Source organism: Panthera uncia, assembly GCF_023721935.1.
Source record: "Panthera uncia isolate 11264 chromosome C1 unlocalized genomic scaffold, Puncia_PCG_1.0 HiC_scaffold_4, whole genome shotgun sequence".
Taxonomy (NCBI): domain Eukaryota; kingdom Metazoa; phylum Chordata; class Mammalia; order Carnivora; family Felidae; genus Panthera; species Panthera uncia.
This window is the reverse complement of record NW_026057585.1, coordinates 64,384,611-64,451,122: the sequence shown is the minus strand read 5'-3', so window position 1 is coordinate 64,451,122 and position 66,512 is coordinate 64,384,611. Positions and strand designations below refer to the sequence as shown.

Below are 66,512 nucleotides of genomic sequence, written 5' to 3'. Positions count from 1 at the left end.
TATATATATATATGTGTGTGTGTGTGTATATATATATATACACCACATTTTTCTTTATTCATCAGTCAGTGGATATTTGGGCTTTTTCTGTAGTTTGGCTATTGTTGATAATGCTGCTATAAACATCAGGGTTCATGTGCCCCTTCGAATCCATTTTTTTTTTTATCCTTTGGATAAATACCTAGTAGTGCAATTGCTGGATGGCAGGGCACTTCTATTTTGAACTTTTTGAGGACCTCTAGACCCAGATTTAAAGGCCTCATGTGATTATGCCAGGCCCACTCAGATCATCTCTCTATTACTCAATTACTTTGGGACCTTAATAACACCTGAAAAATCCGTTTATAGTAGTATGTAGATTAGTGCTTCATGAATAACTGGGAAAAGGTGTATGTATACTAGAGGCTGGGAGTCTGGGGGCGATCCTAGAACTCTGCCTACCACCCAGTTTTTGACTATTACAAATAAGCTGCTGTAAGAGTACCTGGGTGGCTCAGTGGGTTAAGCATCTGACTCTTGATTTCAGCTCAGGTCATGATCTCATTGTTGGTGGGATTGAGCCCTGCATCAGGCTCTGTGCTGATGGTGCAGAGCCTGCTTGGGATTCTCTCTTTACCTCTCTCCCTGCCCCTCCCCTGCTCATGCTCTCTCAGGCTAAATAAATAAACATAAAAAAAACAAATAAGCTGCTATAAAAATTTTATAGACATATATTTTCTTTTTTATTGGATAAATACATAGGAATAGAATGGCTGAATCACATGGTGGGTATATGTTTAATGTTTCATGAAACTATCAAACTATTTCCAAAGTGATTGTAACATTGTACATTCCCACCAGCATAGTAAAAGAATTCCATTTCTTCCCCATTCTTGCCAATCTTTGGTATGTTTAATCTCATTTTAGCCTTCCTAATGGATGTGAAATGGTTTTTCAATATGATTTTAATTTGCCTTTCTCTAATGCATAATGATGTGGAGAATCTTTTCATATGCTTATTTGCCATTTGTTTGTCTTGTTTGGTGAAGGATCTGTTCATATCATTTGCTCACTTTTAATTGGGCAGTTTGTTTTCTTATTGGTGAGTCTGAGAGCTCTGCATATATTCTGGATGCAAGTCCTTAATCAGACATGTGCTTTATTAATATTTTCTCCCAGTCTGTGACTTGCCTTTTCATTTTCTGAGTAGTGTCTTTCGAAGAGCAAAAGTTTTTTTTAATGTTTATTTATTGTTGAGAGAGAGTGGGTGGGTGAGTTGGCGGGTGGGTGAGTGGGTGGGTGGGTGAGTTGATGGGTGAGACATTCCCACCAACAGTGCACAAGGGTCCCTTTTTCTCCACATGCTTGCCAGCATTCATTTCTTGTCTTCTTGATTTTAGCCATTCTAACAGGTGTGAGGTGGTATCTCATTATAGTTTATGAGATACCACCTCACACCTGTTAGAATCAGATGCATCAGATGCATCAGATGCATTTCCCTGATGATGAGTGACGTTGAGCATTTTTTCATGTGTCTATTGGTATACCAAATCTTCTTCATCCATGCATCTATTGATGAAAACATGGGCTGTTTCCATAGTTTGGCTACTGTAAATAATGTTGCAATAAACATAGGGGTGATATATCCCTCTGAATTAGTGTTTTTGTCTTTTAGGAGTAAATACCCAGTAGTGCAATTACTGGATCATAGGGTAGTTCTATTTTTACCTTTTTGAGGAACTGCCACACTGTTTTCCACAGTGGTTGCACCAGTTTGCATTCCCACCAACAGTGCAAGAGGGTTCCTTTTTCTCCACATCCTCACAAACACTTGTTGTTTCTTGTGTTTTTGATTTTAGCCATTATGACAAGTGTGAGGTGATATCTCATTTCCCTGATGAGTGGTGTTGAGGATCTTTTCATGTATCTCTTGGCTATCTGGGTGTCTTCTTTGAAGAAATGTCTGTTCACGTCTTCTGACCATTTTTAATCAGGTTATTTGGGTTTGAGGTGTTGAGTTGTATAAGTACGTTATATACTTTAGATACTTACCCTTTATCATTTGCAAATATCTTCTATTCAGTAGGTTGCCTTTTAGTTTTGTTGATTGCTTCCTTTGCAATCAAAAGAAAAAGTTTTTTATTTTTGTATAATCCCAATAGTTTATTTTTGCTTCTATTTCCCTTGCCTCAGGAGATATATATAGAAAAATGTTGCTATGGCCAATGTCAGAGAGATTGCTGCCTGTTCTCTCTCCTAGAAATTTTATGGTTTCAGGTTTCACATTTGGGCCTTTAATCCATTTTGAATTTATTTTTGTGTATGGTGAAAGAAAGTGGTCTAGTTTCATTCTTTTGCAAGTGGCTATCTAGTTTCCCCAACATCATTTTTTTAAAAAGACTATCTTTAACCCACTGTATACTCATTCCTTATTTGTTGAAGATTAATTGACCATAAAGTTGTGAACTTATTTCTGGGTTTTCCAGTCTGTTCTATTGATCCATGTGCCTGTTTTTATGCCAGTACCATACTGTTTTTATCACTATAGCTTTATAATATAACTGGAAGTCCAGAATTGTGATGCCTCCAGCTTTAATTATTTTTTAAAATTTATTTATTTATTTTGAGGGACAGAGAGAGCATGTATGTAAGTGGGGAGGGGCAGAGAGAGAGAGACAGAGAGGAAGAGAGAGAATACCAAGCAGGCCCTATGCTGTCAGCATGGAGTCTGACACTGGGCTTGATCTCACAAACCATGAGACCATGACTTGAGTCGAAACCAAGAGTTGGACACTTAACTGAATGAGCCACCCATGCATCCCAGCTTTGCTTTTCTTTTTCAAAAATGCTTTGGCTATTTGAGATCTTCTGTGGCTCCATACAAATTTAGGACTGTTTATTCTAGCCGTGTGAAAAATACTATTAGTATTTTGATAGGGATTTCATTAAATGTGTTCAAAAGTATACATGCACCTCGATATTTATAGCAGCATTATCTACAATAGCCAAATTATGGAAAGAGCCCAAGTGCCCATAAACTAATGAATGAATACAGAAGATGTGGTGTGTGTGTGTGTGTGTGTGTGTGTAATGGAATAATACTTAGTCATAAAAAAGAATGAAATCTTGCCATTTGCAACAACATGGATGGAGCTAGAGAGTATTATACTAAGTGAAATAAGGCAATTAGAGAAAGACAAATACAATATGATTTCACATATATGTGGAATTTAAGGAACAAAGCAAATGAGCAAAGGGAAAAAAGAAAGAGAGAGAAAGAGCGGCAAACCAAGAAAAAGAGTGTAGCCATAAAGAACAAAGTGATGGTTACCAGAATGGAGGGTGGGTGGAGGGATGGTTTAAATGGGTGATGGGGATTAAGGAGTGAATTTGTTGTGATGAGGTCGTGTGTTGTATGGAAGTGCTGAATCACTATATTTTACACCTGAAACTAATTTTACACTGTATGTTAACTAATATAAATAAAATAAATATAAATAAAAACTTAAAAAAAAAGAAATGACCCTATGTTTTTATCCTTTCTCTTATTCATGTGACATATCACATTGTTTTGTCAATATTGAACCATCCTTGCATCTCCAGAATGAATTCCACTTGATCATTCCACAGAATGATTTTTTTAATGCATTATTGGATTCAGTTTGCTCATTTTGTTGATATTTTTTTCATTTATGTCAGAGATATTAGCCTGTAGTCCTCTCTCTCTCTCTTTTTTCCTTTTTTTGGGGTGTCTTTTTCTGGTTTTATCAGGATAATGCTGGTCTCATAGAAAGAATTTGTAAGTTTTCCTTCCTCTTTTATTTTTTGGAATAGTTTGAGAATAGGTATTAGCTCCTCTTTAAATGTTTGGTAGAATTCACCTGTGAAGCTGTCTGATCCTGGACCTTTATCTTTTGGGAATTTTTTGATTACTGATTTAATTTCATTGATCTGTTCAAATTTTCTGTTTCTTCATATTTTAGTTTTGGTAGGTTATATGTTTCTAGGAATTTATCCATTTCATCTAAGTTCAATTTGTTGGCATACAGGTTTTCATAATATTCTGTTACAATTGTTTGTCTTTCTGTGGTGTTGGTTGTTATTTCTCCTCTTTCATTAGTGATTTTGTTTATTTGAGTTCTTTCCTTCTCTCTCTCTCTCTCTCTCTCTCTCTCTTTTATGAGTCTGGCTAAAGGTTTATTGATTTTGTTGATCTTCTCAAAGAGCCAGTTATTGATTTCATTGATCTGTTCTATTGATGTTTTAGTTACTATATCATTTATTTTTGCTCTAATATTATGTCTTTCCTTTTGCTGTGTTTGGGTTTTGTTTGTTCTTCTTTTTCTAGCTCCTTTAGGTACAAGGTTAGGTTGTTTATTTGATATTTTTCTTTCCTCTTGAGGTAGACCTGTGTTGCTCTAAACTTCCCTCTTAGAACTGCTTTTGCTGCATCCCAAAGATTTTGGATTGTTGTGTTTTCACTTTCATTTGTTTCCATGTAACTTTTTATTTCTTCTTTTATTTTGTGGTTGGCCCATTCATTATTTAGTAGCATGTTATTTAACATCCATGTATTCGTGGTCTTTCCAGATTTTTCGTGTGGTTGATTTTTGGTTTCATAGCATTGTGGTCAGAAAAGATGCATGGTATAACTTTGATTTTTTGAATTTTGAGACATTTTGTGTCTTAATAAGTGATCTATTCTGGAGAATGTTCCATGTGAACTTGAAAAGTTCATGTGTATTCTGTTGCTGTAGGATGGAATGTTCTGAAAATATCTGTTAAATCTATCTGGTCTAGTGTGTCATTCAAAGCCACTGTTTCCTTGTTTATTTTCTGTTGGATAATCTGTCCATCTATGTAAGTGGGGTATTAAAGCCCCCTACCATTACTGTATTACTATAAATTATTTCCTTTATGTTTGTTATTAACTGTTTTTATGTATTTGGGTGTTTTCATGTTGGATGGGTAAATATTTATAATTGTTATATCTTCTTGTTGGGTTGTTCCATTTATTATTATATAGTGTCTTTCTTTGTCTCTTGTTATATTCTTTGTTTTAAGGTCTATTTTGTCCAATATGAGTATTGCTACTCTGGCTTTCTTTTGACATCCATTTGCATGATGACTGTTTCTCCACCCCCTCACTTTCAATTTTCAGGTGTCTTCCTGTCTGAAATGAGTCTTGTACGCAGCCTGTAGATGGGTCTTGTTTTTTTTTTATACACTCTTTCACCCTATGTCTTTTGATTGGACCATTTAAATTTTTGGTAGATATGTATTTATTGCCATTTTGTTTTTTGTTTTATGATTGTTTCTATACATTTCCTTTATCTTTTCTTCTCTTGCTATCTTCCATGTTTTGTTGGCTTTCTTTAGTGATATGCTTGGATTCCTTTCTCTCTCCCCCTCCTTCTCTCTCTCCCTCTCTCTTTTGCATATCTATTACTAGCTTTTGATTTTGGGTTACCATCTGTATTGTTTTCTGTTTTCTATTTCATTGGTTTTCACTTTAGTTTTTAATATTTTTTCTTCTGTTCACATTGGGCTTAATCAACTCTACTTTAGTTTTTAAGTTTTTTCACACATTTTTTTTAAATTGCAGTTTTTTGGTGTAAATTTTTCCCTAAGTTCTTTTTTCGTGGCATCCCCCAAATCCTGATATGTTGTGTTTTGATTTTATTTGTGTTGAGTGTCCTATAAATGTTAATTAGATCCATGGTAACACATGGCTCCAAAGTTTCCTGGGGATAATCTCCATCCCAGTCAAGCCTAAAAGGAGAAAGAGTATGGAGAAAGGTGCTTGAGAGGTTTTTATGACATCACTTCCATTCAAATTCCATTGGTTAGAACTCCATCATATGGCTTCACCTAATGGTATGGGAAGCTAGGACACATAGTCTAGCTTTTTGCCTGGGAAGAAGAGGAAAATGTATTTGGACAAACAACCAGCAATCTCTTTCTATTTTCTGGAAGAGCTTGTATAAGATAAGAAATACTTGAATCATGGGTATACAGTAGAAATTGTAAAGTTATTGGGGCCTGCTGTTTTCTTTGGGGGAAATTTTGTAACTGCTGATTCAGTTTAATGGATACATGTTCATTTAGGTTTTCTATTACTTCTTGAGTCACTTTTTGTAAGTCACTTTTAGGTATATATAATTTTTATAAGTTTAAAAATAATTTGTTGAAAGTATTTTCTTATTTTAATCTCAGCTATACTTATAATTATGTTCTTTATTCATTTTAAATATTGTTTACTTATGCCTTTTTATTTGGTTATTAATCTAGCTAGAGATTCATCAATCTTATTAATCTTTACCAAAAATCTTAATTTTTATTTCATTAATTTTTTTAATTTATTTCCTTCCTCTATGTTATTTGGGCTTATTTTGCTGGTCTTTTTCAACTTGTAATTTGAGGAATAAGCTCATTATTTTTCAGCTTTCTTTTCTAATATATGCATTTAGGGCCATACATTTCCCTTGAATTTGGTTCTAGCTTTGTTGCTACAAGTATTTGTACATATCATTATTGGTTATTTGTATTTATTTTCAAACTTCCACTGATTTCTTTTTTAATGCATGAGTTATTTACAGTGTGATTTTAAGTTTCCAGAAGTATGGGAGCTTTTCTCAGGGTATATATTAGGTTATTAATTTCAAAATTAGTTGCATTATTTTCAGAGAATGTGGTATATGTAATAATGATTCTATAAAACTTGTTGAGTCTTGCTTCATGGCCTGGTGTATGCATGTGAAGCTTGAGATGTCTTCCTGTTTTTTATGTTATTAATTCCTTGCAACATTATCTCATTTACTTCTAATTCTAGTCATGTGAGATAGATAGTATGACTCCATTTTTCAGATAAGAACATTAAAAGCCAATCAGCAAAATGAGTAATTTTTCCATATTCACAGACAGGTCTGGTTAGTTTTCTAACCACTCAGAGCAGACACCAACTAAAAAAGTCAGTATGGTCAGTTTTTTATACTGGTTGCATATGAGCCTTGCTTATATCTTATTATAGATTTTTAAAATTTCAGGGCAAGGATTCATTCTTATTTAAATGACTTTTTATCCCTCACTTGGTGTATGAAACAGTATTCTACATATAAATGGTGTTCAAAAGAGACTGAAAGCTGGCAAAACCCTAAAAGAGTATAATAAACAGGTAATTTGGGAATAACTCAAAAAATAAAACAGGATTTTTAGTTCTGAAATGATTGCAAAAAGTAATCTGAAAACACTCCTGGTACAAATACCTAGTAGTTTTGGGAAAAGATATAGATATAAGTATATATAGGTAACATCTATATCTATCTATATCCCTTAAATACCTCAAGACAGAATCTAAATCTAAATAGATATGTTAAAGGATATATATATATACATATATATATGCACATATATATATGCAGTTAAAGGATATACATATATATACATATATATGCAGATTTATAGACATATAAAGATATATCCTTTATATCAATATATTTAGATGTATTTAGATATAGATAGATATGTTAAAGGATAGATGGGCTAAAGAAGAGAGACCTATAAAGGCAATAAAGGTTTAGACACATAAAGGGGAGGAAAACCAAGTGGATTTACTTTACTGATGCCAAGGCAAAAGAGAGAAAATGGCCACTAGTGGCCTTTTGATTTTTTGTGTTAATGGAGTTATTAATGCCTTGGAAATAGATGTGAAGAAATAGAAATTCTCATTTTAAGAGTTTAGGCTGCAAATGGTAAGGAAAGGATCAATTGTATGCTGGAGGGTCTGCTGGGAGAGAGTTTTATTTATTTTAAGATAGAAGAATCATAACCTGATTTAAGACTTAATGTTCTTGCCTAGCTATCTCTTACTTGTTCAGTAAGATTCAGCTCAGGTGTTATCTCTAGAACAGTTTCTGCACTTGGTCAAACCGCTTCTGTTGTCTTAGCACTACCAAAACGTCATTATCATAGCACTTGGAATATTGTAATGAACATACCCATTTAAACATCTTGTCTCCTCCAGATTATAAACTCCATTATCATGTGTTATTTATCTTTGAATTACCAATTCTTGGCAAAGGTTTGGCAATAGAAAGTTCTCAAGTAATGTTTAACTAAACTCCGGAGCTTTTTAAAATTTACCCTACCTTTTTATAAATCTACCTGCATCCACATTTTGTACTTATTTCTTCTATTACAATGCCTAGATAGTTTTTAATTGCAAGTATTCCTTTTCACATGTATGGTCTTCCTACTAAACAACATACTTATTTTATCCATTTTTGTAATACTAGCATTTAGCACGGTGACTTTCATTCATTCATTGAATATTCAATCATTTCTGAGTAACCAGTCATTATTCTAAATTCTAAGAATACCATAGTAAGAAAGACTTATCTTCTGGTAGAGGAAGAGAGACAATAGACGATAAACCAGTAAGTAAAGAAAATTATTTATAATAGTTATTATTAAAGATAAACAAGGTGATGCGATACAGTAACTGCTGAAAGTAAGGATTCCTTACTTTAGACAGGATACTTAAGAGCAGAATCAAGAAAGTAAAAATACTATGTTTGTATATAATGTTTCTTTAAAATATATATTGATTAAAACTTTAAAGTGAGAAGGAGATCTTAATGATCACAGAGTCCAGTCTTTTTGTTTTACGGATGGATTTAGAGAGAAAGTGTGACTTGTTGAAGGTATTAACAAATATGTAATGTGTCTTTCTCTTGGTAAAGTGGCTTGGAAACTTTCGGATTCTTTATACCTCATTGGGATTTCCCTGAGATGTAAATGACCTGTTTAAATTAGGGAGTATGATGGTGTACCAATCACACCTATTTTCTTCCCTAATGGAGATTTGGGGTGGGGGAGTGGAGTAAAGAAGAGGGCAGAGATCTGCAAGAGGAGACAGTTAACTATCTCCTCTGACAGTTGGGCTATCATCACAGTGATAACAATAGAGAAGGTTCTACAAGGAGACGTGTAATATCAGGAATTACATAGGTGTCAAGAATTACATAGGAAGCTTCAAATTATTTTTCCTGATTTTTCTAAGATACTCATGGTAGAAAATATACACACACAGGTCTAGAGTGGAAAATAAAACTATAAGCCCTTACTCCAGGGATAACCAATGTTGATTGTTTTCCTTTTTTTTTTTTTTTTTTTTTTTACAAAATTGAGACTACATATATGTATGTGTATTATATATATATATAATTATAAATATATAACTAATTATAATTATACACACACACACACACACACACACACACACACCAGGAAAGTGAAAAGAAAAAGGAAAAGGACAAGGGATGACAAGCACCCATGTAATCTACTCAATGCATATTTTTTTGGTCATATAAGCTTCAGATATTTCATTTTTTAAAGAAATAAAACATTACAGATAAAGTCTATGTTCCATCCACAGTCCCATTCCCCTCATTCCCTCTCTAGAAACAGTAAATATCATGAATTTAATGTATTTTAATACTTCTATTATATTAATGTGCTTTAAAAATAGCATTATTTTATGTTTTCTTTTAATGTGCATACATAGAATCAGTACATAACTGGAATAATTGAATCCAAATTTATGGAAATTGCTTTTTCATTGAACATTATGTTTTTCAGTTCTATTCATGCTGATACATATATATCTAATTTATTCAAAGTAATAAGTGTTAGCCTTGATGAATTTTCACTGAACACACCTATATGACCAGCACCCAGCTCAAGAAACAGAATATTATTAGCATTCTTGAACTCCTCAGATAACTGTGTTTGAATTTTATGTTGGTCTTCTTTTGCCCAACATTATTTATGAAATTTATCTACTTTGTTGTGCATAGTAGTAGTTTTTTCTTTCCCACTGTTATAGAATATTAGCATCCATACTTAACTGGGTTTTTTTTCTGACAAAATCTAAAGATATTCCATGTCTCTTCTCCACCTGATCTAGATAAGGAAGGACCTTAGCAATTTTTAAATTACTATTGTTCCCTCGCTTAGCGGTTGTGTGCATTTAAGCAAGTCCCTTAAACTTATTTTGCCTCATCTGCTTCCTCATCTATAAAACGAAGAAATAACTATACTTAATTCAGAGTTGTTTGTGAGAATTAAATGAATTTAAATATATAATACATTGAACAATGCCTGGCATGTAGTATTTACTATATGAATATTAGATATTGCTATTGTTGTTGTTATTGACAAAAGGATAGACAACATGCATCAAGGGGAGAGAATAGAGAGTCTTAAAATTGACACTAATATAGCTATTTGATTTTTGACAATGGTACAAAGACAACTCAGTGAAAAAAGGATAGTCTTTTCAATAAACATATCCGGGGGGGGGGGGGGGGGGAAATTGACATATACTTCACGCAAAAAGTAATTCAAAATGAAGAATAAATTAAATGTAAAACATAAAACTATAACTCCTTTATAGGAAAATATAGGAGAAAATCTTTGTGGCCTCTTAGGCAAAGAGCTCTTAGATAGGACCCATAGTATAAGCCACACAAGCAAAAAGTTAATAAATTAGACATCACCAAAATGTAAAAGTTTTGCTCTGAGAAAGACACTCTTAAAATAATTGAAAAGATAAGCCATAGACTTGGAGAAAATATTTCCAAATCACATATCTGACCAAGGACTTGAAGAATTGTAAAAAATCAGCAAAGATTTGAGTCAATTATTCACTAAGGAAGATATATGGATGACAAATAAATGTGTGCAAAGATGCTCAACATCATTATTCACTAAGGAAATGCAAATTAAAACCACAGGGAGATACCACTGCACATCTATTAGAATACTTGAAATAAAACTAACACCAAGTGGTGGCAATGAATCAGAGCAAGTAGAACTGTCATAAAATGCTGTTGGGGAAGCAAGATGGTACCGACACTTTGGACAGCAGTTTGGCAGTTTTTTATACATTTAAATATATGGATTTATATATTTTTTAAAATGTTATTTTTGAGAAAGAGAGACAGGCAGACAGAGTGTGAGCAGGGTAGGGGCAGAGAGAGGGAGACAGAATCTGAAGCAGCCTCCAGACTCCGAGCCGTCAGCATAGAACCTGACACTGGGCTCAAACTCACAAACTGTGAGATCATGACCTGAGTGGAAGTTGGACACTTAACCGACTGAGCCCCTCAAGGGACCCCAATACATTTAAATATATACATGCTACATGACCCTACTGAAATAAAAACTTATGTTCAAACAAACACTTTTATGCAAATGTATAGTAGCTTTAATCTAACAACCCCAAACTGGAAACAACCACTGTCTCTCAGCTGGGGAATAAACAAACCTGGTACATCCGTAAAATGGGATGTTACTCAACAATAAAAAGAAATGAACTATTGATACATGCAGCAATGTGGGTGAATCTCAGATGCATTATGCTAAGTGAAAAAAGCCAGACTCAAAAGGCCACATGCTGTATGATTCCATTTATATGAAATTCTGGAAAAGGCAAAAGTATAAGGATAGAGAATGGGGATTGAAAATAAACAATGGTTGCCAGCAATTGGTGCTTGACCACTAAGAGGAAGTATGAGGAAATTTGGGGAGGTGATGAAAGTGTCATGTAACTTGGTTATGGTGATGTGATTAAACACTCTTTGGGGCGCCTGGGTGGCTCAGTCCGTTAAGCATCCGACTTCGGCTCAGGTCACGATCTCGCGGTATGTGAGTTCGAGCCCCGCGTCGGGCTCTGTGCTGACTGCTCAGAGCCTGGAGCCTGTTTCAGATTCTGTGTCTCCCTCTCTCTCTGACCCTCCCCCGTTCATGCTCTGTCTCTCTCTGTCTCAAAAATAAATAAACGTTAAAAAAAAAAATTAAAAAAAAAAAAGAAAAAAAACCACTCTTTGTATTTGTCAAAACGTATGGAACCACACACACACACACCAATTAATTTTATTACGTATAAATTTAAAAAATTTTTAAAGTAAAATCCTTCTTAGGTTGTTGCTCCAGATACCTCTTCTCTGCTACTCTTCTATTCTTTTTTTTTTTTTTTTGGAACCCATATTACTTTTAAATATACACTCCTAATCTTTTCCAAGTCTCATAATTTCTTTATATTTTTTGTTTCTTTATGTAACTTGGCAAGTTTCTCAGTCTTATCTTTCATTTTATTAATTGTGTTCAAAGAAGACTTTATCATGAAATTCTTTAATTTTTCATTTTCCAAGATTCCTTCTTGGTCTTTTAAAAAATTTTTTAATGTTTATTTATTTCTGAGAGAGAGGGAGCAAGCGTGCTCAAGGGGTTAGGGGCAGAGAGAGAGGGAGACACAGAATCCGAAGCAGGCTCCAGGTTCCATGCTGTCAGCTCAGAGCCCAATGTGAGCTCCAACTCATGAATCGCCAGATCATGACCTAAGCCAAAGTCAGAAGCTTAACTGACTGAACCACCCAGGCACCCCCTTCTTAGGTCTTTTATTGGTGGTTCAGGACTCCATTCCCACAGAGATTTTGTTACTATAGGGTCATTCACAGTACCAAAGGATGGTTTGATCTAGGTCTTGTCGCAATGATTTTCTCTGTTTCTTCTAGCTAATTCTTGCTTCTAGATCTCAGTGCTTCACATGCTTGTGATTTTAGCCTCTACTTATGTCTCTGTGTTGCTTTTCTTTCTTTCTTTCTTTTTTTTTGTCTATAGAAATTTTTATCTTTTTTTTTTTCAAAGTTTTATTTCTTTAAGTAATCGCTACACCCCTCATAGGGCTCAAATTCATGACCCAGAAATAAAGAGTTGCATGCTCTTCCAACTGAGCCAGCCAGGCACCTCTAGAAATCTTTATCTTATATTTGAGTACAACTATTTCTTTTTCAATTTTTAAAAAATATGCATTTTATCTGTCTTGCTTTTATCATTGAATGCTATCTGATATTTCCTCATACCACTGTGCCAATGATTCTCAACTGGGGGCAGTTTTGCCCCCAGAATACATTTGCCTGGAGACATCTTTAGTACAATGCACAGGACAATCCTTACAACACATTATCTGGTCCAAAAGATAATTAGTATTGAAGTGGGGAAACCCTGCACTAAATAATTAAAGAATATGATATTTTTTATACGTAACATCATCATAACATATTTAAGTGACTTCCTAATGTGCACTTAAAAGGGTTTTTTTTTTTTGTATTATAAGTATCACTTTTTGGTATAACTTTTTGGTACCATTAATTCCCAAATTTAGACATTTTTTGAACCCAAAGAAAACTAAGACTTGAGAGGCACCATCTTGGAAACTGGAAATTACTTAGGAAATAACAAAAGTATGGGAACAACAAAGTCTTTATCATGTCATATTTTTAGTGGAATTTATGATGTGTTCTCATATAAAGATCTTCATAAGTTTTATTTTACTTTTTAAATTTTTATTTAAATTCCAGTTAGTTAACATACAGTGTAATATTAGTTTCAGGCATATAATTTAGTGATTCAAAACTTTCATCCAACACCCAGTGCTCATCACAAGTGCACTCCTTAATCCCCATCACCTATTTAACCCATCACCCTACTCACCTCTCTTCTGGTAACCATCAGTTTGTATTCTATAGTTTTACATTTTTAAAGCCTTTTTTTCCCAGGTAACATGCAGTCAACCTTTGAGCAACATGGGTTGAACTGTGCAGGTCCACTTATAAGTTGATGATTTTTGATATAGTATAGGACTATCAGTGTATTTTCTCCTCATGATTTTCTTATTATTTTCTTTTCTCTAGCTTATTTATTGTAAGACTACAGTATGTAATACATACAACATACAAAATATGTGTTAATTGACTATACATTGGTAAGGCTTCCTGTCAATAGTAAGCTATTGTTTATATATTTATATATGTAAGTAGTTAAGTTTTGAGGGAGTCAAAAGTTATATATGGATTTGTGACTATGCAGAGGTTGGTGCCCCTGACCCTCATGTAGTTCAAGGGTCAACTTTACTTTTAAATTGTTTTAAGGCCCTTCATGTTGTATACAGCTTTCTGTGAAAGTTTCCCACAACTTGCTTTATTTTTAGGTATCAGATACCAGAATCTTAATAAATACTTGACCAACTTGACTATAATTACATCATGTATTCTTTAGTTTTAATTCTTTTCAATATATACCAGTATCAAGATGATTGGTAGTAGGGATAATAGGAAAAAAACAAAATAAAAACAAAAACAAAGGATTGGCTTTAATCTGCTGCCTAATCTCAATTCAGGTCCTTCTCTTACGTGGACCTCAATTTTATCATCTGTAAAATGAAAGAGTTATACCATATAATTCCAATAGGCTTTTCCAATTATAAACTTGCAAGTTTGTCTCCTGACCTCCTGATTAATGTCTTAACACTACACTGTGTACTATCTTTTGAAATACTATGTCATTTAATTTTACGTGGAGAATGAAGATATAGGCATGAAATAATCTTTTATAATTTATTTGTATAGGTTTTTTAAACCCTTAACCTATTTGTTATTTTATTGTTATTATTTTATATTGTTTTTTATATATTGATTTACATTGCTATTATTTTATGTTGCTTTTATTTAACTTTTGGCCATCATCTTTTATTGTTCCTAGGATAAAATGGAGATAAGACAAAGATTTCTAAAATAATTTGAAGTTTCTCACATTTGTTCTTTATTACCCCCATCTACTTTCTTGTAGTGATTGATAATACAAATTTTCTTTTATTTTTTTATTTGAGAGAGAGTGTGTGTGTGTGAGCAGGGGGGAGGGGCAGAGGGAGAGAGAGAAAGAATCTCAAGCAGTCTCCATGCTCAGAATGGAGCCTGACACAGGGCTTAATCCCACAACCCTGGGATCATGACCTGAGCCGAATCCGAGTTGGGTGCTCAACCTACTGAGCCACCCAGGTGCCCCAGATAATACAAATTTTAAAATGAGAAGTGTCTTATTTAGAGGACTGCAAAGAATGATACTGAAAAGATAACAAAAGATTCACAACTGGACTGGGAAAGGAAAAAGCTAGATAAGAAAAAAAGAGGTGATGGCTGTACAAAAACAAACAAAATTTAGGTATCAAATCCAAGCAGAGTCAAAGACATGTGCCCTGACCCTAATCATCATGAGGCCCTGTGTAAATCTCAAATTCAGAGTCTTGAAATTTGTTATAATTGCACAGGACCCTAAAATTCAAGTCTCCCAACTTCCTGGTTAATGTCTTAATACTACACTACGTAATATCTTTTGAAATACTTTGTTACATAATTTTACCTGGAGAATGAAGATATATGTATGAAATAATCTTTTATCATTTATTTGTATAGGTTTTTTAAACCCCTTAACCTATTTTCTGGCTGCTGGTGCTGTTACTTTGGGAATTGGTTTCTTTGCTTTGGCATCAGCTTTGTGGTTCCTGATTTGCAAACGAAGGTAAGGTTTATTAAATATTTAACTTCTTTCCCCTTAAAAATCCAATGAAAGACTTTTTCAAATGGTACTAAATAACTATAATTGTGTAGATTCTATAATTTGAGGTTTGGTTACAGACTCTTTGATTGGGGAGGAAAATCTTTACATGTTTAAAATAGCCTGGAAAGAGAAGTCCTACTAGAATAATAGTATAAGTACTATCATAGCAGTCTTCATGCATTAAAATTTTAAGGAATAATGAGATATATTTTATTCTTTGGAAGACATGGGTTCAAATTATAAGGCTTGACACTAAAAAATGTTTTGATTTCTAATTTAGAAACATTTAACATTTCTAATGTTAAAAACATTACCAACATGGAAAAACTCTCTTTCTTTAGGAGATATTTAAGATAAGAGCTGACAGAATGCCCTGGTATAGTCTAAATATAGTCTTTTTCCAGAGACAGAAAACCCTAAAATTTGGTGGTTTTGAATATTTAGTTCAGTATTTGCTTTGTTTGATGCTTAAAAATGTAAATTTTAACATGTTCTTGCACATACTCTTCCAATATTCCCTATTTCAGCAAATTAATGCATATTATCTGTTCACTTGCACAGGTCAGAAAACTAGAAAATCTTCACTTATTCATTCTTTTAACAAATATTTATTGGGTGCCTGCCATTGTTCTAGGGACTGAGGATACAACTGTGAACAAGTCAGACAGGATTCCTGTTTCATAGACTAGCAGTGCCATTGGGAGGAGACAGATAATGAAAAATAAAGTGGTCAAGGAATGTCTCTTCAAGTGAGTAGTATTTAATCTGAGATCTGAGTCAAAAGAAAGAGCCAGACATTTGAAGACTTTGTCAGAGAGCTTTCTAAGCTGAAGGGATAGCAAGTACACAAACCCCAAATGGTAATGTTCTTGGTATTGTTCAGTAAAGGGAAAGAAGGCTAGTGTGAATAGACTATACTGAGTGAGGGAAATAATGATGAGATTGAAGATGTAGATAAGGGCCAGATCAAATAGGATGTTGTAGGCTAGAAATGGAGTTTGATTTTATTTATTGTGCCATCATAAGGTTTTAAGCAGGGGAATAATATTATCAGCATAATAATGGCTAACACTGAGTGCTTACTACATACTAGGCACTTTTCTAAGTGCTTTGTATGTGATCTCATTTAGACTTCATAACCACCCCATGAGGTAGCAGTAATATCATCCCCCTTTTAAGGACACTATAATGTCACCTATAGATGATTTACATTTTTGTAACACTCTTTAAAATTTTAGATATAATTTACATAAAATAAAGTACATAGATTTTAAATGTATGATGATGAATTTCAGCAAATATATTCCCATGTATTTACAGCCTCAGTCAAAATATACAAATTTCCATCACCCTGTAAATTTCCCTCATGCTCCTTTCCAGGCATCACTCCCCACCTCCCACCCAAAAGCAATCATTATCCTGATTTTTATTACCATAGATTAATTTTGTCTAGTCTTGAATTTCATTCAAATAGAATCATAGAATCATATGGACTTTTTTATGTCTACTTTTTTTTCATTTAACATATTTTTGAGATTCATGCATGTTGTTGTATTTATGTGTATTCCATTTTTTTTACTAATGAGTAATATTTCAGTGTATAAATATACCTCAGTTTACTTATTCTGTTAATGGACATTTGGGTCATTTCCAGTTTTTAGTTATTAGGAATAAGGCTGCTATGAACATTCTTGTATAAATATTTTTGTACATGTGTTTTCACTTCTCTTGGGTAAATACCTAAGAGTGGAATTGCTGGATCATATAGTTAACTTTATAGCAAATTGCTAAAGAGTTTTCCAAAGTGGGTACTTACTCCAACCAGCAATGTATGAGAGTTCTGATTCATATTTTTAAAAGATTTTTCTTACTTCTCTGTGAAGCCTAAATTTTAATTGAGCAAGAGTGAAAGCAGAGAGCTTTAGGAGGCTATTTCATAGTTCAGGTCAGAGATGATAGTGTCTTGGACTAATATGGAAGTAAAGGATATGGAAAGAAGGGGTTGGATTGGGGATGTGTTTTGCAGGTAAAGTTAGCAGGGCTTGCTGATAGGTTGGATGAGGTAAGGAAAGATAAGTGAAATGACAGAATTAATGCTAACATCTACGTTTTTACCATGAGGAACTGAGTAGTTGATCATGTCATTTACTGAAATGAAAAGATGATTAGAAAGAGGAGCAGGCTGAGGGAATAGTGATAAACTAGGAATTAATCCAAATTATATCTTGGATAAAAGTTTGAAAGTCTATTGGACATCCATTAGAAATGTCAAATCCTCAGATATACATGTAGGAACTTTTAGGAGAGAAGTCAAGCCTGAATATATAGGGTATCAATTAATAGAGGGTATCTAAGTTTATAGAACTGGGTGAGACTAACCAGGGAGTGATTGCTGGAAGGGAAGAGAAGAACTTCGGACTGTGCCCTTCAGCCCACCAACATTTAGAAATCTAGCAAAACAATAGAAGAGTCAATATTTAACCGGAAAAACAGAAAGGTACACTGTCAAGGAAGTCAAAATTAGGAAATGTTTCAAGGGTGCTGGGAAGATGGCAGAGTAGGAAGATCCTAAGCATACCCCCATCCCATATTTACAGCTAGATATCACTCATATCTAAGTCAATAAACCAGAAAGAGATCCAAAGACTGGCAGAACAACCTCCCCAACTAAATGTGGAGAAGCTGTATCAGAGAAACTAGGAAATGCAGAAACTGTGGTCAAGAGTTGCCCACAGGAGGGAGAGAGCTGTGGTTATGGAGAGGGGAAAATACCAGGAAGCCCACACAGGGAAAGCAAATCCCCATAAGTCTGGCTTTGAAAACCAACAGGGCTGAATTCTGTGAGATTGTATAACCAGCACAACTTGGAGCCTGGAGTTTTCAACGTCAGAGGGCAAGTGACAGCTGGGTGTCTGCCCTCAAAGCAACAACAGCCTGAGGAGAGGCAACATAGAAGCAACAGCTTGAAGAATGGGAGGGAGATCTGTTTCTACTGATTTCAGAGCTTATTGGGGGATTTCTCTGGGAACAAAGGAGTTGGCAGGTGCCATTTTCCTCCCCTGCCCCCAAACATAAACACAGAGCCATCTGGGAGGGGTGGCACTGCACAGGCACTTGCTACCTAACCTGCTAGTACTGTGCCCTGCCCAAAAATTCTTCTGAGGACTCACCAACTCCAAGCTTGCTGTCTCAGCTCTGGACCCAGTGCAGCTTTTGTTAATGCTATGCACACTGCACCCACCCACTGCCTGTACATGCTGTGCTCCTGCAGCCACCACACGTTGGAGGGTCCAACTTAGGACTAGTAGCTCAGTGCAAATTTTGGTAACATCACATGTGCCCCACCCAGCTGCCAAGCACCCCCCACCCCCGCTTTGGCTGCCACCACTACACCCTCCCACTAGGCTGTGGGAGGTTCAGCCTAGGACTAAGGGTTGGGTACAAATTTTGCTAACACCACCGCCCTGCCCCCACATCCTTCTGCTGTCACACCCCCAGAGCTGGCCTACCTGGACCTCACTAACATTGCAGAGAGCAAGCACAGCCCACAATAGGCAAAAAGTCAGGGCAGACATCTGGACTGAAATGAAAAGCGACTCAGACACAATAGCAGGATGCAGGCAACACACATAGGAGACTCCTCTGAAGAGCCAGGTTCTGGTGAACAGGGAATACTGCACTGCGGGACACTACAGGACCTCTTCTTCATAAAGCCACTACTTTCAAGAGCAGAAGACACAGCTGACTCCTAACACATAAGAAACAGACACAGAAGGTTAGACAAAATGAGGAGACAGAGAAATATGTCTCAAATGAAAAAACAAAACAAAATCACAGCAGGAAGTTTAAGTGAAAGAGAAATAAATCATATGCCTGATACAAAATTTAAAGTAATGAACTTAAGATAGTCACTGGACTTCAAAAAATGGTGGAAGACACCAGTAAAAACCTTGAAAAAAGGATAAAAAATAATATATCAGAGATGAAGAACAGAATAAATGAAATTAAAAATACAATAGATGGAATAAATAGTAGGCTACAGGAAGCAGAGGAACATATCAGTGATGTGGAGGATAGAATAAAGGAAAGTAATCAAGCTGAATAGGTGAGAGACAAATACTGCATGATGAGAATAGACATTGCCTCCCAGCCTTTGGGCTAAGATAAAGTGAAGAACAGACTTATATAACTCAGTGGCTCCATCAAGCATAATTACTTTCATATTAGAAGGATCCCAGAAGAAGAAAGAGAAAGGGGGGGGGGACAAAAAATGTATTTGAAGAAATAATATCTGAAAACTTCCTAAATCTGGGGAGGGAAACAGAGATCCAAATACAGGAGGCACAGAGATCCCCTAACAAATTCAACCCAAGAAGGTCCACACCAAGACACATAGTAATTAAAATGTCAAAAAAAAAGTGATAAAGAATGTTAAAGGTGCAAGAGAAAAGAAGATAGCTACTTACAAAGGAAACCCCATTAAGCTATAAGCTGATTTTTCAGCAGAAACTTTGCAGGCCAGAAGGGATTGACATGATGTATTCAAAGTGCTCAAAAGGAAAAATTTGCAGCCAAGAATACTCTATCCAGCATGGCTATCACTCAGAATAGAAGGAGAGATAGTTTCTCAGACAAACAAAAGTCAAAAGAACTCATGATCACTATACCAGCCCTACAAGAAATGTTAAAAGAATGGAAAAGCGAAAAGCATAAGTAAGAATAAGAAACACAGGAATCACAAAATAAAAGGGTGTAAAAATGATACCAAATATCTGAAGCATGGAGGGGAGAGGAGTAAAGAATGAGTTAAAAAATAAGTGAAAATCAGCTAAATATGGACTGCTATATGCAAAAGATGTTATATATAAATCTAATGGTAACCAAAAGTCAAAAAACAGTAATAGAAACACAATAAATGAAGAGTAAGGAACCTAAGTATATCACTAAAAAAAGCCCAGCAAACCATGAAGGAGAGAAAAAAAAAAGAAAGGATCAGATAAAAACTACAAAACAACCACAAAACAAGTAACAAAATGGCAATAAATACATATCTATCAGTGATTACTTTGAATATAAAACTTCCAATCAAAATACATATGGTGGTGTGGGGCGCCTGGGTGGCTCAGTCGGTTGAGCGTCCGACTTCGGCTCAGGTCACGATCTCGCGGTCCGTGAGTTCGAGCCCCGCGTCAGGCTCTGGGCTGATGGCTCAGAGCCTGGAGCCTGCTTCCGATTCTGTGTCTCCCTCTCTCTCTGCCCCTCCCCCGTTCATGCTCTGTCTCTCTCTGTCTCAAAAATAAATAAATGTTAAAAAAAAATTTAAAAAAAGTACATATGGTGAAAGAATGGATAAAAAAACAAGACCCATCTATAGGCTGCCTACCAAGACTCATTTCAGACTGAAAGACACCTGAAGATTGAAAGTGAGGGGATGGAGAAACAGTCATCATGCAAATGGATGTCAAAAGAAAGCCAGAGTAGCAATACTTATATCAGACAAAATGACTTTAAAACAAAGTCTGCAATAAGAAACAAAAAAAGACACTATATACTAAGAGAGGGAAAATCCAACAAGAAGGTAGAACAATTGTAAATATTTACGCACCCAACATGGAAACATCCAAATACATAAAACAGTTAATAACAAACATAAAGGAAATGATCAATAGTAATATAATAATATTAGGAGACTTTGACACATGACTTTCATCAATGGACAGATCATCCAAACAGAAAATCAATAAAGAAACTGACAGAATGATACACTGGACCAGTTGGATTTAACAGGTATATTCAGAACATTCCATCCTAGAACAGCAGAATACACATTCTTTTTAAGTGCACATGGAACATTCTCTAGAATAGATCACATATTAAGACATAAAACAAGCCTCAACAAATTCAAAAAGATTGAAGTCACACCATGCATCTTTTCTGACCACAACACTATGAAATTAGAAATAAACCACAAAGAAAAAAAGTCTGGAAAGACCACAAATACGTGGAGATTAAATAACATGCTACTAAACAATGAATGGGTCAACAAATCAAAGAAATAAAAAGCACACAGAAACAAATGAAAATGAAAACACAGAATTCCTAGATCTTTGGGATGCAGCAAAAGTGATTGTAAGAGGGAAGTTTAGAGCAATATAGGCCTACATTATGAGGCAAGAAAAATCCCAAATAAACAACCTAACCCACACGTAAAAGGCTAAAAAAGAACAACAAACAAAACTAAAACCAATAGAAGGAAGGAAATAATAATAAAGATTAGAACAAAGATAAATGATATAGAAACTAAACAAACAAACAAACAAACAAAAAACAGAACAATAGAACAGATCAATGAAACGAGGAGCTGGTTCTTTGAAAAGTTCAATAAAATTGATGAACCCTTAGTGAGACTCATCTAAAAAATAAAGAAATAAAAGAGAGAAAGAAAGGACTCAAAATCACCAATGAAAGAGGAGAAATAATAACCAACACCCCAGAAACACAAATAATTTTAAGAGAGTATTGGGGCACCTGGGTGGCTCAGTTGGTTAAGTGTCTTACTTTGGCTCAGGTCATGATCTTGCAGTTTGTGGGTTTGAGCTCTGCGTTAGGCTCTGTGCTGAGAGCTCAGAGCCTGAAACCTACTTTGGATTCTGTGTGTCCCTCTCTCTCTACCCCTCCCCCGCTCACGCTCTGTCTCTCTCTCTCTCTCTCTCTCTCTCTCTCAAAAATAAAATATACATTTAAAAATTTTAAAAATTCTGAGAATATTATGAAAAACCATATGCCAACAAATTAGACAACCTAGAAGAAATGGATAAATTCCTAGAAACATAACCCACCAAAACTGAAGCACAAAGAAACAGAAAATTTGAACAGACCTATTACCAGTAAGGTGATTGAATCAGTAATCAAAAAACTCCCAAAAACAATAGTCCAGGACCAGACTAGTTCACAGGAGAATTCTACCAAACACTGAAAGAAGAGTTAATAACCTGTTCTACTCAAACTATTCTAAAACATAGAAGAAGGAAAACTTCCACATTCATTCTATGAAGCCAGCATTATCCTAATACCAAAACCAAATAAAGACACCACCAAAAAAAAAAAAAAAAAGGAGAACTACAGGCCAATCTCCCTAATGAACATAAATGTAAAAATCCTCAACAAACAGAATCCAACAATACATTAAAACAGTCATTCACACCACGACCAAGTGGGATTTATTCCTGGGATGCAAATGTTGTTCAATATTTGCAAAATAATCAACACGATACATCCCATCAACAAAAGAAAGGATAAAAACTGTGTGATCATCTCAATAGACACAGAAAAAGCACTTGACAAACAACATGATAAAAACCCTCAAAAAAATATGTTTAGAGGGAACATACCTCGACCTAATAAAGACCATATATGAAAAATACACAGCTAACATCATCCTCAATGGGGGAAAACAGAGCTTTCCTTCTAAGATCAGGAACAAGATAAGGATTCCATTCTCATCTCTTTTATTCAACATGGTATTGGAAGTCCTCGCCTTGGAAATTAGACAACGAAAAGAAATAAAAGGCATCCAGATTGGTAAGAAAGAAGTAAAAATGTAAGTACTTTCAGATGACACGATACTATATACAGAAAACCCTAAAGACTTTGCAAAAAACAACTACAAAAACTGATAAATGAATTTAGTAAAGTCACAGGATACAAAATCAATGTACAGAAATCTGTTGCATTTTTTAAATGTTTATTTTTGGGAGACAGAACGCGCAAGTGGGGGAGAGGCTGAGAGACAGGGGGACAGAGGATCTGAAGTGGGCTCTGCACTGAGAGCAGAGAGCCCAATGCGGGGTTGAACTCATGAACTATGAGATCATGACCTGAGCCGAAGTTGGATGCTTAACCAATTGAGCCATCCAGGTGCCCCTGTTGCATTTTTATACACTAGGAATGAAGCAGCAGAAAGTCAAATTAAGAAAACAATCCTGTTTATCATTACATCAAAAATCATAAGATACCTAGGGGTGCCTGGGTGGCTCAGTTAGTTAAGTGTCCAACTTTGGCACAGGTCATGATCTCACAGTTCGTGAGTTTGAGCCCGCATCAGGCTCTGTGCTAACAGCTCGGAGCCTGGAGCCTACTTTGGATTCTGTGTCTCCCTCTTCTCTCCCCACTAGCACTCTGTCCCTCTCTCAAAAATAAATAAACATTAAAAAAAGATACCTAGGAATAAACTTAACCAAGGAAGTGAAACACTTGTACTCTGAAAACTATAAATCATTGATGGAATTAAAGATTAAATTAAAGATGACAAAGGGGCACTTGGGTGGCTCAGTAAGTTAAGTGTCTAACTCCAGCTCAGGTCGTGATCTCATGGTTCCTGAGTTTGAGCCCTGCATCAGGCTCTGTGCTGACAGCGTGGAGCCTAGAGCCTACTTTGGATTCTGTGTCTCCCTCTCTTCCTGTCCCTCCCCAGCTAGCACTCTGTCTATCTCTTAAAAATAAAGAAACATTTAGAAAAATAAAAAAAAATTAAAGATGACACAAAAATGGAAAGACATTCCATGCTCATCGATTGGAAGAACAATTATTGTTAAAATGCCAATACTACCCAAAGCAATCTACAGACTTAATTCAATTCCTATCAAAATACCAACAACATTTTTCACAGAACTAGAACAAAAAATCATAAAATTTATATGGAACCATGAAAGACCCTGAATAGCCAAAGCAATTTTGAAAAAGAAAAGCAAAGCTGGAGGTATCACAATTCTAGAATTCAACTTATATTACCAAAATGCAGTAATCAAAACGGTATGGTATTAGCACAAAAATAGACACAAAGATTAATGGAACAGAATAGAAAACACAGAAATAAACCTACAATTTTGTGGTCAGTTAATCTCCGACAAAGCAATAAAGAATATCCAATGGGAACAAGACAGTCTGTTCAATAAATTGTGTTGGGGGGGTGCCTGGGTGGCTCAGTTGGTTGAGCGGCCGACTTCGGCTCAGGTCATGATCTCACAGTCCGTGAGTTCAAGCCCCGCGTCGGGCTCTGTGCTAACAGCTCAGAGCCTGGAGCCTGTTTTGGATTCTGTCTCCCTCTCTTTGACACTCCCCCATTCATGCTCTGTCTCTCTCTGTCTCGAAAACAAATAAACGTTAAAAAAATCATTAAAAAATAAATAAATTGTGTTGGGAAAACTGGACAGCCACATGAAAAAGAATGAAACTAGACCACTTTGTGATACCATACACCAAAATAAATTCAAAATGGATTAAAGACATAAATGTGAGATTTTAAACCATAAAAATCCTAGGAGAGAGGACAAACAGTAATTTCTCTGACATTGGCCATAGCAACATTTTTCTAGATATGTCTCCTGAGACAAGGAAAATAAAAGAAAAAATAAGCTATTGGGACTACCTCAAAATGAAAAGCTTCTGCACAGCAAAGGAAATAATCAACAAAACTAAATGGCAACCTACCAAATGGGAGATGATATTGCAAATGACATATCTGATGAAGGGTTGGTATCCAAAATATATAAAGAAGTTATACAACTAGACACCCCAAAACCAAATAATCCAATTAAAAATGAGCAGAAGACACAAACAGACATTTCTCCAAAGAAGACATCCAGATGGCCAAGAGACACATGGAAGGATCCTCAACACCACTCATCATCAAGGAAATACAAATCAAAACCACAATGAGATATCACCTCACACCTGTCAGAATGGCTAAAATCAAAAACACAAAAAAACAAAAGGTGTTGGCAAGGATGTGAAGAAAAAGGAACCCTCCTGCACTGTTGGTGGGAATGCAAACTGGTACAACCACTGTGGAAAACAGTATGGCAGTTCCTCAAAAAGTTAAAAATAGAACTACTCTATGATCCAGTAATTGCACTACTGGGTATTTACTCCCGAAAGACAAAAACACTAGTTCAGAGGGATATATCACCCCTATGTTTATTGCAGCATTATTTACAGTAGCCAAATTATGGAAGCAGCCCACCTATCCATCAATCAATGAATGGACAAAGAAGATGTGGTATACTGGGGAACCTGGGTGGCTCAGTCACTTAAGCATCTGACTCTTGGTTTCAGCTCAGGTCATGATCTCTCAGTTTGTGAGTTCTAGCCCTGCATTGATTAGATATGTATTTGGAAAATGTGTTGACAGTGTGGAGCCTGCTTGGGATTCTCCCTCTCTCAACCTCTCAACCTCTCTCTCTCTCCTGTGCCCTGCTCATGCTGTCTTTCTCTCAAGATAAATAAATAAACTTAAAAAAAAGACGTGGTATATATACACAATGGAATATTATTTGGCCAAGAAAAAGAATAAAATTTTGCCACTTGTAATGATACGGATGGAGCTAGGAGTATAATGCTAACTGCAATAAGTCAGTCAGAGAAAGACAAATGTCATATTATTTCACTCATATGTGGAATTAGGGAACAATAAAAAAAATGAGCAAAGGGGAAAAAGAGAGAGAGAGGGAAACCAAGCAATAGACTCTTAACCATAGAAAGCAAACTGATGGTTACCAGAAAGGAAGTAAGGGGGGGATGGTAAAATAAATCATGTGGATTAAGCAGTGCACTTGTGATGAGCACTGGTGATGTATGGAATTGTTGAATCACTGTATTTATATCTGAAACTAACATAACACTATATTAACTATACTGGGATTTAAAATTAAAGAAAGAAATAGAAGAAAAAATTAGAAAATGTTTCGGGAAGGAGGAGATGATGATATTGAGAAGATATTGCTTATGAAGTTGAGAAAGATGAGGATAGAGAACTAATTTTTGGATTTGGCAACATGTAAGTTATTGATGACCTTTAACAATTTCGTGGAGGTATGGGTTCAGAAGCTTATATTTGAATAAGACACAGGAGGTAAGAAAATTGAAACAAGCATGGACCTCTCTTTAAGGAAGGTTTTTGTTTTGTTTTGTTTTGTTTTGTTTGTTTTGTGTTTTTGGTGAGGAGGGAGTTGATAAATGGGCCAGTAGCTGGAAGAGAATGTGAGGTGAGGGAAGGGTTGTTTTTTCTCTCTCTGAAGATTGAAAATATGCTTGGTATCTTCCTCTTTTTCACACCTCCCCCAAATTTGAACCATCACCAGGTTCTATTTATTTTACCTCATAAATCACTAAAATCTATTTGTTTCTTTCAATTGCCACTGCCAACTTTTTATTTAAGTTATCCTTATCCCTCACCCCTCACAGAGATTACTGCAGTAGGAGTTATGACTGACCCACTACCTTCAGTATTATCCCCATTAAATCTCTTCTCCATGCTTCAGCCAGACATTTTCCAAATACATATCTAATCAAGTCACTCAACCATTCCATCCCATCCCCACTATATTATAAAAGACTTCCCATTGCTTTTGGGATAAAGAGAAACAACACAACATTTAAGACTCTACATAGTTTGCCCATGCATACTCCCCCAGTTTGTCTCCCACTTTCCCTCTTGCTTTCACTGCTTCTGATATAGTGTCCTAATCTGGTCCCTAGGTCTTTACACTTGCTTTTCTTTCTGAAAAAAGACTATTCTTTTTTCTTAGGCTATTCTTTCTTCTACATCTTTCTTCCTCCATCACACCTACCTAATATCTTACTATTTCTTCAGATACCCAATTCAATCATCTCTTCCTCAGAAAAGCCTTCCCTGACCTCTCTAACCAGATTAATTCCCTTTGTTATGTATTTACATGGTACACCGGGTACCTTTCCTTGATAACACTTTCCAAAGTCGTAATTTTTCATTTTCTTATCAGTATTTTATTAATGTCTGTCTTCCTTAATAGTGTTTAAGCTCCATAAGAGCAATAACAGTTCTATGAAGCTAGTGGCTGTGCTTTTTTTTCCCTTGCTGCAACACCCAGCATAATGCCTGACATATAGTAAGTATTCAATAAATATTTAAGGGAATTGAATTCAATGAATTAATGAATCCTAATTGCCTATACCTCATTAAGTAACATAATGCAATCTCTTGAATTAATTTAGGAATTTTCTAGTACCTCTGTAAGAACAAATGGAAATCAGCATCATTTTTTAAATTGTTACATTTAGAATGACTGTTAGAAACTACATTTCCTCATGCTTAACTATCTTTGATCAGTTGGAGTTTTACTTGCTGATTGATTATTTTTAACAGTCTCTCAAAATTATTTGTGTTGCATGGATAAAGATCACAACTACTCTTGCATTGTAAGTATGAGTTTCAATTCAGTTTCCTTCCTCTTACTTTTGCCAGGTATATTATTAAATATAAAGCTGATGAATGAGTTTCATTTAATTTAATTTCCTTTGCCATTGAAAGCAAATTTATGAAAAGACTAACATTAAAGTAGATTGATTATCTCACAACCAGAAAGAAGGATATAAAAAAAATCATGGTTAATTTCAAACTGGAAATATTAACCCTGCATAAGAAGTAGCATAATTTACATACTACAAATAAAATAGGTGTAATGAAATCAGTAATAGATGAGAAGAAACTATATATATTGATTTGTGTTTTAAAAATTAATATATAATAATATGTTCTGATTTTTAAACCTTTATGTATAACTATTGGAAACAATTTAATTGTTTATAATGGAACATATGTTTAATAATATTTTCTATAAAATATTTTTCAGAGAAATATTTCAAAATTCCAAATTTAAAGCAACTGATGAGAGATGCAGGCAAAGATCATCAAAGGCAAAGATTAAATCTCATTCTCAGTGTGTTTTTATTTCTCGAAACTTTCATACTGGAGGATACCAATTACAGGTAATGTATAATATTTTATATAAATATTTTCAAATAATTTATTTGATACCATGTCATTAGCATTGTTGTCTTTAAATTTGAAAGAGTATCCATTGTTATTTTTAAATTTGAGAGACAATAACCTGGACCTAAATTTAAATTACCCAAACTGGTTAGTTTTTATGAGAAATTGAAAACTAAACGAAAATGTCTGCTTTTATAGTTGCTTCTCTATATTTATTTTTTTTTTAATTTTTTTGAAGCTTATTTATTTTTGAGAGAGAAACAGAGTGCAAGCGGGGAGGAACAGAGAGAAAGGGAGACACACAAAATCTGAAGCAGACCCCAGGCTTTGAGCCATCAGCACAGAGCCCGTTGCTGGAACTCACCAACTGTGAGATCATGACCTGAGCAGATGTTGGATGCTTAATGAACTGAGCCACCCAGGCACCCAGCTTCTCTGTATTTCTAACCTGAGAGCCTATACTCCTCATAGTGGGATTGTTATTGAAGATACATGGAATAAGAAAAAGCAAAATTGCCAGGCCTGTCAGAAGAAAGCGATTTAGAAATAAGAGGATACTTGGGTAACCAAATAATCTAACAAAACTAATTGAAATTAAGTACAATTAACAAGAACCTATTAAGACTTCATTGTACTCTGGGGCACCTGGGAAGCATCCGACTTCAGCTCAGGTCATAATCTTATGGTCTGTGAGTTCAAGCCCCACGTGGGGCTCTGTGCTGACCGCTCAGAACCTGGAGCCTGCTTTTGATTCTGTGTCTCCCACTCTCTCTGTCCCTCCCCCACCATGCTCTGTCTCTCTCACTTTCAAAAATAAATAAATGTTAAAAAATTTTTTAAAAGACTTCATTGTATTCTAAGCTCTGGGAGCCCCCTATTAAGGATGGTTAAGATATGAATCTTACCTTAGAGATGCTAGTGTAGTACAAGTGGGAAAAACAGACACATAGTTAACTTTCTGTTACGTGATATCAAAAACAGTGTTATATGCACAAAGTAAAACAAGGGAGATACCAGTAGAAGTTTAAATCTATGATATAACTAAACAAAATAAGTATTAGTGGTTGATAACATTATTATTATAGCAATAAATAAATAGCAACAAATTGGTAGGATATCAAAGTTTCATTTTACATATTGAATATTGAACTCAAGTTAAACTCAATTTTCATTTGTTTAACAAATATTTTTTGACAACAGTAGTTTTGGCACTGAGGCTACATAAACAAATAAGATATGAGTTCAGACCTAGTTAGTAACCCCAAGTTAGTAGCAAAGAAAATCATATAAACTAAAATTATTACAACATAACATGGTAAGAGCCACAAAATTGACGAAATGCAGGCAAAAGAGCATAAATTGAGGAAGGCTTCACAGAGAAGAAATTTTTAGCTGGATTTGGAGAAATAATTTGCCAGACGGAAAGAGAACAAAAGATATTCTATGTTTAAAAGCTTACAGGTATGAAAGTAAGTAACATGTTCGGTAAAAATGCTATAATATTTAGAGCCTAGGGTTCATAGGAGGAAGTGGTAGGAAAAGATCCTGGAGACGAGGCTGTGAGGATCATTTGCAGTCTAAGCATTTTGGATTTTGCCCCATAGGCTTCACAGATCCCCTGGAGGCATTATGGGATTATGGTCAAGGGCATAGACTGTAGAGCCAGTTGATGCAGTTTGGAATCCTGGCTCTTCCACTACTAGCTGTGTAATCTTAGGCAAATTACTTAACTTCTGTGTGTCTGTTTCCTCTTCTGCAAAATGAGGATGATTTCATCTCCATAGAATTGTTATGGGAAGTAAATGAATCAGTATGTAAAAAGCACTCAGAATCATGCCTGGCCACATAGTGAGCAACATATAAGTATACCATTATGATTACTGGAGGGTTTTAAGCAGGTGGGTTTAATGATCAAGTTAATTCTAAAGATTAATAGCTCTGACTTTCAAATGAAAGATGGTTTGAAACTGAGATTGCATTGCAGAGAAAAAAAATGTTTCTATGTATACATTTAATATTAATTGAATTTACTCAATACCCATCACATGCTAGGCATTTTGCTAGGTTCTATTGGTATAATGATGTCTTCATACCTAATGATGGATACAGACAGACAGTTACAAAAATATCTTGAGTGTTGTAATGGAAGAAATACATATATAGTAGCCCTGAATTTTAACTGTTTATTGTTCATTCAACAAATATCTAATAAAGGCTTATATGCCAGGCACTGTTCTAGGCAACTGAAAATTTGGTAGTGAACAAGGAAAATAAGAGTCCCTGCTCCCCTGACATTTATAACCTAGTGGGAGAGATAAATAATGCACAAGTAAATATAAAATATTATTTTGGACTCTTGATAGTCAGTGATAGGAACCTAATTTAGAAGAAAAGTAGTATAAAACATAGAATAAAAAACATGGTATGAAAAGAATAAGGTAGTGCTGACCTCAGCCATAATCACTTTCAGTACAAAAGGATTCTTTTTCTTATTGTACCTCTTTTTCTCATCTCAATTTCTACCTGTGTATTGGCCCCTTCCTCACCTACTAGAGACAGGCAGGCAGGAGGATGAAAGTTATAACAAAAGATATGGCTTAATATATAGAACTAGAGCTTGGTTTATTTTAAAAAAAGCTTTTATTGTGAAATACAGCATATATACAAAAGAGTACCCGCAAACAATTTAAAGACTAGTAAGTGTAATTATTTATGCCTATCACCCAGAATAAGAAATAGAATATTACCAGTAACTTTGAGGTGTCCTGAGTCTTCATTTATCTCTTACAATCTAATCCTCACCTTCCTGTGGACCCATTATCCTGTAATTGCAGTTAACCATTTATTTGCTTTTCTTTATGGTTTTACCACAAATACTATAGACCCTTGAGCAATCTACTGTTAAATTTTATATGTTTTTAGACTTCATATCTAATACATTCTTACCTTTTTATGCAACATTATGTTTCTGAGATTCATCCAGGTTGGTGCATATACTCATAGCTCATTATGGGCTGTTATACAGTATTCCATTTTATGAATAGATCAAATTTTAAGTTTTGAAAATAATTCTAAAATTAAAAGACCTTGAATAGCCAAAGCAATCTTGAGAAAGAAGAACAAAACTGGAGTTATCACAATCCTAGATTTCAAGATAAACTACAAAGCCGTAGTAATCAAAACAGTCTGGTACTGACACAAAAACAGATACACAGATCAATGGAACAGAATAGAAAACATGGAAATGGTCCCACAGCAATATGGTCAACTAATCTTTGAGAAAGCAGGAGAGAATATCCAATGGGGAAAAAGACAGTCTCTTCAACAAATGGTGTTGGGAAAACTGGACAACAATATGCAAAAGAATGAAACTGAAACACTTTCTTACACCATACACAAAAATAAATTCAAAATAGATGAAAGACAAATGTAAGACAGGAAACCAGCAAAATCCTAGAACACAGGCAGCAACCTCTTTAACATCGGCTGTAGCCCAGAGACAAGGGAAACAAAAGCAAAAATTAACTATTGGGACCTCATCAAGATAAAAGCTTTAGTGTCATATCTAAAACTTTTCTCCAACTGAAGGTGGTAAAGATTTATGCGTATGTTTTCTTCTAAGAGTTTTAGTAGTCTTAGCTTTTATATTTAAGTGTTGGATCTATTTTGAGTGAATTTTCATATGTGGTTTGAGGTATGGGCCCAATTTCACTCATTTGCATGTAGATATCTGGTTGTCCCAACACCATTTGTTGAAAAGACTATTATGTTCCCATTGATTGTCTTGGCACACTTGTTGAAAGTCAGTTAGTTGACTACAAACGTGAGCATTTATTTCTGGAATCTCAATTGTATTCCATTGATCTATATATTTATCCCTTACATCATACCACATTAAAAAAAATTTTTTTTAATGTTTATTTATTTTTGAGAGAGAGACAGACAGAGCCAGCGTGCAAGTGGAGGAGGGGCAAAGGGAGAGGGAGACACAGAATCTGAAGCGGGCTCCAGGCTCTGGAACTGTCAGCACAGAGCTTAAAGTGGGACTCGAACTCACAAACCATGAAATCGTGACCTGAGCCAAAGTCGAAGGCTTAACCAACTGAGCCACCCAGGCACCCCTATCAGTATCACATTTTAATTATTATAGCTTTGAAGTAAGTTTTAATATCAGGAAGTTTTCCAACTTTGTTCTTCTTTTTCAAGATTATTTTTGGTATGAAGTTTTACATTCTATATTTCTATCTTTGATCTGCTTTTAATTTTTTAATAAGGTGTGAGGTTTAGATCAATGCTCATTTTGGGGGCTACTGATGTCTATTTATTGGAAAGGTATCCTTTCTACACTGTTGCTTTTGCAACTTTTGTCAAAAATCTATTGGGCATATATGTGTGGGTCTATTTCTGGATTCTTTATCTGTACTATTCACCTGTGTGTCTGTTGCTACCAATACCACACTCTAGCTACGTAGTAAGTCATAAAATTGAGCAGTTTGGTTCCTCCAATTTCATTCTTCTTTTCAACTTTTTTAAAGCTTTTGCCCGTTTATAAAATTTTAAGATAAACTTATCTCTAGCTACAAAATATCTTGTTAAGATTGTTGTGATGGGAATTGCATTTAGTTTACAAATTAGTCTATAGTAAATTGCCATCTTTACTGCGATTGATATTTATATTGACCTGTGCTCTGTGACGTTTGTAAATAAATTTATTTATTACTTCGAGTAATGTTTGTTGTAGAATCCATAGGGTTTTCTTCAATACAGTCACATCATTTGTGAAAAACATCAATTTTACTTCTTTTCCAATCTTTATGCTTTTATTTTATTTTCTCATCTTATTGTACTGGGTAAGACCTCCAGTATAATGATGAATAGAAGTGAGAACAGTTATCCTTTTTATATTCCTGATCTTAGAATGCATAATACATTCAACTCTTCACCAGTAAGTGGGAGGTTAGTTATGGAATTTACAGATGCATATTGTCAGGTCAAGGAAATTCCCTTCTATTCTTAGTCTACTGAGAGTTGCTTTTTTTTTTTTTTTTAGTCATGAAGTTTGCTGAATTTTGCCAAATAGTTTTTCTGCATCTTTTGACATAATTCACATGGATTTTCTCTTTTGTTAATGTGAATTACATTTAATTTCAAATATTACACCAACCTTGTATTCCTAGAATAAACCCCCCTGGATTTGATTTACTAATATATTTTAAATCATTTTAGCATCTATGTTCATATGAGGTATTATTCTTGTAATATCTTTGTGAGATTTTAATATCACAGTTATTCTGGTCACAAAACAATTGTGAAATGTTTCCTGCTCTTCTACTTTTTGAAAAATACTGCTTTCTCAAAGTTTTTCTAGAATTTACCAATGAAGTCATCTACATCTGGAGTTTTCTTCAAGAGAAAGTTTTGCCTATAAATGTAGTAACTAATAGATATGGGGCTATTTAAATGTTCTATTTTGTATGCTTTTTTCAATGTTTATGTTTTTTCAATGAATTTGTCCATTTTATATAAGTTGTTATTTATTGGCATAAAGTTTTTAATAGTATCCATTTATTATCCTTCTAATATCTATAGAATCTTTAGTGGTGGCACTCTTTTTATTCCTGATTATATTTCTCTTTTCTAAATCAGTCTTGCTAGGAAGTTTCAATTTTATTATTCTTAGACTTCCCTCCCTTTATAATATAAACATTTAATGTTTATATTTTCCTCTAAGCACTCCTTTTGCTGCATCCCACAAATTTTTATGTTTTCTTTTCATCATTATTCAGTTCAATATATTTTAGAATGCCCTTTCATTGTCTTTCCTGATATTGACATTTTGAAGAATACAAGCCAGTTATTTTATAGATCATAGATTCAGTTTGACTTTCCTTATGATCAGATTCATTTTATCAGCTCTGAAGACATTCAATATTTGTCTACTTTTCACTAGTGATTTTAGTTGATCACACAATCAGGATGGTGTCTGTTCTTCACCTACTGTATTATTCCAGTTTTTGCCCTAGCAATTAAATAATTTGTGTGATGACATTTTGTGATCATGTAAATATTCTTCATCAAACTCTACTTACTAGCTATATAAATTATTCTTGCCTGAGCCAATCTTTACAAAACTGTAGCAAAATGATGTTTTTCTAATTCTACCACTTCCATCTATATTTGTCATGTGGCTTTCTACTGTAAGAAAAAAGGTCCCCGTCTTTATTACTTTATGTATTTATTTATTATCTGTATAGACTAATGGGTTTCTGTGTTATTCAGCAGATGATAATCCATTACTATAATTATTTTGATTGTCAGATTTTTCAAAATTTGGCCAGTGGGAACCCCTTCAAGGTTGTTTCTCTGTCTTTTTTGATATGTCCTCATCATTTTTTGATTCCTTACTTCTGATACTATAGCATCATTTTTAATAGTTGGAAGAATATCCATTTTATTAATATTTATGTATCATAATGCATTTATTTTTATTTTATTTTATTTTATTTTATTTTATTTTATTTTTTATTATATGAAATTTACTGTCAAATTAGTTTCCATACAACACCCAGTGCTCATCCCAAAAGATGCCCTCTTCAATGCCCATCACCTACCCTACCCTCCCTCCCACCCTCCATCAACCCTCAGTTTGTTCTCAGTTTTTAAGAGTCTCTTATGCTTTGGCTCTCTCCCACTCTAACCTCTTTTTTTTTCTTTTTTTTTTCCTTCCCCTCCCCCATGGGTTTCTGTTAAGTTTCTCAGGATCCACATAAGAGTGAAAACATATGGTGTCTGTCTTTCTCTGTATGACTTATTTCACTTAGCATAACACTCTCCAGTTCCATCCACATTGCTACAAAGGGCCATATTTCATTCTTTCTCATTGCCATGTAGTACTCCATTGTGTATATAAACCACAATTTCTTTATCCATTCATCAGTTGATGGACATTTAGGCTTTTTCCACAATTTGGCTACTGTTGAGAGTGCTGCTATAAACATTGGGGTACAAGTGCCCCTATGCATCAGCACTCCTGTATCCCTTGGGTAAATTCCTAGCAGTGCTACTGCTGGGTCATAGGGTAGGTCTATTTTTAATTTTTTGAGGAACCTCCACACTGTTTTCCAGAGCAGCTGCACCAGTTTGCATTCCCACCAACAGTGCAAGAGGGTTCCCGTTTCTCCACATCCTCTCCAGCATCTATAGTCTCCTGATTTGTTCATTTTGGCCACCCTGACTGGCGTGAGGTGACATCTGAGTGTGGTTTTGATTTGTATTTCCCTGATGAGGAGCGACGTTGAGCATCTTTTCATGTGCCTGTTGGCCATCCAGATGTCTTCTTTAGAGAAGTGTCTATTCATGTTTTCTGCCCATTTCTTCACTGGATTATTTGTTTTTTTGGGTGTGGAGTTTGGTGAGCTCTTTATAGATTTTGGATACTAGCCCTTTGTCCAATATGTCATTTGCAAATATCTTTTCCCATTCTGTTGGTTGCCTTTTAGTTTTGTTGATTGTTTCCTTTTCTGTGCAGAAGCTTTTTATCTTCACGAGGTCCCAATAGTTCATTTTTGCTTTTAATTCCCTTGCCTTTGGGGATGTGTCAAGTAAGAAATTGCTGCGGCTGAGGTCAGAGAGGTCTTTTCCTGCTTTCTCCTCTAGTGTTTTGATGGTTTCCTGTCTCACATTCAAGTCCTTTATCCATTTTTGAGTTAATTTTTGTGAATGGTGTAAGAAAGTGGTCTAGTTTCATTCTTCTGCATGTTGCGGTCCAGTTCTCCCAGCACCATTTGTTAAAGAGACTGTCTTTTTTCCATTGGATATTCTTTCCTGCTTTGTCAAAGATTACTTGGCCATAGGTTTGTGGGTCTAGTTCTGGGGTTTCTATTCTATTCCATTGGTCTATGTGTCTGTTTTTGTGCCAATACCATGCTGTCTTGATGATTACAGTTTTGTAGTAGAGGCTAAAGTCTGGGATTGTGATGCCTCCTGCTTTGGTCTTCTTCTTCAAAATTACTTTGGCTATTCGGGGCCTTTTGTGGTTCCATATGAATTTTAGGATTGCTTGTTCTAGATTTGAGAAGAATGCTGGTGCAATTTTGATTGGGATTGCATTGAATGTGTAGATAGCTTTGGGTCGTATTGACATTTTAACAATATTTATTCTTCCAACCCATGAGCATGGAATGCTTTTCCATTTCTTTATATCTTCTTCAATTTCCTTCATAAGTTTTCTATAGTTTTCAGCATACAGATCTTTTACATCTTTGGTTAGATTTATTCCTAGGTATTTTATGCTTCTTGGTGCAATTGTGAATGGGATCAGTTTCTTTATTTGTCTTTCTGTTGCTTCACTATTAGTGTATAAGAATGCAACTGATTTCTGTACATTGATTTTGTATCCTGCAACTCTGCTGAATTTATGTATCAGTTCTAGCAGATTTTTCATGGAGTCTATCAGATTTTCCATGTGTAATATCATGTCATTTGCAAAAAGTGAAAGCTTGACTTCATCTTTGCCAATTTTGATGCCTTTGATTTCCTTTTGTCGTCTGATTGCTGATGCTAGCACTTACAACACTATGTTAAACAACAGCAGTGAGAGTGGACATCCCTGTTGTGTTCCTGATATCAGGGGGAAAGCTGTCAGTTTTTCCCCATTGAGGATGATGTTAGCTATGGGCTTTTCATAAATGGCTTTTATGATATTTAAGTATGTTCCTTCTACCTCACTTTCTCGAGGGTTTTTATTAATAAAGGATGCTGAATTTTGTCAAATGCTTTTTCTGCATCAATTGATAGGATCATATGGTTCTTATCTTTTCTTTTATTAATATGACGTATCACATTGATTGATTTGTGAATGTTGAACCAGCCCTGCATCCCAGGAATGAATCCCACTTGATCATGGTGAATAATTCTTTTTATGTGCTGTTGAATTCGATTTGCTAGTATCTTGTTGAGAATTTTTGCATCCATATTCATCAGGGATATTGGCCTGTAGTTCTCTTTTTTTTACTGGCTCTCTGTCTGGTTATCATAATATATTTAAGTATTTCTTTACTTTTAGAAATTTAGAGTTTTAAAAATGCTTAACAGTATTGTAAAGAACATTCTGCTAACTGTATATTTACACAAATCCAAAATTATTAACTTGGAAAAAATACATTTCTAAAAGTAGATTTGTTATATTGCCCTCCATAAAAATTCTACCTAATTATAGTCAGCAATATGTAAGAATGTTCATTTTGTTATTCCCTTAGTTTGGGTGGAATTTCAATCATTCTAGGGCCTTATTCTGTGGTCCCCAGACCAGCAATATCGTCATTACCTGGGAGTGTCTATTAGAATTGCAGAATCTCAGACCACCCCCCTTCTGCCCCAGACCTACTGGATCATAATCTGCATTTGAACAAACTCCCAGGTAAGACATAGGCACATGAAACTCTGAGAGGCAGCATTCTAATATAATTTATACAGGAGTCACAAATTGAATTGGTCTTAAATCCGGCAAGGTAAATCAGGAGCCTATACTGGCATTTATCTTAATAAAAGGTAAAAGTGACAAATAAGTAAAGTGACAAATAAAAAAAGTGACTAATAAAAGGTAAAAGTGACAAATAAGTAAAAGATTGTGAAAAAAGGGCTTAATGTTATCCTATATGTATGTATAAGACTTATATATATACACACACACATACACACACACATATCGTATATATATGTACGGTGTATCCTAAGCAAACCATTTTGGGGGACAGGACAATGCAGATCAGAACAGAGTACTAACACAGTTCCCCCAAAACACAAGAAACAGTGTTATTATCTCTCCAGCCAATCCCAAACACCCTATGTACTAGCCGATTATTTGTCTTGTGGTCTAAGGAAAACCTGAATCAGAACCACTTGCAGAACGTGTTAGAATGCATACTCCCAAACACCTCCCAGAGAATGTTTTAGTAGGGTCTGATATTATGCCCAAGTATTAGAATTTTAATAAGCACAACAAGTGATTCTGATGCCCTGGAGTTCAACAACTACTATCCCATGACACTTCACAGAACACATCTGGAATGTATTGTTTGAGTAACTGTTTTATTTGCTTCAAAACAATAGACACATTTTTATAAAATTCATTTTTTTGTTGTTGTTGGTTAGTGAAATGAGTAAGTCTAGGAATTCTAATTACCTTTTTAGCCCTCTCTAGTTCTAACCAAGTGACTCTGAGTGAGCAGGGAGAGAAATAATTCTGATGAACTCTATTTCACCCTTTCATTCCCTATCCTGAGACTGCCTTCTTGAACCAATTCATATTCTTTCCAGATGATACCCCAACACTTTTTCTTTTCTGACAACATATTTTTGATAAAATAAATTCATATCATAGAAAAAGAACATTCCATAGTACATTAATTATGAAGTTAAAACGTATTATTCTTATATAAATATATGTTAAATATATTTTAAAAATCACATAGAAACCATTCAGTTTTTTAAATACAAATAACTTTTTTTGCAGGAGGAACAAAGAAAAAAGGAAACAGCATGTATAAAAGGTAATTTTTCTCAACAATTTATTAAAAGAAATCATAACCAACTTATAACAATTCACATCTTAAAGAATCAAAAAGCTGACCTAAATGATACCTATTGTTTTGAAAGCCATGGAAATTCAAGGGAAATGTTAATGGATTAGTATGTGAGCAGGCATATATTTCTTAGAAAACGAAACTTGCAATGTCATATCTTAAATTAAAATGTGTAATTTAAATTTTTGTTCCTTATTTATATCTAAAGGTATCATAGCTAGTGTCATATAGTAATCCTGGAGGGTCAAAAGACATGAGTGTTTTATAATCCTTTAGATTATGCGTATTGCATAGTCCCTAGTACCTCAAAATGTTATCCTCCTAAGTAATTTAAGAAATGTTGGAAATAAGGGCGCCTGGGTGGATCAGTCAGTTAAGTGTCCAACTCTTGGTTTCAGCTCAAGTCTTGATCTCAGGGTGATGAGTTCAAGCCCTGCCTTGGGCTTCACACTGAGCATGAAGCCTACTTTAAAAAAAAAAAAAGGAAAATAAAAGAAAAGTTGGATATACAAAATGTAATAAAGTATCTAAAACAGCTTTAAAAATTAATGTTATAGGGGTGCCTGGGTGGCTCAGTCAGTTAAGCGCCCAACTTCTGCTCAGGTCATGATCTCATGGCTTGTGAGTTCCAGCCCTGCACTGGGCTCTGTGCAGGCAGCTCAGAGCCTGGAGACTGCCTCAGATTCTGTGTCCCTCTCTCTCTCTGCCTCACCCCCGCTCACACACTGTCTGTCTCTCTCAAAAATAAACATTTAAAAAATTAAAAAAATAAATAATTAATGTTGTAAATTAATATCAAAAGCCAATATGTAAAAATATTATAACATATGCTTAGGATATTATATCATATGATATTTTCTAAAACTTAAATTTTAAAATACCAACTGTGTAGCATAAATAATGTAATGGGAGAAGCATTAGTCTTAGAGTACTAGAAGTCCAGATGAAGTCTAGATTTGTGGTGAGTCTTCAGTCTCTAAACATGTCTTTTCCTTTGTGAAGTGGTGCTAATAGTAACTACCTTGAAAAATTATTGATAAATGAGATATGTAAGTATATCAAATCGCTTTGCACATTGTAAGGCACTCTAGGAATGTTAGATGTTACTTTAATTGGTGTAAAACCAGCCCATAGGCCCTTCCCACTGTGGACCAAACATTTTGTAATCTTACAAAAGCATGTTTTTTTACTGTTTTATTTTTTAATGTTTATTTATTTTTGGGAGAGGCAGAGCATGAGCGGGGGAGGGGGAGAGAGAGAGGGAGACACAGAATCTGAAGAAGCAGGCTCCAGACTCTGAGCTGTCAGGCAGAGCTGGATGTCAGGCATGAACTCACAGACCATGAGATCATGACCTGAGCCAAAGTCAGGCCCTTAACCAACTGAACCACCCAGGCACCCCCAGAAGCATGCATTTTTAAAATTTATTTTAAAAAATCAGGCCTTACTTAGCTATAAATACTGAAGAAACTATCTACATTTTCTGATTTAAGGGACATTCCAGAACTGAGCTTTCTAGCCTGTTTAGAATCTTCTCCTGTGAAAACAGGTTGATTTTATCCAGAATAGCCTTTTCTATTCTTGATTATCATGAAATTGTTAATTCCTAATTACATATTCAACATTGTACAGATGGTGATAGCAACTTAGAATTTCACTATTTCATCCTACTGTCCATTATAACCCTTAAAAGAGTCTGAATTTTAAAAAGAAACATTGTCTTTATAAGTAAGATTTGGCTCATGAATTATGTAATATTAATAGTAAGTCTAATTTTCTTTTACAGCAAATAGAGATCACTCTAAAGATGAATTCTGCCTTGCAACAAAAAAGGTCATTTGTGACCCTTCAGAGACTAGCTCGACAACACATCCCAGCAGTGTTACTTTAAGCTTATCGACACTACAATCTGATTCTCATTACAGCCAAAGTATAGACGCAGCTGATGACTGGTTTTCTGACGATACTCTAGCAAAAAAGAGCTCTCCAATGCCTTTTCTCAGAGAACCTCTAATGGAAAAAGTATTTTCATACCTGTCAACAATTTCATTAGAAGAATGTACTGAAAATGTACTGAATATGACACTTTATGATGATCAGAAAGATGACAGCATTAAGGAAATATTTTCACGAAGAAATGCAGAAGTTGAAATACAAAAATTTCAACATAATATTGAATGACTTTTTTCTTTTGAAACTTTGTGTACACTGAAATCATGGAAAGTTAAAACCAAATTACCAGCTTCTGAGTCTCTTAGAATGTCCATACTAATATTACTTTTCTTATTCCTTGCCATATAGTGGTCCTACTTCCCTTGCTGATTCTTATTTCTAGAAATAATTACAGGAAGAATTAGAGTGACATGAACATTAAGCTTAACTCCTTGTATCTCATCAAAAGATATAACAAATAATACAAATGTATTTCAACATGCAGGAAAATAAGAAATCTTCAGCACAAATAGAGTTTTGAATAAAACATTCACAACATTCCCTTATACTTTTGACATTTTTAATTTTATTTCAATGTGGGTAGGGCTGGGCAGAATACTTTCATCAGCTTTTCTGAATTTTAAATGCATCAATCACCTACAATTCAACTTTTATTTTGTCACGATTTTGGTAAACAATATACTCAATATCTGTTGCTCTTCTAGGGGAGCCTGGAACACTGTGAAGAATCCAGAATATAATTTTTCTTTGCCCTCTCCTATGTCTGCTTCTCAGAATGGTTTCCTAATCCTTACCCCACTGTGATGAAAATGTGGGCATCTATGTTCTTAAGCCTCTGATTCAAGCTAGATGAATCAGAGTTCCTCTCTAATCAGAGACCCTTGGTCAGAGTTCTGTGTTTGGTCCTGAGGGATTTCTGACACCCACTCTGTAATCTTTTTTTTCCTCTTTATCCTAAATACTGTCCATGTACTTAGTCCCCTTTTTCTTTCTTTGGGGAAAAATTGCTAAATATAATATTAGCTTTTGTGCTTAATTTACTCATACCAACACTTGTGCATATCTTCCCAAGAGATAAATCATACCTATTACAGTAAATGAAAATAAACTTGTCTCAGTTAAGATAGTAGCATTACCCAGGCTGTCCCATTACCCCTTTCTGTCCCAGGGGAAATAGTAAAAAGGATTAAAACACCTCTGTCTTCTAAAGCACCTTGTCATTTCTACAAGTTATCGGTTGTGAGAACATCTATCTAATATCCACCCCTACATCTAAATAAGCTATTTCAGCTCAATGTCTGTAAGGAATAGCATATATATAAATTGTTCTCTGTCCCTTGGTGTCCTACCAACTCATATCTTACTGCCTATCCCAGAAAAGTCCTCTCTAATTTTGGTGAGATGCTATAACTTTCCTACGAATTTGGGGTTGGAGATAAGAGATTCTAGCTTTGATCTCATTAGTCTTTGGAATAGAGGAAACAAACTGGGGAGCTGTGGGCTGCCATGTCCTACCTTGTGGTTTGGGAAGAAAAAAACAGTAAATCTGCTGTGAGAGAGCACTGAAGCACTTGCAAAGTGAAAAGCAGACACGAGAGGTCAGGAGAATGTAATTCCTGGCTTTCTAACAGTCCTCCATTTCCTTGTTCCAGCCCTTCATGAAGCCTGCCCTTGGCTTGGTATGGCACACGTTATCCTAATAATAAATTTACCTATTTTCTTAAGCTAGCAAGATATGACATTTATTAGTGTCCTGTTTTTAACTATTGTTCTGGGCTTTGGCAAAGTACCTTGTAATTTTATAATAAATTATTGTTTTTGCATAAAGCAGAAAGAGCTTTGTTTCTGTTACTATGACCAAAGCATCCTAACCAAATTCCTGTCATTATAAGTGAAAAATAACTATATGTATGCATATACAGTAATTGTTATATTATGATAGAATAGATTGAATTTTGTTTCTCAAAACCTAACACATTTACATGTTGATTAAAATGTTATTCTATATCATAGGTATATACATTTTTCTCTTTGAAAAGACTAATGAACAGTACATATGAAATTACAATGGTCTAAAATAATATTTTCAAGAATTGTGAAGATCTGAGATTTCACCATTGATGCCCTCTGACAAGTTAGCCTTCAATAATTTCATGTCTCATGGGTCAGTGACGAAGGACAGTTTGTTATTCATAGCAATAAGAAGGGTGGCTTTTAAAAGAGGCTGACATCCATGAAATGGATCATTTTTTCCACTTAATTATTAACATTTCTTCTGATATTGCTCTTTGGGGAGCAATTACTTGAGACTCATTTATATTCCTATTCTGTGTCCATTCAGAGAAACTTACTGACATCTATTTTTCTTAGACTCCTTATCACTAATTTTCCAATTGTACTCTTTACAAGTCCCCAACCATTCAGCCAAACCATTAAGTACCCACTTCCAGTAAATCAGCACAAATATATAACTCTGAAAATTTATCTTTAGAGGCTATACAACTAGGTCACTGCTCAGTTATGCCTACTTAAATTTTCACCAAGGCCATACATAAGCGGTACTCTGGTATTCCAGCTGTGAACTTTGAGATGATGCTAGCATATCATGCAGAACTGTTTGACAAATCAGGATCAAGTATCTTCTTCCTCAGTGAACTGACGATAAGGAACTCTACTTGATACAATAGGTTATGTGGTGAGAGAGAGAAGACCAGGTAGCAGGTATAAGAGCCATGGGCATCTTAACCATCTCCTCATGCAATTTCTTTGTGCCTTCAGAATCCGCTCACATCCAGTTTTATACGTCCTAATGCCATTTGTAATTGAGTGCAGATCTACATGCCTAACTTTATGTCTTAGCAAATCATAAAACACCAGTTCATGGTGAACAGATCAACTCAAAGGTAAATTGGTGTCCATGGTCACATGTTAAGTCCCTACATCTAATAGTAAGCCAGAGAATACTTCCAAAAGAATAATTATTGGCAGGTGATAACATAGCTTTCTTTAGAATCCTACAGACTCTCATTAACCTAGAGTTGCCTGCTAAAGTCTCCATAGAGTATCTCTATTTGCTACAAACACTTCACATAGCATGAATCTACTGGGCCATAAACCCCAAGTGGCATAACAACTAACTTAGCCGCCTGGATCTGTCGCAGAGATTTCTATTCTTCCACGCTCCAAACTAGAACCTCTTTCATATTACTCAATAAGTAGGTCAGAGTAGCACATCCAAATGGAGTATATGTTACCTCCAATATTCAAAGGAGACCACTATGCATTGTGCCTCTTTCTTAGGGGTTGCAGGTATCAGATGCAGCAACTAGTCTTTCACCTTGAAAGGGATATCTGGACATGCTCCAGACCACTGGATGCTTAGTAATTTCACTGAGGCAACAGGCCCTGGAATTTTGTGGGATTTGTCTCCACCCTCTGGCATGCATATATTTTACCCAATTATCTAGGGTAGTTACTAATTCTTGCTCACCTTGTCAGTCAGCATGATATCATAAATGTCCTGTGCTGTCCATTTGTGTTGAATGAAGATTAAGGCCCATTTAGACTAGATTATGACAGAGTTAGGGAGATAATATAACTCTGCAGTAAAACAGTGAAGGTGTTGATGGGAATGTAAATTATTACAGCCATCATGGAAAATATTATGGAGTTTCCTTAAAAGATGAACAGAACTACCATACTGTCCAGCAATTCTACTTCTGGATATATATCTGAAGGAAACAGTATCTTCAGTATCTTGAAGAGGTATCTATACCCCTGTGTTCCTTGCAGCATTATTTACAATAGCTAAGATATGGGAACAACCTAAATATCCATCAATGAGTGAGTGGATAAAGAAAATAATACACGCACACACACACACAATGGAATGTCATTCAGCCACAAAAAAGAAACCCTGCCATTTGTGACAACATGGATGAACCTGAAAGGCATTATGCTAAGTGAGATAAGCCAAACAGAGAAAGACAAATACTATGTGGTATTATTTATATGTGAAATCTAAAAAAAAAAAAAAATTGCATTTACTTGGGACATATTCCTCTGTCTCCTCATTTTGTCTAACTCTTGTGTCTGTTTCTGTGTGTTAGGAAAGTCAGGTGCATCTCCTGCTGTTGAAAGTAATGGTCTTATGAAGAAGAGGTCCTGTAGCATCCTGAAGTGCAGTGTTCCCTGTTCACCATAACCTGGATCTTCAGGGTGTTTTCTATGTGTGTTCCATGTGCCCTGCTGTTGAGTCTTGGCCACTTTTTCCTTCAGGCCATTCATCTGCAGAGGCTCTCTTTGCCAGTTGTGGGAAGTGTTTGGTGCCCAGCTGGGGAGGAGTGTGCTATTTTAACACGGTGCACTCAGGTCTGCTTTTGAAATGAGACTTTCTGCAGCCCATGAGATCAGGACAGTGTTGTCAGGGCACACAATTTTACAAAGGTGTTCCTTAGTCTTCCACAGGGCCCACCGACCTGGGAACCACAGCCTTAGCAAGGTTTCTTCCAATCTTCTGGGGGAGGTGACCTGTAGCACCTGAAACAAATGTGACTGGGAAGGGCAGTCCACCATAGCATGGAGGGGCAGGTGGGAGTTTGTTGTAAGCAAGTTAGGTAGTGAAATGTTGGCATTTTGCTGGTCTCTGCAGGTGGCTGTGTGTTTATGCTGGGGGCTGGAGAAGGGATATGGTGCCTGTTCCTGAGGAAGTCCCTCTGGAGCCCTGCTCCTCAAGCTGAGCTCTGAGATGTGTCAATAGCTCTCCCTTCCATGTACACCATGTGTTGTATCTGTTTCTATGTTGTATCTCCAAGGGCTATATGTCATACTATCTCTTTAAGAGCAGAGACTTGGCTTCCTATCACTCTCTGGGTTATCCTAGAGCCAAGCCCTCTGATTTTTAAAATTCCAGGCTTTAACACTCCCTGGTTGTAAGAGCTTATGGAATTAGACCCCTCTACTTTTCAAAGCCAAATGCTTTGGGGGTCTGTCTTCCCCTCTTCTCAGTGTGATAATGTGTTTCTCTTCCTTCTCCATGTTTACAGCTCCCTGCCAACTGTGGGTCCATTTTGCTCTCCATCCATTTCATTACTGAGTTTCTGCCCTTCTTACCCTCTTTGATATGGCTTATTCACTCTCTTTAGTTGTGGAGTTTGTTCTGCCAGTCTTCAGGTTATTTTCTGGGCTATTTCCACTGACGTGAGTGCTATCTAGTTGTATCCATGGGACAAGGTGAGTTTAGGTTCCTCATACTCAGCCATCATGGCCTCCCTCCTCTCTGATTTAGCATTTTAAATATTTATTTATTTTTGAGAGAGAGAGATAGAGAGAGCATGAGCAGGGGAGGGACAGAGAGAGAGAAGGACAGAGGATCTGAAGTGGGATCTGCACTGAAAGCACTGAGCCTGATGTAGGTCTGGAACTCACGAACTGCCAGCTCATCACCTGAAGTGAAGTTGGATGCTCAACCAACAGAGCCACCCAGGCACCCTTTAATTTAGCATTTTATTTTATTAATAATTTATTTATTTTAAAATTTACATCCATGTTAGTTGACATATAGTGCAACAATGATTTCAGGAGTAGATTCCTTAATGCCCCTTACCCATTTAGCCCATACCCCCACACATAACCCCTCCAGCAACCCCAGTTTGTTCTCTGTATTTAAGGTTCTCTAATGTTTTGTCCCCCTCCCTGTTTTTATATTATTTTTGCTTCCCTTCCCTGATGTTCGTCTGTTTTGTATCTTAAAGTCCTCATATGAGTGAAGTCATATATTTGTCCTTCTCTGACTGACAAATTTCGCTTAGCATAATACCCTCCAGTTCCATCCACGTAGTTACAAATGGCAAGATTTCATTCTTTTTGATTGTTGAGTAATACTCCATTGTATAGATATACCACATCTTCTTTATCCATTCATCCATTGATGAACATTTAGGCTCTTTCCATACTTTGGCTATTGTTGTTAGTGCTGCTATAAACATGGGGGTGCACATGTCCCTTTGAAACAGCATACCTGTATCCCTTGGATAAATACCTAGTAGTGCAATTTCTGGGTCATAGGGTAGTTCTACTTTTAATTTTTTGAACTTCCATACTGTTTTCCAGAGTAGCTGCACCAGTTTGCATTCCCAACAGCGGTGCAAAAGAGATCCTCTTTCTCCACATCCTTGCCAACGTCTGTTGTTGCCTGAGTTCTTAATGTTAACCATTCTGACAGGTGTGAAGTGGTATCTCATTATGGTTTTGATTTGTATTTCCCTAATGATGAGTGATGAGCATTTTTTCATGTGTTGGTTGGCCATCTGGATGTCTTCCTTGGAAAAGTGTCTATTCATGTCTTTTGCCCATTTCTTCACTGGATTATTTGTTTTTTGGGTGTTGAGTTTAATAAGTTCTTTACAGATTTTGGATACTAACACTTTATCTGATATGTCATTTGCATACATCTTCTCACATTCCGTCAGTTGCCTTTTAGCTTTGTTGATTGTTTCTTTCACTGTGCAGAGATTTTTACTTTGATGAGGTTCCAGTAGTTCATTTTTGCTTTTGTTTCCCTTGCCTCCAGAGACGTGTTGAGTAAGAAGTTGCTGCAGCTAAAGTCAAAGAGGTTTTTGCCTGCTTTCTCCTTGAGGATTTTGATGGCTTCTTGTCTTACATTTAGGTCTTTCATCCATTTTGAGTTTATTGTTGTGTATGGTGTAAGAAAGTGATCCAGGTTCATTCTTCTGCACGTCACTGTCCAGTTTTCCCAGCACCATTCGTTGAAGAGACTGTCTTTATTCCATTGGATAGTCTTTCCTTCTTTGTCAAAGATTAGTTGGCCATACGTTTGTGGGTCCATTTCTGGGTTCTCTATTCTGTTCCATTGATCTGAGTGTCTGTTTTTGTGGCAGTACCATACTGTCTTGATGATTATAGCTTTGTAATACAGCTTGAAGTCCAGGATTGTGATGCCTCCTGCTTTGGTTTTCTTTTTTAAGATTGCTCTATTTGGAGTCTTTTGTGGTTCCATACAAATTTTAGGATTGTTTTTTCTAGCTCTGTGAAGAATGCTGGTGTTATTTTGATAGGGATTGCATTGAATATGTAGATTGCTTTGGGTAGTATTGATATTTTAACAATATTTGTTCTTCCTATCCAGGAGCGTGGAATATTTTTTACATTTTTTTGTGTGTGTGTCTTCAATTTCTTTCATAAATGTTCTATACTTTTCAGTGTATAGATTTTTTCACCTCTTTGGTTAGGATTTCCTGGGTATTTTATGTGTTTTTGTGCAATTGTAAATGGGATTGATTCCTTGATTGCTCTTTCTGTTGCTTCATTATTGGTGTATAGGAAGGCAACCAATTTCTGTGCATTGATTTAATATTCTGCAACTTTGTGGAATTCATGGATCAGTTATAGCAGGGTTTTTTGGTGGAATCTTTGGGTTTTCCATATAGAGTATCATGTCATCTGCAAAGAATGAATGTTTGATCTCCTTCTGACCAAGTTGGATGTCTTTTATTTCTTTGTGTTGTCTGATTGCAGAGGCTAAGACTTTCAATTCTATGTTGAATAACAGTGGCAAGAGTGAGCATTCTGTCTTGTTCCTGACCTTGGGGGGAAAGCTCTCAGTTTTACCCATTGAGGATGATATTAAAATTGGGTCTGTCATATATGGCTTTTATGATCTCGAGGTATGATCCTTCTATCCCTACTTTCTGGAGGGTTTTTATCAAGAAAGGATGCTGTAGTCTGTCAAATGCTTTCTCTGCATCTATTGATATGATCATATGGTTCTTGTCCTTTCTTTTATTGATGTGATGAATCACATTGATTGATTTGTGAATATTGAACCAGCCCTGCATCCCAGGTATAAATCCCACTTGGTCGTGGTGAATTATTTTATTAATGTATTGTTGGCTCTGGTTAGCTGGTTCTTGTTGAGTATTTTTTCATCCATGTGCATCAGGGAAGTTGGTCTATCATTCTCCTTTTTAGTGGGTTCTTTGGTTTTGGAATCAAGATAATGCTGGCTTCATAGCAAGCGTTTTGAAGTTTTCCTTCCATTTCTGTTTTTTGGAACAGCTTCAAGAGAATAGGTATTAACTCTTCTTTAAATGTTTGGTAGAATTCTCCTGGAAAGCCATCTGGCCCTGGACTCTTGTCTTTTGGCAGATTTTTGATTACTAATTCAATTTCTTTACTGGTTATGGGTCTGTTCAAATTGTCTATTTCTTCCTATTTCAGTTTTGGTGTTTATATGTTTTTAGGAATTTGTCCATTTCTGTCAGATTGCCCATTTTATTGATGTATAATTGCTCATAATATTCTCTGGTTATTGTTTGTGCTTCTACTCTGTTGGTTGTGATTTCTCCTCTTTCATTCTTGATTTTATTTATTTGGGTCCTTTCCTTTTTCTTTTTAATCAAACTGGCTAAGGATGTACCAATTTTGTTAATTCTTTCAAAGAACCAGCTTCTGGTTTCATTGATCTGTTCCACTGGTTTGTTTTTTTTTGTTTGTTTGTTTGTTTTTGTTTTTGTTTTTGATAACATTGATTTCTGCTCTAATCTTTATTATTTCCTGTATTCTGCTGGTTTTGGGTTTTATTTGCTGTTCTTTTCACAGCTCCTTAAGGTGTAAGGTTAGGTTGTGTATCTGAGGCCTTTCTTCCTTAGGAAGGCCTAGATTGCTATATACTTCCCTCTTATGACCGCCTTTGCTGCGTCCCAGAGGTTTGGGACTGTAGTATTATCACTTTTACTGGCTGCAATGTACTTTTCAATTTCCTCTTTAACTTCTTGGTTAGCCCATTCATTCTTTAGTAGGATGTTCTTTAGTCTCCAAGTGTTTGTTATCGGTCCACATTTTTTTCGGGTGGTTGATTTCAAGTTTCATAGTGTGTGGTCTGAAAATATGCACGTTATGATCTCAATATTTTTGTACTTGTTGAGGGCTTTTTTTGGTCCCTGTATGTGATTTCTTCTGGAGAACGTTCCATGTGCACTGGAGAAGAATGTATATTCCGCTGCTTTGGGATGAAATGTTCTATCTGTTAAGTCCATCCAGTCCAGTGTGTCATTCAGAACCATTGTTTCCTTGTTTATTTTCTGTTTAGATGATCTGTCCATTGTTGTAAGTGGGGTGTTGAAATTCCCTACTATTATGGTATTATTATCAATGACTTTCTTTATGTTTGTGATTAGTTGGGTTCTCCCAACTAATATATATTTGGGTTCTCCCATATTTGGAGCATAAATGTTTACAACTGTTAGGCCTTCTTGGTGGATAGACCCCTTAATTATGATATAATGCCTTTTTTCATCTCTTGTTATAGTCCTTATTTTAAAGTCTAGATTGTCTGATGTAAGTATGCCTACTCCAGCTTTCTTTTGACAACCATTAGCATGATAGATGGTTCTCCATCCCCTTACTTCCAATCTGAAGGTGTCTTTAGCTCTAAAATTGGTCTCTTGTAAACAGCATCTATAGATGGGTCTTGTTTTCTTATCCATTCTGTTAACCTATGTCTTTAGATTGGAGCATTTAGTCCATTGATGTTTACAGTGAATACTGAAAGATATGACTTTATTGCTATTATGTTGCCTGCAGAGTTGGAGTTTCTGGTGGTATTCTCTGGTCTTTCTAGTCCCTGTTCCTTTTGGTCTCTTTTTTTTTCTTGTCTTCTCTCCACTCAGACAGGGCCCTTAAAATGTCTTAGTGGTCACGAACTCCTTTAATTTTTGTTTTTCTGGGAAACTTTCTCTTTCTCCTTCTATTTTGAATGACAGCCTTGCTGGATAAAGAATCCTTGACTGCGTATTTTTCTTATTCAGCACATTGAATATATCCTGCCACTCCTTTCTGGCCTGCCAGGTTTCCGTGGATAGGTCTGCTGCAAACCTGATGTGTCTTCCCTTGTAGGTTAGGGACTTTTTTTCCCTTGCTGCTTTCATGATTTTCTCCTTGCCTGAGTATTTTGTGAATTTGACTATGATATGTCTTGTTAATGGTCAGTTTTTGTTGAATCGAATGGGAGTCCTCTGTACTTCCTGGATTTTGATGTCTGTGTCTTTCCCCAGGTCAGGCAAGTTTTCCGCTATGATTTGCTCGCATAACCCTTCTACCCCTCGTTCTCTCTCTTCCTCTTCTGGGAACCCTATGATTGTAATGTTGTTCCTTTTTAATGAGTCACTGATTTCTCTAATTCTTAAATCGTGCTCTTTTACCTTAGTGTCCTTTTACCTAAGTTTGTCTTCTATATCGCTGATTTGCTGCTCTTTCTCATCCATTCTTGCCACCATGCCATCGATTCGAGATTGCAGCTGAGTTATAGCATTTTTTATTTCATCCTGACTAGCTTTACTTCTTTTATCTCCGCAGAAGTGATTCTAATCTATTTTCAACCCTAGCTAGTATTCTTATTATCGTGATTCTAAATTCTGCTTCAGACATCTTGCTTGTATCTGTGTTGATTACGTCCCTGGCTGTCATTTGTTCCTGTTCTTTTTTGGGGGTGAATTCCTTCATTTTGCCATTTTGAAGGAAGAAAAGGAATTAATAAGGTAAAAAACATTAAAATTTAAAAATTGAAAACAACACACAGACACAAATCAAATAAACGATGCTATATCCTAGTTGTGTTTTGGTCTGGTTGTTGAAAGGAGCTTGATAGATTAGAGAAAAAAAGGAAAGATAAGAAAAAAAAAAGAGAGAAAAGAGGGGAAAAAAGGAAAATGTTTGAAAATTTGAAAAAATGAATACAATGAAATAGAATAAAATGAAATGATGGAGGTAAAATAGAATTTTGAAAATTTACAGAAAATTTAAAAATATAGTGAAAAAAACTAAAGAAAAATATTTTTAATAAAAATCAAAAATAATAACAAAATTTTCTCTTTCTGTATTCAAGAATAAGAAAAGAAAAGAAAAAGAAAAAAGAAAAAGAATTGGACCAGCAAACAGCTGAAGTACGATTGAAATTACATCGGTTCCCCCTCAAACTGTGAAGCACTTTATAGTCCATAAACTAAGCATGCAGAGACTTCCTGAAGATCGAGGTGGGCCCAGTTGGGCGGGGCTTAGTGTAATGGCTCTATTCCCCACTAGATGGCGCTGCTTGGCTTACTGGGGTAGATTGTTGTGGCACTTGTAGGGGTGTGTGCGCATGTGTGGGAGGGGTGAAAATAGCGTCACCCAGCTACCCTGTCTATAGTATGAGAACTCTGTTCTCCCTGATCAGCAATTGCACACCCATCCTTTGTCTCCAGCTTTTGTCCACTCCTCGCTTTACACTGTCAGTGACCAAGCCATCAGGTTGTGAGGCAGCACCTCCCTCCTGGGTTTTATCTCAGATGTGGCTGTGTTTCAACTCCTGACTTCTGAGGGACTGCAGCTTTCACCCATTCTAACCCTCTGAGGGAGAGTCTCACCAAGCAATGTACAGGTGCCTGCCTGCTCCCAGGAACGTTTGCGAGACTGTGCTGTTGCCATCCCCAGAGACTGCGGCTGGGTGCCAGCCTGCTCCAGGAAAAGTTCACCTGATTGTGTAGCAACAGCGTTTCAGGGATTATGGAAGTCACAACACATATCTGGCACCAGGCTTCTCACTTAATGTCCTTGTTCCAGCACCAGTGAATGTGGTTGTTCTCCAGAGCCTGCTGGAACCTTTGTCTGTGGGTGGCCACACAGCCTCTACCAAATGTCCTCCCAGCAAGGGAACTGCCTCTCCCCATGTGGCCTGAGGACCCCTTGGACCTTGCTAACTATTCCTAGGAATTCGCCCTTCCCACCAGAGGACTGCCAGGTATCGAGCTGTAGAGTTTCAGACTCTGTGCTCTCCCTATTTATAGAGTCTTCAGAGTCTGAAACTCCACAACTCGATATCTGGAATGGAATTTAAATCCTCTCCTTTCTCCTTTCTCTTTTTTTGTTCAGTCCCTTGCATACTCTTTCTTTTCTCATCAGCTGCTTTCAGGTGTCACGGGTGGGGGGAAGCTTTCCCGTACTCTCCCCACCTCCATCTCCATCCTCTCTCTGCAAGCAAAAACAGCTCCCCGCCTTTTGCAATTTCTGTCTTCCCCAGTTCACCTCTCCACACCATGTACCTGTTGAGTTCTGTGGTTCAGGTTGTGCAGATTGTTGTGTTAATCCTCAAATCAGGTTTGTTTTTTTTGTTTTTGTTTTTGTTTTTGTTTTTGTTTTTGTATGCAGGATGGTTTAGTGTTGATCTGGCTGTATTTCAGGGACAAGAGATGCAAAAAAACCTCCATGCTGTTCTGCCATCTTGGCCCCTCCTAATTTTAGCATTTTAAAGGGTAATTTTTAGTACATCCAATTTTTGGCTTAGAACTTCCTTTAAATACAATTATTCCCTCTCCCCAACCACCATTGAGATACAATTCAATTGTATCTTTACTTCTTCTTTCCTAAGAGTTTTCATTTAATGTGTTAATATGTTTTTGGTAAAATATTTATTTCCTAAGGCATTATTTTTTAAAGAGAAATTGCAGTATTCATTTATTAAAGCAAAAGCAGTATTATGTAAAGTGCTTGTCGGCTGGAACTGGAAATGTATTTTTTAGATGCTCATTGGGTTGACTTGGCATGACTCTGGTGGGATGTAGATGAAGTCTTCATTCAGGTAAATATAAATAATAATGAACAAATGAATGTTTGTTAAAATAATACTCAATTAATACACATCAAATAATACACACCAAAGTGCTTCCAGATGAAAGAATATGAGACATGATTGCAATACCTAAGAGACATAGAAATAATATTTATAATGATTGTGCACAGGCAAATATACTTCTCAAAAGAAAGCACTATTTTGTTGAGGTTGCTATCAAGGGGAAAAAGTACAACACTTTCTATATTCCTCAGGATTATCCTTCTACAAACACAGCATATAAAAATTTGGAGGGAATAGGAAGACAAGGAAAATACTTGTTGAGTTAGGATTTGGGAATTATTTTCATTTTAATAAAATTTTAGAGTCTAATTAGATGTAAACATTATTAAAGTCTATTTTTAAGACAGGTCAAAAATTGTTCTTTATTTTGCCATATTAAAGAGAGGAAGACTCTAAAACTTTTAAGAATGTTGAAAATAACAGAAAAAAATCTTAAAAGTATTCTTTAAAAAGCACTTCAAACTGTTCTTTTAACCAAGGAAACTGTCGATCTTCCTCAGCAGTGGGAAGGAAACAAAGGATGTAGATGAAAGCACTGTGATTTGTCCAAAAAGGATTTAGCTATTTAAAAATTCCATATGTTTTTTTAACCTTTTGATTTATTTAGTCTTATGCTTTTTGGCATAATTGAAACTTCCATAGCTGGTCTTCATGAGAGGTGTGTGTCTACATTAATAAAAGAAAGGAACGTTTGTTAGAGAACTGCAGCATTAATTTTATATTTTGAATATTTTTAAAGGATAATAATCCTTTTTTCTTTATTCAACAACTTTTGAGAGAAATTTTGCAATTTTTTATTTTTCAGAAGGTTAAAATAGTGTCTTCGATGGGAAGTTTGAATTATGTAACAAACAATGTCAGGTTTTCAGAATCTTCTGCAAAAAACTGCTGCTGTGACCCTGAGAAGAAAGGGACACTCAAACACAGAGAAGAATCAGCTCCTGTTGAATTTCCAGAAAGTCAGTCACTGTCCTCCATCACAAAGACTGAAGGAGGTGCTCCTTTCATTTTGTAATTCTCCTTTGCCTCAGGTAAGAACTTCCAGGACTATCCCTGCTGTGCATTTGGGAAGGTGAGGAGGGCAGGAGTTCTGCAGGGGTTGGGAAATGAAGAAGACTTGGATTGTACTGTTCTAGTTTCTCCTGTTCTAATGCTGCAGGGGGGACTTACCTGGAAAGGGAGATGAAAAATTCCCCTGCTCAAATGAGAAGAAATGCAGATATAGTAAATGTATTTCTACGTGACTGCCAAGACCTTTGCCCTTTCTTTGAAATCACCATCCCCCCAGCTTCAACTCTTGCTGTAGGGATTAGGTGTCCATGACTGTACTAGGTGACCCCACTCTCAGCATCCTTTTGACTATAGCAGAATGGATCAGAGTTCACACCTGGTCCAAGTTGAGTCAAAATCTTTTTTTTTTTTTTCTTAGAAATTTCTAATTGGTATCCAAAGTTGATAGAATTCAACTGGGGAAACCAGAGGCTGTCTGAATCAACTCCAAAACTGGGGGGTTGCTGGGCTTTTTCAGGATGTTTGTATGAAGGTGAGGGCAGGCCAGAGCCATTTATGGCCAGGCATTCTGAGTTTGAATTCCACCTCTGCCATTTATTCAGTGTGTAACATTGGGCACATTAATCTTCCCCAAGGTTGTTTCCAAGTAAGAAAGATTCAGTTAAGAGTGCTTACCTTGCAGCACTGATGGGAAGATTAAATGAGGTAAATGATGTGAAATCAATATGGTTGGTTGGTTGTAGGCAATTTTTTTGTAATGAAATTGAATAAAATAGAAAATATCAGGCTATGATATGACACATGGGTGGGACACATAGTAAGGGTTAGTATTATTTTATGAAAGTTTGTTTCAGATATGTATGTATCTAAATGTGTATGTAAACTGGGTCATGATGGAAAATGTATTTCTTACATGTTAGTGGTGGTAATTTTTTTCTTATATTTAAAACTAGTATTGCTCAACATATAGTCCAGAGATACCTATATTACAATCATCTGATCCTGTTAAAAAAACAGATTCTTTAATTCCACTGCCCAGAATCAGAATTTCTGAGGGCAGAGTCCAAGAATCTACATTTCAGCTTCTTTCCCAGATATGTCTTACACACACTGAAATTTGAGAACCAGAGCTTTACGCCTTCAGAAAGTGTTAAAATCCTAGCTATTATTTATATAATTAAACTCATTCCTTTGTCCAAACTCTATTTATGGAACACAACTGTACTAGGAACTCTGTGAGGGGCATAGAGGAGAAAGCACTTTATTTTGAGTTATGTAGCATATGTCAACATAGGCGTCTGGTATTTTGGTTGGTCTAACATATATTGTTGTGTTTGACTTCTTGTTTACAAAAGACAACTAACTCTGAGGCAGGAACTCCCAACCATTACATTTTTAAGAGTTTACAATTTTCCCAAGGTATCAATCCCCCTCAGCACTCAGAAGGGTGAATTATGAGAAGTTTCCTGTATTTCCCTAATGTGTCATTTTGGGAAACACTACCAAAGGCACAATATTGTTTTAAAAAATTGTAACTGATAGTCAAATGTGGATTAGAATTCATGTACACTAAAGCCCACTACCTAAAATGTGGTCCACAGACCAGAAGCACTGGCATCATCTGGAAGTTTGTTAGAAATGCAGAATCACAGGCCCAGCCCAGAACTACATTAATGTTGAGAAGCTCTGTTAAAGGAAACATGTGATCAGTTAGCTAGCTTTTATTAACAACTTCATGCAAAGGTAACAATATCCTGAAAAATAATTATTTAAAGTATACCCACTACCACATCAGCACAAACATTGGTGTTTCATAGGTATTGTTTACTAAGTATAAAATCATACAATAATTGTAGACATTTTTGGAAATTCATAAAATGGGAGAATTTACTGATAAAAAATGTTTTCATAATTCCATTCCCTTTTCTTCAATAAAACATAAAAATATACATATTTTACAAAATTGGAATTATACCGTACAAGTAGATTTATATTTTACTCTTCATTTGATTTATCATGAGTATTTTCAGTAGTACTTTTAAAAAAAATTTAAGGGGTGAAGGGGAGTGGGGAGTATAGACTTCTAGTTATAGAATGAATAAGCCACAGGGATGAAAGGTACAGTGTCCAGAATATAGTCAATGGTATTGTAATGCATTGTATGGTGACAGAAGGTAGCTACATTTGTGGATAACATAGCATAACAAATAGAGTTGTCAAACCACTAAGTTGTTCACCTGAAATGAATGTAACATTGTGTATCAACTATATTTCAATTTAAAAATTCATTTAAATTAAAACCATTAGGGTAGGTGGCTCAGTCAGGTCACCATTGGACTTTCAATTTGGACTCAGGTCATAATCCCAGGGTTGTGGGATCAAGACCTGTGACAGGCTCCGCGCTGAGTGTGGAGCCTGCTTAAGATTCTCTCTCTCTTTCTCTCTCTCTCTCTGCCCCTTTCCCCCACTCTCACACACACACACACTCTCTCTCTAAAATAAAAATAAAAAATAAAAAATAAAAAAGCAATTAAAACACAAACAGGTAGTACTTAGTTAAAATTCCTTTAGTATAGATAAGATAAAATATGAATGTAGGCAGGACATAAATGTGACATCCAATTCTAAAATATCAAGTTTAAAAGGGCCTTAGATATTATTTTGTTTAAACTTTTTAGTTAATAGTTGGAGAAATTTAAACCCGTGAAGCAAAAGTGATCATTTTCCTAGGCAAACAAATTTATTGATTGAATTATTATTATGTGTCAGGATCTGTGGGAGGGTGACATGGAACTTTTTTTGCTAACACTGGAACAGTGCCAGGCCAAGCTGGATGGTTGGTCACCTGATTACTAGGCATTAGAGACAGAACAATTTATGGGATCTGGCCTCTGCTATCAACTTGGAGAGACACCTTTGTGAACATATCACTACAATATTGTGTGATAAATACCAGAAGAGCACCCAGACAGTGAAAGACAAGACTTCTGGGATCCTGAAGCCTCTGGTACAAGAAAGGAGTTAGTCAGATGAGAGTAGTAGGAAGGGGGTAGTTTGGAAAGCATTCTAGTCTGAAGGATCACTGTAATAAAAGACATGATAGTGAAAAATAACACTAAGAATTTACTGACAATTCACTGTGCCAGGCACTACGCTATTGATTATCTCCTTTAATACAACCCCAATAAGATTGGATTTGTTGCATAAGTGATGAAGATACCACTGGAGGGTTCTAAGCAGGAGAGTGATAGAACTGTGTACTTTAAAGATCACGGCTCATTCTGGCAGTATGTAAAGTGTGTTTAAAAATTTATATATCCACTATGCGTATGCTATTTTGAAATACCCTTAACTTAATATCATCCCCCAAACTCAGTTTCATAAGAGGGATTCCAGATTCTTAGTATCATTTAAAACCAAATTTGTCCAATACCTTAACTCTTCTATTCTACTTCTTCTATTTCTTTCTATTTCTTCTATTGGCTTTCTACCAATGTACAAAGCCCAGTAAGGAAATTTTATTACGTTTTGTAACGTGGGCTCCCTCTGTTGACTGAGTAGCAATAAAACAGCAACCATTTGAAATCAAGCAGAAACAAATGCTTTTGATCTTTACAGTAATTCTTTTTTGTTTCTAGGAAAATCAGAGGTGTTTGCCCCTAAGTTACAGTGATTTATAAAGTATTTAAGTGCATATATGACCCAGTTTTTGAGTCATTTAAGTTTTAACCAAAGAAAATATTTTTATAATTGCAGTCACCATTTTCATTGATATATTCCATTTCTTCATCAAAGAGCCATTTACATTCATTAAGCTGGACAGCTGTTTGAATTTCATAATAGAATTATCCAGGCTTTCATTTCCTATCATACCCACAGTCATACAAATGAACTTTATTATTATCACTTATCAGTAATAATCACTCATTAGGAATGTCATTTCTGTATGATTACCAGATCAGCTAAATCCATGTCAGGTTGGCTCCCATCCACTCCAATTGAATGCCTGGCAGAAGCTACAGAGAGAGCTGCACCATGTGGGCTTGCCCTTTTAGGACTATAGACAGAGTCATTCTCTCATTCAACAAATACCTACTGGCACTTGCTCTGAACCAGGTCTGTGCTTGGGAGGCAAACTAGTAACATAGACCTTGCTTCCAAGAACCCTTTGGTCTAGTGAGAGGGATATTTGACCTCTGAAGCAATACCTCTAACTTGAAGCAGACCATAAGTGTAATTACAGTAGTACATACAACACGCCATAAAGCAGAAGGATATATTAAATACAATTGAGAGAATTCAGGCAGACATTGTGGAGAGGATACTGTTTGGCCTGAAAAGAACCTAAGCTCTGTGATGGCAAGAATTTTTCCTGTTTTATTCACTGCTATATCCTAAGTTCCTGTGTGACTGGCACATAATAAATAGCTATTGAATAAACCAGTAGATTACAAAGCAAATAAGAATTTTACTGAAAGAAAAAGACAGGGAAAAAAAACTTCTTTTTTGAAAAGACTTATCCTCAAAACCATGGAAATTATTACCTTTTGTTTGTTTAACCTGCCTAAACCCTTCTCCTGGATCTCCATTATCTTTAGGATAAAATATTGTCCCCTGTCTGCTTCTCAAGTTTTATCTATGTATCCCACCCCAAGCCTTTAGAGTAGACAGATGTCTGGTGTGGAACCAGACATTCTGTATGTCACCTATCAGTCCAAGAAAGTAAAGATAAAGAATATTATGTTACGGTGTGAATTGCTCATATACCAGCTAATATAAACTATAATATAGGTTACTAATGAACATACTGATCCTCTGTGTATGTGTTTCAAATTGGGACCATCCAGTTTCAAGTAACAGAAAATCCAATTTATGGGCTTAACTAATGAAAGGTTTTATTGGCAAATATAACTGAAAATAAGTAATTGGGCAGACTTCAGTGCAGTTCAACCAGGGCTTCTCCTCAATTGCTCTTCAGTAGTCTCATTTCTGACCTCCTATATATGTAGCTTGTAATCTTTGGACTAGCTTCCCCTATGGACACAAATTAGCAGCTAGAAAGACTATATGCTTTTTTGTTTGTTTGTTTACATGCAGTGGGAGAGAGCATCATTTCTTAAAACCAGTGAATAAAAGTCCCAAACTTGACTAAACTATCCCTGAAATATCTTCTGTAGTCAGAGGACTGCCAAATTTGATTGATTTGCACTTCATTTACCAGAACAAATCATCATGTCAAGGGGCATAAGATGATTCTACTTGGTTTCTGTCAGTCAGAGGCCACCTCTAGAGCTGGGTTTAGAGTCAATTACACAGAGAAGGAGTAGCTCCAAAAGGAAAATATGGGAATGGTTAGAAAGGCAGAGGGAAAGTAAATGCTGGATAGGCAACTAATGAACCTCTGACATATGTAACTTTTTTGATTGACAAGCATACATCAAGAGTTAGTATTTCTTGCTAGCTGTAAAGCTACAAAGTTTTGAATTTCTTTTACCATTGTCCCATCACATATTCAGCTCTCTCTCCCCAGGACCCCCCTTTTGCCTAACGAATGCTTATTGACTTTTAAGGAATACTCTTACCAGGTTGTCTGGGTGGCTCAGTCAATTAAGCATCTGACTTCGGCTCAGGTCATGGATCTCATGGTTTGTGGGTTTGAGCCCCGTGTTGGGCTCTGTGCTGACAGTTCAGAGCCTGAGCCTGCTTTGGAGTCTGTGTTGTGTCTCCCTCTTTCTCTGTCCCTCCCCAACTCGGTCTCTCTCTCTTTCTCTCTCAAAAATAAATAAACATTAAAAAAAATTTAATTAAAAAAAAAAAAAAGGAATACTCTTACCTGGAAAGGTTTCCCTGACTCTCAGTCTAGTTAAGCACCTACACAAGGATCTCACAGCCCCCTGGTTTTCCTCCAGGGCGGCATGTGACATACTGAAATGTGTTAATCTGTTTCCATGGTGGCTTTCCCATAGGCAAGGGGCTCCTCAAGGATAGTGTTATCAGATGCTTTCATTAAGAGTAACAGAAACCTAACACAAATGGACTTAAACAATAGATAATGTATCATTTCTCAAAATAGGAATATTGTTCTATGAGTAAGGCAATCTCCAGGATTGGTTGATACAGCGGTTCAACAGTGTCATCAAGAGCCCACGCTCTTTCCATCTCTCTGCCATCATCAGTGTTAACTTTATCCTCAGGCTGCTAACAGGGTGGCTACAAAAGTTTCAGGCATCACATAATCCAGAGGAAGAAGAGGAAGTATCCCATTCTTTGGAATAAGAAAACATTTTCCCGAAGCTCCCCTGCAGACTTTCGTTCATCTTTTTGGCCATCTCTAAATTGGTCAGTGGCAAGGGGAATAATATTACCACACAGAGTTTTAGGATAATCATCCAAGGGAGGGTGGAAATTGCTAATTGTTTATGTTGGTTACTACAATAAGGTTTTGTTACTCTTCATCTCCTGGATTCTGACACTCTGCAGCTCTGTGCATCTCTATGGTTATGTGCATCTGTCTTTTTGACTCCATTTCCCACCCCACCCTGAAGCTCACTACCACAGTCATACTCTATACCCTATCCTTACCCTGCACCCCCCCCCCCCCCCCGTATTTCCATCCCACTGTCTTTAGTACTCCAACAATCCTTCAGTCCCACAGGGATTTATATTCCACTGATGATGCTACCACCTTTTTACTGTCCCTTGTCCCCTTCATGTCCTCACTTGACTTCCTACCCAACTTAAATATCATGGTCAATCATTATAATCACTCCCTTGTTTATTTTCAACTCCATTGCCTCCCTTCGTTTCATGATACTCTTTGGTAAGAACGCAAACCTGCTCACATCCAACTCTGAGCTTATTCTGTGCACCAAGACCCCTGCATATGACTGGAGAAAAACAAACAGCAATGTTAATTAGTCTTATTCTACTCTTATTGGGTCTTTACCACTGGATAGAAAAGCTGCTCAGCAATCACAATACATTTCAGTAGCCCAGCTGGTGAATTCTAGTCCAACCAGTCCATTCTCCTAGATGATCTCCATCAGATCTCCCATCTCTTAAAACTTCCAGCACCTCCTTTCATGTGCTTGCCTTTGGCTGCTTACTCTGCTTCTTATTTTGCTGAGAATTCTTTTCTCAGCAACTAGAAGAGAACTTCCTTAGGTACCTACCGACACATCTAGCCACGTAGCTGCATCCATGCCCATACCCTTTGCTTTCTCTGTTAATGTAGATTCACAGCCCATGAAACTAGCAGACCAATCCCTCTTCTTGGACAGTAGATCCCATCTCTTTTCACTAACTCAAAGATATTGCCCTAGCAATTCTCCCACTCTCTATGCTGCATCACCATATTCTTCTTTTCTACTAAATCAGTGGTTCTCAATTATAGGTGATTTTGCCCGCTCCCCTCCTTCTACCTTCTAGGGAACATTTAGCATGTCTAGAGACCCTTATGGCTACCACAACTGGGGAGGTGGGTGGGGGCATTACTATTCATTTAGTCGATAGAACACCAGGGATGTTTCTAAACATCTTACAATGAGAAGGATGGCCCTCCACAACAAAACATTATTCTGCCAAAAATATCAGTAGTGCCAAAGTTGAGAAACACTGAACTAGAACATTTCTTATAAGCACACACACAAATGCTAGTATTTCTCCTATCTTAAAAATTACCCTCTCCTGATTTCATATTCCCTTCCAACTTCAACTCTTATTTCCTGCTACTCTTTACTGTAAATGTCTCCAGAAACATTTCCTTCATTTGATTCCTAGAATGAAACTACATTCTTCTGGTTTTCTTTATAATTTTAATAATTCCTTCTAGTCTCCTTTTCTAATTTCTCATGTCCTGACCTCTAAATGTTGGAGTGCCCAGACCTCAGTCCTTGGATTTTTTCTTCTGTATACTCACTTCCTTCGTTGCCTCATATGGCTTCAAATAACATCTACATGTTGATGAATCCCAAATTTTTATCTCTAGCCTGGACCTCTCCCCTGAACTCCAGGTCCATATATCCAATTGCTTATTCACCTTCACCTGAATATTTAATATGTATATAAAGCTTGGCATGTCTGAACTGAGCTCCAGATCTTTCCCTTAAAACCTGCTTCTTACTCAGTCTTATTCATCAAAGTAAACTACAATTCTATTTTTCAATTTCCTTAGTGTAAAACCTTGGTGTCATCCTTGACTCCACTCTTTCACAGTTCAATTTGATCCATCATCAAACTTACCAAGTATACCTTTAAAATATAGTATATCCAGAATCAGACCACTTACTACCTCTATTGCTATCTTCCTGATCCTAGCCACCATCACTCTCCCCTGGATTATTGTAATAGCCTCCTAGCTTATCTCCACTTTGATCCTCCTTCAGTGTATTATCAACACTGCAACCAGAATGAAAATATGAAATAATAAAGTAGATCATATCACTTCTTGATTCAAAAACTGTCCAATGGCTACTCATCTTTCTCAGAATAAAAGTGAAAATTTTTATAATTTTTACTCTGCCCCAGTTACATTGGCCTCTTTGCTGTACCTAGATCATATCAAGCAACACTCTAGCCTCACAGCCTTTGCACTTGCTCTTCTATGTACCTAGAATGTTCTCCTTTTTATGAAAATGCAAGGTATTTGTTCAAAATCATCTTCCTAGATGGGCCTTTCCTGACCTGTCCATCTTATTGATACTTCCTGTCCCTCTTCCCTGCTTTATATTTCTTCCTGGGCTCTTACCACTATCTAAAATATTATATATTTTACATATTTATTTGTTTGTCTCTCCCTAACAGAATGTAAGTTCCATGAAGGCATGTCTCTTTTGTTTACTCTTGTATCCACAGTGCCTAGAACAATGCGTCACACATAGTAGGTTCTCCATACTTATTTGTGTTTCCACAAATATGAATGAGCCAACCACAATGGCCAAGGATAGTCTGTGTCTGACTATCTGAATCCTTGGGTGCCCAACAGAGGCACAGAATAAGAACTAGTAAAATAAATGAATCTTCATTGTTGTCTTGAATAGTTGTGACTGTCAAGTGTCTCAGGGCTTTCTTGATTCAGATGGATAAAAGTTTCTTCTCTTTCCTCATCCCTCAAATATTTCTGTGGGGAGACAATGATCTCCCTGGGCACTCTTCCTAAGTTACTTAGTGTCTAGGGTCTCTCTATTCCCTTTCTCCTTTTCCTGGAACTTTAACCCTGAAACCCTGTACCCCAGCCAAGCCCTGGGTATATATGACACCATCACTCCTGTGGGCTCCATTTCTGGAACACCTGTACTTTCCACCTAATTTTAGGTGCCTGACACCCTTATCAGACTGTTTTCTTTTTCATGGAAAGGATGATATTCGACTTTTCTGTGTGCTTCTACTTGGTATAGGGCCCAGAATATCATAGACGCTTTACAAATGGTACTTGGACTAAACTTCTGCCTATTTATTTTCTGTCATTTTGTAGTCCTTATTCTCTCCACACTTCTATGTAGCTACCATAATATCTTAGTAAATTTATTAGTAGCATGTCCCTATGGTGTTGTGATTAAGAGCATTAGGCTTTGGAATTCAAAAGACTGAGTCCTGGCTCCGTATCTTACAGGTTATGTAAATTTGGGCAAGGTACTTAATCTCTCTAGCCTCTCTTTCACTATGGATAAAATGGAAATAATAAGACTACAGAAGTTATGGTGAAGATGAAATTCAATAGTGTATACTAAGCCCTATCACTCTAGCTCATAATAGCTCAATGAATGATAACAATAATATTCTCTAGTCAAGAACAACAACAACAATAATACCACAATGAATTTCTTGAGAATCAGGGACTGTGATTCTAGCATCTAGAGAATATGAACCTTGTGAGGGAGGAAAATGATGAGATGTGGGGCTGATGAAGCAGCTGCAGCCTCATTAGGAAAGGTTAAGGAGGTTAACCTTTATTCTTTAGATTTAATGAGGAATAGTAAACACCTAATACAAAGAGCAAGCTAATGATGATATTTGTGAGTACCAAAAGGGGAAGACCAAGAGAACTGTGTGGGACTGTGTTAACAACTCATTGAACTTTATGGTGACTGACATCAGTAATACATTCAGGCCATAGTTACATGATGTCAGCTTTTCAGATGAAAACAGAAAACTTCAGTCAAACATCTGGTTGTTTAGTCTACCCAACATCAAAGACCTGGCTGTTCTGAAACTTTCAGATGTTTGGCCCAATGGTTTAGTTTTCATCTTCATCTAAGAGGTCTGGTAGACACAATCACTATGATTTTTGTCAGCTTTAGGTTTGAGGTTTAGGTTTTTTTTCAATTATGAAAACATTCTTATGACAGCATAAAAGGAATTTTTTAAAAATAAAAACAAAACTTCCATAATTCTACTTTTCTAAAACAACTGGTTTTATTCTTGCATATTCCCTTTATAACATAAAGTTTATATTGCTCACCCACAGTGGACATATGTTTGTGTCCTTTTCTTCGCACTTAGTGTTATATGGTAATTTTTAAATTTTAGCATAAGTCATATTTGAAAATAATTACTATATAATATTATCAAGTGGATGTGTTAGGCATGTACTAAACTTTAGCATCCTGAGACTGTTGGAAATTTTTATTGCCTCTAACTTTTCATTAAAATGAATAACTTCTTTGTTGCTTGATTTTTTTCCCCCTGTAAATAATTGCATAGGATAGCCGGTTAAAGGTTAAAGTGTTTTTATGACTCATTGTAGGTTTCGATATTCTAAAAAAACTATATTAATTCATACTGATAACAACAATGCATGAGCTCCTTATTTCACCACAATCTTATCAACATTGATGTTATAATTTCAGTGTTTTTATTTTAGTCAATTGAACCAGTTCTAGCATAATAACATATATAATATGTTATATATTATATATAACATGTTTTATATATAATATAATATAATATAATATATTATAATCTACATATGTGCTTATCTTTCCTCCTCTCCAAAAACATCAGTAAAATGAGAACAAATGATTGTTTAATGCTGTCAACTCACGAGGAAAGAGAATGCAGGAGAAGTTGTCAGTAGACACATTTTTAGAAGAGGAAAAAGTGAATAGGGTTGAGGAAGCTGAAGTGTATGCTGAGGGAAGATTCCAGTGGGAAGCTATGGAAACAAATAAGGATAAGAATAATATTGTATTATTATATATCTTAGTTGATATCAGACATTGTTCTAAGCATTTTACATATATAAACTCATTTAATCCTCACAATATCCTTTGAGGTAGGTACTATTATTTTCACCAGTTTACAAATGAGGAAACTGAAGCATGAGGTCAAATAACTTGTCCAAGTTCACATAGCCAAATTTCAAGCCCAGACCATCTAGGTTCAAAGTCTATTTCCTTACCCACTACATTGTACTGCCATTTGAGAAAGGCTCAGTAATTTGAGGCATGGAATATTGTGGAAGGCAGGAATGAGAAATCGGCTGAATGATGTGTATATAGAGAGAACTTAGACTTGCAGAGTTCTTCCCCCAATTCATCTAATCAGGCTAGATCTCCCTATCCTGGCAGCAGATCAAATCCACAGATTTGATCTATGGAAAATTTGTACCTCTGAAGCCAAGGCCCAGAGAAATTAGGCACTTAGCATGGGGAGAGAAGGGACAACAGAAAATGGGGGAATTAAGTGAATGTCCACTTACTGAATGGTGAGGCCTCTAGTCCCCTTGTCCTACTTAGCTTAGAGTACTTGGATAGCCAGGCAGCAATACCTGCCTCTGCTATCCAAGGGAAGAGTCTGGAGAAACTGACCAGCTTAATAAAAAAAAGAACTACAAATATTGATATTTTGAGGTCCACAGCAAAATGGTCAGGTAACTCCCCTATTAATCTATAGTGAAGCCACCAGTTGACAATCCCATTACTCACACAGAGCTTCCAATTGACATTTTAGTACCTCACCACTAAATATGAAGAGCTGCAAAATTTCACCAAATATTTGAAGAAAGACGACAAAATGGGAGAAGCCAAGAGAA

At 36.0% G+C, this 66,512-nt stretch overlaps 1 protein-coding gene and 1 long non-coding RNA gene across 3 annotated transcripts; both read left to right on the top strand.

Annotated features, from left to right (window-relative positions):
* The first annotated feature begins 5,834 nt into the window (after positions 1 to 5,834).
* On the top strand, positions 5,835 to 41,327 carry CC1H1orf185 (chromosome C1 C1orf185 homolog). Of its 2 annotated transcripts, none has more exons than XM_049618603.1 (5): positions 5,835 to 5,856; positions 15,294 to 15,399; positions 28,107 to 28,242; positions 38,760 to 38,796; positions 40,616 to 41,327. In XM_049618603.1, exons 1-5 carry the CDS (start codon positions 5,841 to 5,843, stop codon positions 41,008 to 41,010), a joined length of 690 nt encoding a protein of 229 aa, XP_049474560.1. In that variant the 5' UTR covers positions 5,835 to 5,840; the 3' UTR covers positions 41,011 to 41,327. The 2 variants fall into 2 exon arrangements, with proteins under 2 accessions (XP_049474560.1, XP_049474561.1); XM_049618604.1 differs by lacking the exon at positions 5,835 to 5,856 and adding an exon at positions 5,863 to 5,989.
* A 10,361-nt stretch (positions 41,328 to 51,688) lies between these two features.
* LOC125913636 (uncharacterized) lies at positions 51,689 to 54,497 on the top strand. The gene is made up of 3 exons (XR_007455061.1): positions 51,689 to 51,833; positions 53,358 to 53,416; positions 54,276 to 54,497. It is a non-coding gene; the product is annotated as an uncharacterized LOC125913636 (long non-coding RNA).
* Positions 54,498 to 66,512: the final 12,015 nt, after the last annotated feature.

Excerpts from the sequence above, each read along its gene's own strand:
- CC1H1orf185 (XM_049618603.1), top strand. Across the intron at positions 15,400-28,106 it reads TTCCTGATTTGCAAACGAAG|AGAAATATTTCAAAATTCCA; the intron begins GTAAGGTTTATT and ends AATATTTTTCAG. Across the intron at positions 38,797-40,615 it reads GGAAACAGCATGTATAAAAG|CAAATAGAGATCACTCTAAA; the intron begins GTAATTTTTCTC and ends TTTCTTTTACAG.